The following is a 70,999-nucleotide window of genomic DNA, read 5'->3' on the forward strand; positions in this document are numbered from 1 at the left end:
AAGATTCAGGGAAGAAACTTCCTAGCCTGCCCATTACTAGACAATCTAGCATAGATGGTAATGATGATGAGCCACACCAAATAAATAGTGTTGTCTCACATCATAGCAAAAGCATTTATTCTCACCATACTGGTAGTAATGTTTCTGTAAACCAAGCTGTTAAGTTGGCTTCTGTAAGGGACAGGTCTCCTTCTGTTCATTCCCATCATAGCTCTGTTTCAAGAAATGTCCCTCCCACCAACCCAGATGACAGAATGTTAGAGAGGGAACTCAATAAGTTGAGGGTGGAACAAACCAGACTGAAGCTTAAAAAGCAACAGCTGGATTTGGATAGACAGTCTTTTGAATTAGAGAAGGAAAGACAGAAGTTGGGTTTAGATACCCATGGTGGCAGCAGCAGTATTCCCCATAGTCATCCTGCAAAAGAGCATGATTCCAGGAATCTGCACAAGATAGTTCCCCCTTATAAGGAGGGGGATGACATTAACAAGTGGTTTGCTGCACTTGAGAGGGCCTGTGTTGTACAGGATGTCCCTCAAAGGCAGTGGGCTGCTATCCTATGGCTATCATTTAGTGGAAAAGGTAGGGATAGGCTCCTTACTGTGAAAGAAAATGATGCTAATAATTTCCAAGTTCTTTAGAATGCACTCCTGGATGGTTATGGCTTAACCACTGAACAGTACAGGATAAAGTTCAGAGAGACCAAAAAGGAGTCTTCACAAGACTGGGTTGATTTCATTGACCAGGCAGTGAAGGCCTTGGAGGGGTGGTTACATGGCAGTAAAGTTACTGATTATGACAGCCTGTATAACTTGATCCTGAGAGAGCATATTCTTAATAATTGTGTGTCTGATTTGTTGCACCAGTACTTGGTGGACTCTGATCTGACCTCTCCCCAAGAATTGGGAAAGAAGGCAGACAAATGGGTCAGAACAAGAGTGAACAGAAAAGTTCATACAGGTGGTGACAAAGATGGCAACAAAAAGAAGGATGGTAAGTCTTCAGACAAGGGTGGGGACAAATCTAAAAATGAGTCTTCATCAGGCCCACAAAAATACTCGGGTGGGGGTGGTGGGCCCAAATCCTCCTTTAATCAGAACAAGGAAAAGAAACCATGGTGCTATTTATGTAAAATAAAAGGCCATTGGACAACAGATCCCAGTTGTCCAAAGAAAGGCACCACAGCTCCTACCACTACAACCCCTACTGCTACACCTAGTGTCCCTACTAATAGCAGTGGTGGTGGGAGCAAACCTACTAATAGCCAATCCAAGGGAGTAGCTGGGCTCACTTTTGGTAATTTAGTTGGGGTTGGTCTAATTAGGGAGACCACAGAGGCTACTTTAGTCTCTGAAGGGGCTATTGATTTAGCCACTTTGGTTGCTTGCCCCCATAACTTGGAGAAGTACAAGCAACTAACCCTAATAAATGGTGTTGAGGTCCAGGCCTACAGGGACACAGGTGCCAGTGTCACAATGGTGATTGAGAAACTGGTGCACCCCGAACAACACATACTTGGACACCAGTACCAAGTAACCGATGCTCACAACATAACACAAAGCCACCCCATGGCTGTTGTAAATCTCAACTGGGGGGGGGTAACTGGTCCAAAGAAAGTTGTGGTAGCTTCAGATTTACCTGTAGACTGTCTATTAGGGAATGATTTGGAGACATCAGCTTGGTCAGACGTGGAGTTGGAGGCCCATGCAGCAATGCTGGGCATCCCAGGGCATATGTTTGCTTTGACAAGGGCTCAGGCCAAAAAGCAAAAAGGACAGGGAAGCTTGGATCCTGGAACAATGGACCAAGTGCTCCCTAAAGCTAGGGCTAGTAGAAGCAAACCACTTCCTACTATCCCTCCCTCTACAGTGGATTCTACTTCTGAGGAAGAAGAATTCCCTCCCTGTGCAGAACCTACACCAGAGGAGCTGGAAGCAGACACTGCTGAGCTTTTGGGTGAAGGGGGGCCTGCCAGAGAGGAGCTGAGTGTGGCACAGCAAACCTGTCCCACATTAGAGGGTCTCAGACAGCAAGCTGTCAAACAGGCTAATGGGGATGTCAGTGACTCTCACAGAGTTTACTGGGAGGACAACCTCTTGTACACTGAGCATAGGGATCCTAAACCTGGAGCTGCCAGGAGATTAGTGATTCCTCAGGAGTACAGAAAGTTCCTCCTAACACTGGCACATGACATTCCCCTAGCTGGGCACCTGGGTCAAATGAAAACTTGGGACAGATTGGTTCCATTGTTTCATTGGCCTAGGATGTCTGAGGACACAAAGGAATTTTGTAAGTCCTGTGAAACCTGTCAAGCCAGTGGCAAGACAGGTGGCACTCCAAAGGCACCCCTTATCCCACTGCCTGTGGTTGGGGTTCCCTTTGAAAGGGTAGGGGTTGACATAGTTGGCCCCCTTGACCCTCCTACTGCTTCAGGCAATAGGTTTATCTTAGTGGTAGTGGACCATGCCACAAGATATCCTGAAGCTATTCCTTTAAGGACCACTACAGCTCCTGCAGTGGCAAAGGCCCTCCTGGGAATATTTTCCAGGGTGGGCTTCCCAAAGGAAGTAGTATCAGACAGAGGAAGCAATTTCATGTCTGCATACTTAAAGGCCATGTGGAAGGAGTGTGGTGTAACGTACAAGTTCACAACACCCTATCATCCACAAACAAATGGACTGGTGGAGAGATTTAATAAAACTCTCAAAGGCATGATTATGGGTCTCCCTGAAAAACTCCGCAGGAGATGGGATATCCTTCTACCATGCCTCCTTTTTGCCTACAGGGAGGTACCCCAGAAAGGAGTGGGCTTCAGCCCCTTTGAACTTCTTTTTGGACACCCTGTTAGGGGTCCACTCACACTTGTAAAGGAGGGTTGGGAACAACCTTTAAAAGCTCCTAAGCAGGATATTGTGGATTATGTACTTGGCCTCAGATCAAGGATGGCTGAGTACATGAAAAAGGCCAGTAAAAACCTTCAGGCCAGCCAAGAGCTCCAGAAGCAATGGCATGATCAGAAGGCTGTTTTGGTTCAGTACCAACCAGGGCAGAAAGTGTGGGTCTTGGAGCCTGTGGCCCCAAAAGCACTCCAAGATAAATGGAGTGGACCCCACACAATTGTTGAAAAGAAGGGTGAAGTCACCTATTTAGTTGACTTAGGCACTGCCAGGAGTCCCCTTAGGGTGCTCCATGTCAACCGCCTGAAACCCTACTATGACAGGGCTGATCTCACCCTGCTCATGGCAACAGATGAGGGACAGGAAGAAGACAGTGATCCTCTACCTGATCTCTTCTCTTCCACAGATCAAGATGCTCTTGTGGAAGGTGTAGTTTTGGCTGATTGTCTTACTGCTGAGCAGAAAGACAATTGCATAAATCTCCTAGGACAATTTTCAGAACTCTTCTCTACTGTGCCAGGCACCACTTCTTGGTGTGAGCACACTATAGATACTGGAGATAGTTTACCTGTCAAAAGTAAGATCTATAGGCAGCCTGACCATGTCAGGGACTGCATAAAGCAAGAAGTTCAGAAAATGTTGGAACTAGGAGTAGTTGAGCACTCTGACAGTCCATGGGCTTCTCCTGTGGTACCAAAACCCAATTCTAAAGATGGAAAGAAGGAAATGCGGTTTTGTGTAGACTATAGAGGTCTCAACTTGGTAACCAAAACTGATGCTCACCCTATACCCAGGGCAGATGAGCTCATAGACACACTGGCATCTGCCAAGTATCTAAGCACTTTTGATTTGACTGCAGGGTATTGGCAGATCAAATTGTCAGAAGATGCTAAACCTAAGACTGCATTTTCTACCATTGGAGGACATTACCAGTTTACTGTAATGCCTTTTGGTTTGAAAAATGCACCTGCCACTTTTCAGAGGTTGGTGAACACAGTCCTGCCAGGTCTGGAAGCTTTCAGTGCAGCATATTTGGACGATATAGCTGTCTTTAGCTCCAGCTGGGATGATCACCTGGTCCACCTATGGAAAGTTTTGGAGGCCCTGCAAAAGGCAGGCCTCACTATCAAGGCTTCAAAGTGCCAGATAGGGCAGGGTAAGGTGGTTTATCTGGGACACCTTGTTGGTGGGGAACAGATTGCACCACTTCAGGGGAAAATCCAAACTATTATTGATTGGGTTCCCCCTACCACTCAGACTCAGGTGAGAGCCTTCCTAGGCCTCACTGGGTATTACAGGAGGTTCATTAAGAACTATGGCTCCATTGCAGCCCCTCTTAATGACCTCACTTCCAAGAAAATGCCTAAAAAGGTATTATGGACAGCAAGCTGTCAGAAAGCTTTTGAGGAGCTGAAGCAGGCCATGTGCTCTGCACCTGTCCTGAAAAGCCCTTGTTACTCTAAAAAATTCTATGTCCAAACTGATGCACCTGAATTAGGAGTAGGGGCAGTCCTATCACAACTTAATTCTGAGGGCCAGGATCAACCTGTTTCTTTTATTAGTAGAAGGTTGACCCCTAGAGAAAAGCGTTGGTCTGCCATTGAGAGGGAGGCCTTTGCTGTGGTCTGGGCTCTGAAGAAGTTGAGGCCATACCTGTTTGGCACTCACTTCATTGTTCAGACAGACCACAAACCTCTACTTTGGCTAAAACAAATGAAAGGTGAAAATCCTAAATTGTTGAGGTGGTCCATATACCTACAGGGAATGGACTATACAGTGGAACATAGACCTGGGAGTAGCCACTCCAATGCAGATGGACTCTCCAGATATTTCCACTTAGACAATGAAGACTCATCAGGTCATGGCTAGTCTTATTGTCCTTCGTTTGGGGGGGGGTTGTGTAGGAAAGTACCATCTTGCCTGGCATGTTACCCCCATTTTTCACTGTATATATGTTGTTTTAGTTGTATGTGTCACTGGGACCCTGGTAAGCCAGGGCCCCAGTGCTCATAAGTGTGCCTGAATGTGTTACCTGTGTAGTGACTAACTGTCTCACTGAGGCTCTGCTAATCAGAACCTCAGTGGTTATGCTCTCTCATTTCTTTCCAAATTGTCACTAACAGGCTAGTGACCATTTTTACCAATTTACATTGGCTTACTGGAACACCCTTATAATTCCCTAGTATATGGTACTGAGGTACCCAGGGTATTGGGGTTCCAGGAGATCCCTATGGGCTGCAGCATTTCTTTTGCCACCCATAGGGAGCTCTGACAATTCTTACACAGGCCTGCCACTGCAGCCTGAGTGAAATAACGTCCACGTTATTTCACAGCCATTTTACACTGCACTTAAGTAACTTATAAGTCACCTATATGTCTAACCTTTACCTGGTAAAGGTTAGGTGCAAAGTTACTTAGTGTGAGGGCACCCTGGCACTAGCCAAGGTGCCCCCACATTGTTCAGAGCCAATTCCCTGAACTTTGTGAGTGCGGGGACACCATTACACGCGTGCACTACATATAGGTCACTACCTATATGTGGCTTCACAATGGTAACTCCGAATATGGCCATGTAACATGTCTATGATCATGGAATTGCCCCCTCTATGCCATCCTGGCATAGTTGGCACAATCCCATGATCCCAGTAGTCTGTAGCACAGACCCTGGTACTGCCAAACTGCCCTTCCTGGGGTTTCACTGCAGCTGCTGCTGCTGCCAACCCCTCAGACAGGCAGCTGCCCTCCTGGGGTCCAGCCAGGCCTGGCCCAGGATGGCAGAACAAAGAACTTCCTCTGAGAGAGGGTGTGACACCCTCTCCCTTTGGAAAATGGTGTGAAGGCAGGGGAGGAGTAGCCTCCCCCAGCCTCTGGAAATGCTTTGTTGGGCACAGATGTGCCCAATTCTGCATAAGCCAGTCTACACCGGTTCAGGGACCCCTTAGCCCCTGCTCTGGCGTGAAACTGGACAAAGGAAAGGGGAGTGACCACTCCCCTGACCTGCACCTCCCCTGGGAGGTATCCAGAGCTCCTCCAGTGTGCTCCAGACCTCTGCCATCTTGGAAACAGAGGTGCTGCTGGCACACTGGACTGCTCTGAGTGGCCAGTGCCACCAGGTGACGTCAGAGACTCCTGCTGATAGGCTCCTTCAGGTGTTAGTAGCCTATCCTCTCTCCTAGGTAGCCAAACCCTCTTTTCTGGCTATTTAGGGTCTCTGTCTCTGGGGAAACTTTAGATAACGAATGCAACAGCTCATCCGAGTTCCTCTGCATCTCCCTCTTCACCTTCTGATAAGGAAACGACTGCTGACCGCGCTGGAAGCCTGCAAACCTGCAACATAGTAGCAAAGACGACTACTGCAACTCTGTAACGCTGATCCTGCCGCCTTCTCGACTGTTTTCCTGCTTGTGCATGCTGTGGGGGTAGCCTGCCTCCTCTCTGCACCAGAAGCTCCGAAGAAATCTCCCGTGGGTCGACGGAATCTTCCCCCTGCAACCGCAGGCACCAAAAAGCTGCATCTCCGGTCCCTTGGGTCTCCTCTCAGCACGACGAGCGAGGTCCCTCGAATCCAGCGACTCTGTCCAAGTGACCCCCACAGTCCAGTGACTCTTCAGCCCAAGTTTGGTGGAGGTAAGTCCTTGCCTCACCTCGCTGGGCTGCATTGCTGAGAACCGCGACTTTGCAGCTGCTCCGGCCCCTGTGCACTTCCGGCGGAAATCCTTTGTGCACAGCCAAGCCTGGGTCCACGGCACTCTAACCTGCATTGCACGACTTTCTAAGTTGGTCTCCGGCGACGTGGGACTCCTTTGTGCAAGTTCGGCGAGCACCGTTTCACGCATCCTCGTAGTGCCTGTTTCTGGCACTTCTCCGGGTGCTACCTGCTTCAGTGAGGGCTCTTTCTCTTGCTCGACGTCCCCTCTCTCTTCAGGTCCAATTTGCGACCTCCTGGTCCCTCCTGGGCCCCAGCAGCGTCCAAAAACGCCAAACGCACCACCAAAGGGAAAGTCTCTAGCCCTTTTTGTTCCTGCAGAAACCTCAGCTTCTTCTGTCCAGTCGAAGCTTCTTTGCACCCGCAGCTGGCATTTCCTGGGCATCTGCCCATCTCCGACTTGCTTGTGACTTTTGGACTTGGTCCCCTTGTTCCACAGGTACCCTAGATTGGAAATCCACAGTTGTTGCATTGCTGGTTTGTGTCTTTCCTGCATTATTCCTCTAACACAACTCTTTTGTCCTTAGGGGAACTTTAGTGCACTTTGCACTCACTTTTCAGGGTCTTGGGGAGGGTTATTTTTCTAACTCTCACTATTTTCTAATAGTCCCAGCGACCCTCTACAAGGTCACATAGGTTTGGGGTCCATTCGTGGTTCGCATTCCTCTTTTGGAGTATATGGTTTGTGTTGCCCCTATCCCTATGTTTCCCCATTGCATCCTATTGTAACTATACATTGTTTGCACTGTTTTCTAAGACTATACTGCATATTTTTGCTATTGTGTATATATATCTTGTGTATATTTCCTATCCTCTCACTGAGGGTACACTCTAAGATACTTTGGCATATTGTCATAAAAATAAAGTACCTTTATTTTTAGTATAACTGTGTATTGTGTTTTCTTATGATATTGTGCATATGACACTAAGTGGTACTGTAGTAGCTTCACACGTCTCCTAGTTCAGCCTAAGCTGCTCTGCTAAGCTACCATTATCTATCAGCCTAAGCTGCTAGACACCCTATACACTAATAAGGGATAACTGGGCCTGGTGCAAGGTGCAAGTGCCCCTTGGTACTCACTACAAGCCAGTCCAGCCTCCTACATCAGGGTCGTGGGTTTGAGCTCCACGTCGGGTGTGATGCTTTTTAAAGGATTCTCCATTTTCGGGTTTAACATTAACTCTCACCTTTTTCAGATAGTTTGCTGAGGCTTAAAACTACACACACACACACACATCCTGCAGTTTGCCTCACAATTCCCACAGGACTCCACACAACGCAGCACTTCCCGCCCTGGGAGGCGCCGCTGGGAGCGGTCCTATGCCGAGCCTTTCCTGCGCCCTTTCCTAGCCTGAGCCGCCCGTGCTTACAGCGAGCTCGGAGTCCGCTCCGGTCCATCCTGTCCCCCCCATCCTATCAAAAAGAGGAGTTTAAGGTCTCATCCCCGCTGGTGTTATGATTAAAGTAGGTATGAAAACTACTTTATGTCAGCAGCAGGATTTGACCACGGGATTGGGGAAGATACTGCTCTTGAATGTGGCGCCTTACACCACTCGGCCATTCCGGCAGCCTCCGGAACACGTCTCTGGAGGCTGACTGCCACCTCGCGAAACAGGGAGAGTTCACACTGTTCTCTACTGGACATTTAGGCATGTGCCCAGAGACAGGTTGAAAGGACAGATGCATGTATGTACCAGAGTGAGCTCCCGAAAGACTGATGGGGACATAAGACTGGGGTAGAGCGAGAGATGGAGAAAGAGAAAGGTGCCTGTGTCGAGTCAGCAGCAGAGAAAATGAAACAAAGGGGCCTCCTGGGATAACCACACACTACTTCCTCACAAAGAACACACAGAGGCTGTGTGAAATGACATAGGCACAGCAGCCTGGCTAGCTCAGTCGGTACAGTATGAGACTCTTAATCTCAGGGTCGTGGGTTTGAGCCCCATGTTGGGCGTGATGCTTTTAAAAGGCTTCTCCATTTTCGGATTTAACATTAACTCTCACCTTTTTCAGATATTTCGCTGAGGCTTAAAACTACACACACACACATCCTGCAGTTTGCCTCACGATTCCCACAGGACTCCACACAACGCAACACTTCCCACCCTGGGAGGCGCCACTGGGAGCGGTCCTAGGCCGAGGCTTTCCTGCGCCCTTTCCTAGCCTGAGCCGCCCGTGCTTACAGCGAGCTCAGAGTCCACTCCGGTCCGTCCTGTCCCCCCCCATCCTATCAAAAAGAGGAGTTTAAGGTCTCATCCCCGCTAGTGTTATGATTAAAGTAGGTATGAAAACTACTTTATGTCAGCAGCGGGATTTGATCACGGGACTGGGGAAGATACTGCTCTTGAATGCGGCACCTTACACCGCTCGGCCATTCCAGCAGCCTCCGGAGTATAGCTCCGGAGGCTGACTGCCACCTCGCGAAACAGGGAGCGTTCACACTGTTCTCTACTGGACATTTAAGTATGTGCCCAGAGACAGGTTGAGAGGACAGATGCATGTATGTACCAGAGTGAGCTCCAGAGAGACTGATGGGGACATAAGACTGGGGTAGAGCGAGAGATGGAGAAAGAGAAAGGTGCCTGTGTCGAGTCAGCAGCAGGGAAAATGAAACAAAGGGGCCTCCTGGGATAACCACACACTACTTCCTCACAAAGAACACACAGAGGGTGTGTGAAATGACATTGGCACAGCAGCCCGGCTAGCTCAGTCGGTAGAGCATGAGACTCTTAATCTCAGGGTCGTCGGTTCGAGCCCTACGTAGGGTGTGATGCTTTTTAAAGGCTTCTCCATTTTCAGGTTTAACATTAACTCTCACCTTTTTCAGATATTTCGCTGAGGCTTAAAACTACACACACACACACATCCTGCAGTTTGCCTCACGATTCCCAGAGGACTCCACACAACGCAGCACTTCCCGCCCTGGGAGGCGCCGCTGGGAGCGGTCCTAGGCCGAGCCTTTCCTGCGCCCTTTCCTAGCCTGAGCCACCCGTGCTTACAGCGAGCTCGGAGTCTGCTCCGGTCCGTCCTGCCCTCCCCCCCCCCATCCTTTCAAAAAGAGGAATTTAAGGTCTCATCCCCGCTGGTGTCATGATTAAAGTTGGTATGAAAACTACTTTATGTCAGCAATCGGGATTTGATCACAGGACTGGGGAAGATATTGCTCTTGAATGAGGCATCTTACACCGCTCGGCCATTTCGGCAGCCTCCGGAACACAGCTCTGGAGGCTGACTGCCACCTCACAAAACAGGGAGAGTTCACACTGTTCTCTACTGGACATTTAAGTATGTGCCCAGAGACAGGTTGAGAGGACAGATGCATGTATGTACCAGAGTGAGCTCCAGAGAGACTGATGGGGACATAAGACTGGGGTAGAGCGAGAGATGGAGAAAGAGAAAGGTGCCTGTGTCGAGTCAGCAGCAGAGAAAATAAAACAAAGGGGCCTCCTGGGATAACCACACACTACTTCCTCACAAAGAACACACAGAGGGTGTGTGAAATCATATAGGAACAAAAGCCCGGCTAGCTCAGTCGGTAGAGCATGAGACTCTTAATCTCAGGGTCGTGGGTTCGAGCCCCACGTTGGGTGTGATGCTTTTAAAAGGCTTCTCCATTTTCGGGTTGAACATTAACTCTCACCTTTTTCAGATATTTCACTGAGGCTTAAAACTACACACACACACATCCTGCAGTTTGCCTCACGATTCCCACAGAACTCCACACAACGCAGCACTTCCCGCCCTGGGAGGTGCCGCTGGGAGCGGTCCTAGGCCGAGCCTTTTCTGCGCCCTTTCCTAGCCTGAGCCGCCCGTGCTTACAGCGAGCTCGGAGTCCGCTCCGGTCTGTCCTGTCCCCCCCCCATCCTTTCAAAAAGAGTAGTTTAAGGTCTCATCCCCGTTGGTGTTATGATTAAAGTAGGTATGAAAACTACTTTATGTCGGCAGCGGGATTTGATCACAGGACTGGGGAAGACACTGCTCTTGAATGTGGCGCCTTACACCGCTCAGCCATTCTGGCAGCCTCCGAACACGGCTCTGGAGGCTGACTGCCACCTCGCGAAACAGGGAGAGTTCACACTGTTCTCTACTGGACATTTAAGTATGTGCCCAGAGACAGGTTGAGAGGACAGATGCATGTATGTACCAGAGTGAGCACCAGAGAGACTGATTTTTTTTTTTTTTAATCTCTTTATTGAACGCAAACTGCACACATCAATACAATAGCTGTACGTTATTTTGCAATACATTTACATACTTGTATAATTTTACACAGCATTGCCACTACGAGAGGTGTGAAAAAGAAAGGAGGGGAGAGGGGAATTGGAAGAGGAAAGCAGGGATATCAGGAAGGGAGAACTTTAACAGCTAATCTTAATAATGCGAGAGAGTTAAGGGCGTTGTAAAAGGAGAATACAGTGACATTTAACATGCGAGCTGTTATTAGGGCTGATTGCAGCTTACGGGGTCTGGCCAGACATTGACGATATCCGTATCTAATATAGTAATCAGTTCAGGGGTGTAAAGAGTGTCTGTGGTGTTGACGGGTTCAGGGGCAGGACTATTTTACTTGTTGTGATTGTGTGTTACAGGCATGTATAAGCGTGTGGGGAGTGATTGGGCACAGGTAAGAGATGTCTTTCGAGGAAGAGGAAGGATAATAGTAATGAGTGTGTTTAAGGACAAACCGAAGTTGCTGCTGTGCAGTCCCGGCCTTAACAGCGTCAGCACAGGCTGTGGTGTACCATGGGTTGAGACCTGTTCATTGGGGATACATGTCGTCTCTGGCCTCCATTGCAACCACGAATGTGTCCCAGACCTCCGGGCCAGCTAGGATAAGACCTCGGTGTTGTAGCAAGTGAAGTGTCTGGGCTTCAGCCTGAGAGCGGCTATGTAATCACGTAGACATGTCGCGTGGGAAGGAGCATGTGGAGCTTTCCAATGTATTGCTATCAAGCGTTTATACACCACAAAAGCCAGGTCGATAAACCTGTGCGTATGTTTGTCTGCTTTAATACGCTGTCTTATGCCGAGTAAGCAGGAATCAGGAGTGGGCACTAGGGTGTGGGATGAGATCTCTGCTGTGACCTCCGTCACGCGTTGCCAGGCCGAGTTTATGGAATGGCACTTCCAAACCATATGATAGAAGTCAGCTGCTGGTGTAGCGCATCTAGGGCATGTTGGTGTTGTATGGGGTTAGATTTTTTGGATGCGGGCTGGTGATAAATATGATTGGTGAAGATAATTAAATTGAGTGTACCGTAGGCGAGGATTACGGGATATTGATTTGATTGTTGTGAGGGCAGTGACCCAGGTCTTCTGTGGTAGTGGGGTAGGAAGGACAGCGTCTCAACGAGCCTTTGCGTTTGGCAGTGTTGTGCATATTGCTTCCAGCAATGCTTTATATAATGTGGTAATAATGCTCTTGAGCTGCCAATAGTTAGTATAGTGGTGAGCAGCGAGGATTCGGGAGGTTCCAAGTCTTCTGCGCCCCAGATCTTATTGAGCAATAGCCTTATGGCATTAAATGTTAGGAAGGCTCCATTTTGCATAGTGCCTGCAGTTACCAGTTCAGCGAAAGTGCGCAACGCGGAGCGAGAGTATAAGTCACCCAGTTGGAGCATGTTCATTTCGCATGTATCATGGTGTATTGACAGGATTTGGGTATCCAGCAGTTGAAGTAGTGGCAGCAGAGGCGAGTAGGGGAAAGATGTGGGCTTAGTTTGGACATATCTGCGCCAGCAGAATCGGGCTGCCTCTAGTAATATTAGTCTGGGAGAACTATTGGGGGTGCTAGTTAGTATCGAGAGTAGCAGCCTCTGTGATGGTATATGTGTCTGTAACATCCTGCTTTCGGCCGACGGGGTGTCACATAGCCATGTAGACAGCCATGATAATTGGGCGGCTGCATAATATCTTTCGAAGTTAGTCATTCCCAATCCACCCATCTCCTGCGGATGTTGCGTTATTGACAGCGCCACTCTGCGTCTGTCTTTACCCCAGAGTAAATCCGTTAGTATTGATTGCAGCTTATTAAAAAAGGAACGCGGTAAGCACAGCCGGAGAGCTGTAAAGTAGTATAGAAACCTTATAAGGATAAGCATTTTGGCTATCGCCACACGGCCCATTGGAGACAGGGGAAGTGAGCTCCAGAAGGGGATTGAGCCGCGAACGGAGCCAAGGATTCTGTCTATGTTTCCTTCTTTTAGATCCGTGATAGAGTGATAAATCTGCACACCCAGATATTTAAAGGTTATATGTGACCAGGGCAATTTGTATTGCGGTAGCGACATATGGTGAGCTACCGGGGACGGAGAAATGGGGAATATGCTTGATTTGGACCAATTGACGTGCAGTCCGGAGGCGATAGCGAAGGAGTCCAGTAACTGCAGGGCCTCAGCCATATAGGCTGAATGGTCGTGCAGATATATTAAGGTGTCATCTGCGTACATAGATACGACGTGGTGGGTGTTAGCCTCCGGTATACCCCATATGTGTGCATAGCTCCGTAATTTAATCGCTAGTGGCTCCATAGCAATAGCGAACAGCAATGGGGATAATGGGCAGCCCTGTCTGGTGCCTCTGCCTATGGGGAATGCTTCAGAGATAACTCGTCCATTTTTGACACGGGCAGTGGGCCTGGAGTAAAGCGTCCTGATCCAGTTAATGAAACCGGCACTAAAGCCGAACGCTTTAAGAGTGTGTAGCAGATAGTTCCAACTAAGTGTGTCGAATGCTTTTTCTATATCTAAAGATAGGGCCACTGCTACCGAGTTTGTATTACTGTGTATTATGTGTAAGAGTCTCCTAATGTTCAGGAAGGTGCTTCTGCCAGGAATAAAGCCTGATTGATCATGGTGTATCAAAGTCGATAAATAAGGGAGGAGACGGTTTGCGAGTATTTTACCTAATAGTTTGCAGTCTGTGTTCAGCAAGGAGAGCGGCCTGTATGATTTGACATCTAGAGGGTCGCGGCCTGTTTTTGGGAGGACGACTATCAGTGCTTCGCTCATTGAGTTCGGCAATTGTAATTTATGGTGTGCTTCGTTGAATACTTCTGTTAGTGGGTGTAATAAAAGGGAAGCATGGGAGTTTTATTACGTGCTATTTGTGATAATGCAAGGCGCACCTCTTCAATAGTAACGGGGGCATCTAGAGTGGCGGTGTTGTCAAGGATAAGTTGACTTTGGGGGACCAGGCTTAGTGTGTTGATAATATGTTGCTCTGGAGGTGGTGGAGGAGGCGTATATAGGGTCCAATAATATGTGGAGAAGGCATTGTTTATGCCTGCTTGGGTATTAACGATTGTGTCAGGATTTAGGCGTATTGTGCCAATGGGTGTTGGTTGTGATGGTTGCCGAGTCAGCCAAGCTAATAATCTACCAGATCTGTCACCTTCAGCGTGTTGTTTGGTCATATAGTGTCTGTAATCGTGCTTACCCAGTCTGTTGTCTGTCTCCTTGTGAGAAGCCCTAAGCAGATGTAGAGCCTGATTACAACTTTGGAGGAGGTGTTAATCCGTCCCAAAAGTGACGGTAAAGTGACGGATATACCACCAGCCGTATTACGAGTCCATTATATCCTATGGAACTCGTAATACGGCTGGTGGTATATCCATCACATTTGGGACGGATTAACACCTCCTCCAAAGTTGTAATCAGGCCCGTAGTGTTGCTAATGCGGGTTCGCTATTATCGTTTCTGCATTGCGGAGCTTTATTTCTAAGTCTTGTAATTCCTTAATGAGTACCTTTCTGACCCCTACCGTGGCCGAAAGGCGGTGACCCCTTATCACCACTTTATGAGCGTCCCATTCTATGGCACGGGATGAGGTTGTATTTTTATTTGATAGAAAGTAATCGGTTAAACTTTTGGAGATATCTTTTTGAAAAGGAGGATCTAGGAGGGCTTCTGGTTGCAAACGCCATGTTGATATCCGAGTTTGTATGTGTCCCCATGCCAACGTTAGGCATAATGGGTTGTGATCTGATATTGTGCGTGCTAAGTATTCGGATAAGCATATTTTGTGATTAACGGTGGCGGATACAAAGAATATATCTATCCTAGTATGCAGTTTATGGACTGAGGAGAAGTAAGAGTACTCGCGGTGAGTGGGGTGATGCACCCTCCATATATCTCTTAGTCCATTATTTGACGCCCACTGCGCCAGAGATTCTGAAGCACGATTGGCGGGGCTGCAATGAGTGGGGGAAATGAGCGATCCATGTGAGTGTCTAGGACGCTAATAAAGTCGCCTCCCCATATGCTTTCCAATGTAAGGTCGCTAAAGTTGCCAGTAGTGAGCGTGGATAAGAAGTCGCGCTGGTTCGAGTTTGGGGAGTATAGTGCGACCAGGGCTATAGGGACCCGTCTAGGGTGCCTTCGAGTATTACATATCTACCGTTTGGATCACATTGCGTGCGGGAGGACGCGAACGGGACACTAGGTGCTATCCAGATGGCTACTCCACGAGCAAAGGATGAAGTAGTGGTGGCATATAATTGCCCCTTCCATTTTGAACGTGTGGTGTCTAGGATAGATTTGGTGAAATGTGTCTCCTGTAGGAATGCTATGTGTATTTGATGTCTTGTGAGAAAGGCGTGAACCCTTTGACGTTTCCGAGGATTTGCCATACCCTTAACGTTCCAAGTGAGTGTTTTATATTTTAGGGTTCCCAGGTGTCTATGAGTGGACATAGTGGTTTTGTATGTGTTATATGATCGTGGTTGTAATTATCTGATGACCCGGTATTGACATTGTTATGGGACTCAGTCGGTGTGACTGGCCGACAATCAAGAAACAAGCTGTGAGCTGTATTTTTGTTGCTACACTCAGCATCCCTTGTGTGTTTGCTGCTGTTTTTATATTTGGCCCGCCTACTATAAATCCCTACTCCTAATATAGAGGTGCACACTAAAACAACATACAACAAATAAACTATTAACATATAGAAAATAATACCGGAAAAATCCAGTGTGAGGTAATTGTCCATATGGAGCAGGGGGGTGCCAGTTGGCGTTGATGCAAAGGTACTGTCTTACCCTGCCCGAGTTTCGCATAGTTTAAGAGGCGAAGAGCGTCGGACGGGGGACACCCGTTGACTGCTAGACCACGTGTAGGAGCCTCAAAGAAGCTGCGATGGAACTTTTAGGCTTCAGGTAAGCTAGACTGATCATTCTTCAGATGTCGTCCGCTGTGCGTAGTGTGAGAAGAGAGCCACATGTGGACTAAGCTGAATTGGAGTTTAGAACTTGTTCCTGTTCGATTTCTGTTTGCGAGGGTGAGGCGGCGGAGGGAGCATTGACAAAACTGGATGTTGTTCGGAGGAGCCGAGAGCGCTCGGATTTTGCCTGCTCAGGTGAGGGTCTGGCTCCCTGTCTCTTGCGTTGCTTTCGGTGCCTCGTGGAGAGAGATCTATTGTCGATTTGAGTGCTTGCGTCCGACGGGTCAGCTAGGCCTTTGGCGTGTAGCCAGGTCCAGGCATCTTCCGGAGTGGTGAAGAAGAAGGAGCGAGATTCATCCTGTATCCGAAGTCTGGCTGGGAACATCAGTGCGTATTTGATATCGTGTCTGCGAAGGCATACCTTAACACTGTAGAAGGAGTTAAGTTTTTTTTGCACTTCTGCTGTAAAGTATGGATAAGCTGTTATCGTGGCATTTTCGTAGCACACTGGGCCTGATTTGCGGAATAGTTGGAGGATGAGGTCTCTGTCTCAGTAGTTAAGGAGTCTTATTATAAGAGGGCGTGGTTGCAAACCAGGTGCTGGAGGTCTGCCTGGAATTCTGTGTGCCCTTTCTGAGAAGAACTTCGGGATATTGTTTTTAAGGATTGTGTCTATAAGCCATTGCTCAATGAACAGTTCTGCGCTTAAGCCCTCAGCACGTTCAGGAAAACTGACCAGGCGTATGTTGTTGCGTCGAGACCTGCCTTCTGCGTCTTCTGTTCTGCGCTTTAAGAAATCAACTTCTGTTGACAGTTGCGATAGCTGTAGTTGCAGGTCTTTCATAGAGCCAGACAGGGGCGCCGTGTCTTTTTCAAGTTCGGATACTCTATCGGCTAGAGCATGTTGATCGGTGCGAAGGATATTGAGGTCCTCTGTTACAGAGCCTATTTTGGCTTCCAAGGTGGTCTTAGTGTCTAGAATGGCTTGCAGGATTTTTTTTAATTGTGAAGTATGTGATTGTAAAGTTAGTTCCAGCTTCTGTAATGTTGATTGCGCAATGGCGTGCGCTTCCGGATGGGATGTTGTAGTATGGTCCATTTTGGTGAGGGGTGCACAAGTGGTTTTTGGCTTCACCATTTGAGAAATGCAGCAGTGGCTGTGATTTTAGTGTTGCATTTGGGGCTCCTGCGGCAAAAGCTACCAGATCGAGTGTTGTGGCAAGCCGGTCGCCAGGGGCTCACGTCTGGCGATTAAACGGAAAAGGAGCAGCTAGAAGCGTTGACTATCTGCTTGAAGAGACTGCAGTTGGCGGTGTCAGCCGGATATCGCGTTGCAGAAGAGGCGTAGATATGGCGTTTCCAGATTAGGTGGAGGCAATATTTGTGCTGGATGTTAAGGGTTTCTTGAAAGAAATGTTTAACTTATTACGGGATTGCAAGCTGACGAGTATCGCCAGGGGGCACCACTTATATTTTAATCTGCGCTACTTGTACTCCAGGAATGTGTTCGCAGTTTATTCTGACTCTGCCGCTACCTTCTTGCACCTATTACATTGTCTTCGCTAGTTCTAGCACACTTGGTGCCCTAGGGGGGGCACCGTGGGGCTTGAGGTAATGTTGTTGCTCAAATGCCGCCAGTCAGTGCACCAGATATGCAGCACGTTTAAGGGGGGCGCTTGTGCAGTTTAGTTTACTTTGCTGGCTGGTACAATATTACTAAGCCGCAGAAACTTAGTCCCCCCGAGGTCCGAGGCACCTAAGATGGCGGCTGTCGATCTTCCGAGTGTTCGATTATGCCTTTTTTCCCAGGCCGCCTCCCACGCCGTCAATGACGTCTGTGTTAAATTTCAGATGTCCCGGATATGGGGCATAGCTTCACGACAGAGCGTGGGCGCCCGATGGGTGCCCGCGGTAGGAGTATGGTCCGTTCTGATATACGCGCTCCGGCGCAGCGTTCCGCGGAGCAGGGACGCTTGCGGGAGGACTCGGCCGGCCCTGTGCACGCCGAGCGGCTCCCCGCAGGCCAGCAGGCAGCTCCGGCGCACACGACGGGGTCGCGGCGGCGAGCCCTTACCTCTTTTTAGTGGCGGCTGAGTCCAAGCACGGTTCCGGCAAGCGCGGCCCGCGATCGGCTGGGCTAGGCGGGCCGCGAGGCAGGCGCCGACCACGGCGGTGTTCTTTCTTTTTCCCTTACTCCGGAATTGGAGCGTCTCAAAAGGCGCGGACTTGGGTGATGGTGCAGCACTTCGGGGTCCCACGAACGGCCTCCTCACCCTGCCCCAGGGAGGGCTAGGTGCTTAGCGTCAGGATGATTGTACGGGCTGGGCGACGGAGCTGCGGTTTATGCTGCTGCTCCGATCGCCATCTTGGCCATGCCCCCGAGCTCCAGAAAGACTGATGGGGACATAAGACTGGGGTAGAGCGAAAGATGGAGAAAGAGAAAGGTGCCTGTGTCGAGTCAGCAGCAGAGAAAATGAAACAAAGGGGCCTCCTGGGATAACCACACACTACTTCCTCACAAAGAACACACAGAGGGTGTGTGAAATGACATAGGCACAGCAGCCTGGCTAGCTCAGTCGGTAGAGCATGAGACTCTTAATCTCAGGGTCGTGGGTTCGAGCCCCACGTTGTGCGTGATGCTTTTTAAAGGCTTCTCCATTTTCGGGTTTAACATTAACTCTCACCTTTTTCAGATATTTCGCCGAGGCTTAAAACTACACACACATCCTGCAGTTTGCCTCACGATTCCCACACAACGCAGCACTTCCCCCCCTTCGGAGGCGCCGCTGGGAGCGGTCCTAGGCCGAGCCTTTCCTGCGCCCTTTCCTAGCCTGAGCCGCCCGTGCTTACAGCGAGCTCGGAGTCCGCTCCGGTCCGGCCTGTCCCCCCCATCCTTTCAAAAAGAGGAGTTTAAGGTCTCATCCCCGCTGGTGTTAAGATTAAAGTATGTATGAAAACTACTTAATGTCGGCAGCAGGATTTGATCACGGGACTGGGGAAGATACCGCTCTTGAATGTGGCACCTTACACCGCTCGGCCATTCCGGGAGCCCACAGCAGGTTTCTGGAACACGGCTCTGGAGGCTGACTGCCACCTCGCGAAACAGGGAGAGTTCACAATCTTCTCTACTGGACATTTATCACAACACCCTCAGCAGCACGGGCCTCCTCAACAGACATCAGGGAGACGCTGCTGCAAGACGGGCATCGAAGGACCAAATGTTTAACAATAAACACCAGCACTTCAACCTTCTTCATCACACACCCAACCCCAATGCTTTTACAGCACATACCACGGCTTGCTCATTCAAGGACGCGTCAGAAAAGGCATATCACATCAGGAACTAGAAAAATCATTGTCTAATTTACCCATCTAGAGCAGGTGTCAGACCCTAAAGGCCACAGAGCCCAAGGCTGCCGCTTAATATTACACAACTGCCCTTAATAATCCACCCTTCCCCTTCAAACCCGGCACCAGACCTTTCTGGGACATAAACATAAACGTCATTCATGGCAAATTCACTGCCAGGAACACAGTGGCAGCTCGTCCTTATGGACTTCAGTTTGGGCTCCACTCTTTGTAGTCTGTCAATTTTTTTATTACACTAATAGTGAAAAATAATATAGTATTCACTATTAGTGTAATAAAAATGGAGTACAGTTAGCTGGGATATGCCTGTCCATGGCAGCTGAGGTAAGTAAAAAATGCTTGTAAATGTCTATTGTGTGCATGCTTGCGGGTGAGAGGGTGTTTATGTGAGAGAGAATGTATGCAAGTGTCAATTTGTATGTTTTTATAAGTATGTGTGTGTGAGTGAAAGTGGAGGTCAAAGGTCGTGTGATGTCACTTCTGCTACCCCCGGCATTTCAGTGAATTGCCATTCATGAACATAAACCAATGATTTAATATCATTTCACTGACATCTCCGGTGAGATATTCTAGTTCAGACATCTGGAACCCAGATCTCTTGGAAGAGGCATCTGGCACTGAAGTCACAGTAAGAGCACAGCCGTTGGCATCTGCTGTACCAGACATTTATGCCACAGGCATCGCCTCTTTTTAGCAGAGATAGCAGCATGCAAATGTTTCACAACAGACATCTTGAGCATACTTCCCGAAACAGCTATCAGCAATGCCAGATTCTCTATCTCACATTCACAAGTGAGAAGAATGTCACAGACTTACGGTATAAACTGTCCCCTAAGCCACATCTAAAGGGACTGTTCCCAGAAGGTTCATCACTAGTGAGATATTTTCGATTACAAATCAAATGTTGCAGTAAAGACATCGCTGATGGCATCTGCCATGAGAGCCCGATGGCAACGCATCCTGGGTCAGACATACTTTATGGAGCTCTAGAAGAGACACATAGATTTAAACGCCTCAGAGTAGACACATACAGCACACAAGACAAAACAACTATTACATATGTAATATTGTCACCGGCCATGTAGTATAGAGGATTCTTGCAAAGACATCAGGGGTTAAATGTCACACAACAGATGTTAGCACGTCAGACCGTAATAAGTAAACTTACAAGGGGACGCGAGTAGGTCGATGAACCTTTTGACTAACGCTTGAGATGTTCCCACCATAAAGAAACAATACCAACACTGATCAATAACCAATTTGTCAATTTCAACAATAATCAATAACATTAGTAATCATTAAAAGTCAGTAATTGACACACCATGACCTCGAAGCCATGAATAACCACACCTTTATTTAAAAGTTAGGATGTTTATTTCCCTATATTAACAATGCTAATGTCATGGAGGTTGTCCTCCTCAGGCCAAAACAAAAAAGATAATGACCAGGCATTGTTTTCCTGTTATTTAGAGACATTGTTCTTTTTCACTTTCATTGTCAGAAAGCCTGGAAACTTCCCTTCCGATGATGCTGGGTATAATTATATAGCAAAGGTGTGGGTAATTGTTATTACAGATTTATTGTGTGATAATATAAGACTTTTTCCAGCCATTACAGGGGTGAAACTCTTCAGTTATCAGTATTGGGGATATTTACAGGCCTATGCTGAGAAAATGTGTGGCCTATTTCTAAACACTGTGTGGGTAAAACTGTCCTCCTCTCGGGGTGATGAATGCTTTGCTTATTTTCATACCATCCCTGATGTAATGTACAGTTTGTACCCAGTCACTACACAGGTATAACCAGGCAGATCTCTGGATGGTGAAGCTTTGGTTACATTCCCTATCTCCGTAGCCAGATCAGTGTAGCAATGTAAGGTTGTTTTGAAGTCAGATTATATAATCCAAAACTAACTTAAATAAAAAGGTTTTTGTAGAATCTTGGGTTGTCCTTATATTGATTGACTGTCTTTGAGGAGCTGTTTTCAAAAAGGTCTAATATATCCTAGAGACTGTGCAGTGAGGCAAAGTGTATAGGGGGATAGCGCAACAATGCATCCAGTGCAATAAGACTAAGGTGGGGTGATGGAGCACCCTTATCTTCCCTTCGAGAGGGTCCCCTCATGTATTGTTACAGCACCGGCTCCTGGGAAGCATTTCATACCTTTTCAAGGCTAATTATTGGATGTGAAAAGCTGCAGAGCCAACGCAAACTAGACTCTAGGAACTTCAGGCATGGAAAATATAGATTTCTAAAAGTTACTTTTCCTTAATTTCTATTAAAAATCCGACCCCCACCATTGAATTGGATTTTTATTAACTATTAAAATAGTTGTTTACATTTTTTGGTAACTAGTTCCATCCCCAAAATATAGTATTAGTATTTTAATCTGTACTCTGGTTTTCTAAATAGGACAGCTAGGCATCCCACAGTGGAAAATGGCTTGTGGGTGCTAATCACTGTAAGGACATGTTATCATTAAAGTTCTACATGCCCTATGGTTAAATACCATGTTCCCTGTCTAGCAGACTACAACACCTACATTGGGATGAGTTGTTAATATTTAAAAGGGAGGTTTTTACTTATTGAAAGGGTTTATTTTGACTGATTGAATGGCATCTTCCATATGCTACAGTCAGGCTATAATGATGAGCCTGAAGCCAGGTTTGCACTGTCACTGTAGTGGATGTCACAATATGTGCTGCATAGCACTAGTGACATTTAACTTCCATGTCTTTGGTACACTTTGTACCATATACCAGGACCTTATTGGCAAGTTAACTATGCCATTATCAAGTATGCCAATTCAACCATGTTCAAAGTGGGAGCACAGGCACTTTACTACTTAATAGCAGGGGTAAACTGCACAGAGTTCTAAAACCAGCACAAATATAGGGTCCATTGTAGTGACTATGCAGAAAAGGCAGATATTCTACAGTTCACATCTATATTGTAGCTCTCTGCATGTCGCCAGTTTGCCCTGCATCAGTCTGCGCCACTGATACTTCATATCAGTGCTGCGGCTGTCTGCATAGTACGAGTCTACCCTGCAGGTTCCTATGATACTTCACATCAGTGCTGTAGTTATCTGCATTGCACCAGTCTGCCCTGTGCCAGTCTGTATCTTGACACTTAACATCAGTCCTGTACCTCTCTGCATTGCACCAGTCTGACCTGCACCAAGCTACCCCTTTAATACTTCTACACATCCTGTGTGCAGCACTTTGCATTACACCAGTCTATACCTGCAATGCTTCTTGACTACCCTGATATAGCTCTTTGCATTGTGCCAGTCTGCCCTGTGCCAGTCTGTATCTGCGGTGCTTCTTGACTGCCGTGGTGTACCAGTCTGCCCTGTGCCACTCTGTACCTGTGATGCTTCTACACAGCCTTGGTGCTCTTTCCACTGTGCCAGTCTGCCCTTCTGAGTCAGTTGCTGTCGGGCCTCGCAAGCCAGTGGAACTCTGTGTGTTGTCCAGTTAATCCTTCACTCTCTTCAGCTGTTGTAGCTCACTGTAGCAAGGCTGTGAGGCGCTATGGGGTCACTCTGCTCTTCACACTCTCTCTGACAGAGTCTGTGCCTGTGTCCCTGAATATAATGGAAGGTGGAAATGTAACTGAGGCAGAAAAACAACTTTGTCTTGTTTTCACAGACACGTATTTGCGCTATGAACCGCCTCCAAAGCTATTTATCAGCCCAGGGTGACAGACTGGAGTGGGTATTAATGGTTGGTGGAAATGCACACAGGGCGGGCTGCTTCAGAATCTTTTCATTCAAGTGAAGACACTAACGCCTGAACACAACCCTTGCATACATTATGCCTGGCGCAGGCATAATGTGGCGCAAGGGGTTACAAAGTGGCAGAATGCATGCTTTGCTCCACTTTGTAAATATGGCATGGGTGAAAATGCCACCTTAGCACCACACTTGATTTAAAACTGATGCAAATGTGGCGCAAGGTGGCAGTGGGGGCTTCTGAAACCTGGCCCAAAGAGAGACAGCCTGCTGTAAGCAGAAAGAGAGCTGCATGTATGTAAGCAGAAGCTGGTCCAGAGCGACAGGTGGCTGGATGCAGGGAGACAGATGAGTGTAGTGTACCCAGAACAATGGCAAAGAGACAAAAGCATCTGCAAGTATGTGCCCAGAGACAGGTTGAGAGGACAGATGCATGTATGTACCAGAGTGAGCTCCAGAGAGACTGATGGGGACATAAGACTGGGGTAGAGCGAGAGATGGAGAAAGAGAAAGGTGCCTGTGTCGAGTCAGCAGCAGAGAAAATGAAACAAAGGGGTCTCCTCACACTACTTCCTCACAAAGAACACACAGAGGGTGTGTGAAATGACATAGGCATAGCAGCCTGGCTAGCTCAGTCGGTAGAGCATGAGACTCTTAATCTCAGGGTTGTGGGTTTGAGCCCCACGTTGGGGGTGATGCTTTTTAAAGGCTTCTCCATTTTCGGGTTTAACATTAACTCTCACCTTTTTCAGATATTTCGCTGAGGCTTAAAACGACACACACACACCCTGCCGTTTGCCTCACGATTCCCACAGGACTCCACACAACGCAGCACTTCCCGCCCTGGGAGGCGCCGCTGGGAGCGGTCCTAGGCCCAGCCTTTCCTGCGCTCTTTCCTATCCTGAGCCGCTCGTGCTTACAGCGAGCTCGGAGTCCGCTCCGGTCCGTCTTGTCCCCCCCCATCCTTTCAAAAAGAGGAGTTTCAGGTCTCATCCCCACTGGTGTTATGATTAAAGTAGGTATGAAAACTACTTTATGTCGGCAGCGGGAATTGATCACGGGAGTGGTGTAGATACTGCTCTTGAATGTGGCGCCTTACACCGCTCGGAAATTCCGGCAGCCTCCCGAACACGGCTCTGGAGGCTGACTGCCACCTCGCGAAACAGGGAGAGTTCACACTGTTCTCTACTGGACATTCAAGTATGTGCCCAGAGACAGGTTGAGAGGACAGATGCATGTATGTACCAGAGTGAGCTCCAGAGAGACTGATGGGGACATAAAACTGGGGTAGAGCGAGAGATGGAGAAAGAGAAAGGTGCCTGTATCGAGTCAGCAGCAGAGAAAATGAAACAAAGGGGCCTCCTGGGATAACCACACACTACTTCCTCACAAAGAACACACAGAGGGTGTGTGAAATTACATAGGCCCAGCAGCCTGGCTAGCTACGTCGGTAGAGCATGAGACTCTTAATCTCAGGGTTGTAGGTTCGAGCCCCACGTTGGGCGTGATGCTTTTTAAAGGCTTCTCCATTTTCGGGTTTAACATTAACTCTCACCTTTTTCAGATATTTCACTGAGGCTTAAAACGACACACACACACATCCTGCAGTTTGATTCACGATTCCCACAGGACTCCACACAACGCAGAACTTCCCTCCCTGGGAGGCGCCGCTGGGAGCAATCCTAGGCCCAGCCTTTCCTGCACCCTTTCCTAGCCTGAGCCCCCCGTGCTTACAGCGAGCTCGGAGTCCGCTCCGGTCCGCCCTGTCCCCCCCCATCCTTTCAAAAAGAGGAGTTTAAAGTCTCATCCCTGCAGGTGTTATGATTAAAGTAGGTATGAAAACTACTTTATGTCGGCAGCAGGATTTCATTACCGGACTGGGGAAGATACTGCTCTTGAATGTGGCACTTTACATCGCTCAGCCATTCCGGCAGCCTCCGGAACACGGCTCTGGAGGCTGACTGCCACCTCGCGAAACAGGGAGAGTTCACACTGTTCTCTACTGGACATTTAAGTATGTGCCCAGAGACAGGTTGAGAGGACAGATGCATGTATGTACCAGAGTGAGCTCCAGAGAGACTGATGGGGACATAAGAATGGGGTAGAGCGAGAGATGGAGAAAGAGAAAGGTGCCTGTGTCGAGTCAGCAGCAGAGAAAATGAAACAAAGGGGCCTCTTGGGATAACCACACACTACTTCCACACAAAGAACACACAGAGGATGTGTGAAATGACTTAGGCACAGCAGCCCGGCTAGCTCAGTCGGTAGAGCATGAGACTCTTAATCTCACGGTCGTGGGTTTGAGCCCCACGTTGGGCGTGATGCTTTTTAAAGGCTTATCCATTTATGGGTTTAATATTAACTCTCACCTTTTTCAGATATTTCGCTGAGGCTTAAAACTACACACACACACATCCTGCAGTTTGCCTCACGATTCCCACAGGACTCCACACAACGCAGCACTTCCCACCCTGGGAGGCGCCACTGGGAGCAGTCCTAGGCCGAGCCTTTCCTGCGCCCTTTCCTAGCCTGAGCCGCCCGTGCTTACAGCGAGCTCGGAGTCCGCTCCGGTCCGTCCTGTCTCCCCCTCATCCTTTCAAAAAGAGGAGTTTAAGGTCTCAACCCCGCTGGTGTTATGATTAAAGTAGGTATGAAAACTACTTTATGTCGGCAGCGGGAATTGATCACGGGACTGGGGAAGATACTGCTCTTGAATGTGGCACCTTACACCGCTCGGAAATTCCGGCAGCCTCCCGAACACGTCTCTGGAGGCTGACTGCCACCTCGCGAAACAGGGAGAGTTCACACTGTTCTCTACTGGACATTCAAGTATGTGCCCAGAGACAGGTTGAGAGGACAGATGCATGTATGTACCAGAGTGAGCTCCAGGGAGACTGATGGGGACATAAGACTGGGGTAGAGCGAGAGATGGAGAAAGAGAAAGGTGCCTGTATCGAGTCAGCAGCAGAGAATATGAAACAAAGGGGCCTCCTGGGATAACCACACACTACTTCCTCACAAAGAACACACAAAGGGTGTGTGAAAAGACATATGTACAGCAGCCCGGCGAGCTCAGTTGGTAGAGCATGAGACTCTTAATCTCAGGGTCGTGGGTTTGAGTCCCACGTTGGCCGTGGTGCTTTTTAAAGGCTTCTCAATATTCGGGTTTAACATTAACTCTCACCTTTTTCAGATATTTCGCTGAGGCTTAAAACTACACACACACACACATTCTGCAGTTTGCCTCACGATTCCCACAGGACTCCACACAACGCAGCACTTCCCGCCCTGGGAGGCGCCACTGGGAGCGGTCCTAGGCCGAGTTTTTCCTGCGCCCTTTCCTAGCCTGAGCCGCCCTTACTTATAGCGAGCTCGGAGTCCGCTCCGGTCCGTCCTGTCTCCCCCTCATCCTTTCAAAAAGCGGAGTTTAAAGTCTCATCCCCGCTGGTGTTATGATTAACATAGATATGAAAACTACTTTATGACGGCAGCAGGATTTGATCACGGGACTGGGGAAGATATTGCTCTTGATTGTGGTGCCTTACACCGCTCTGCCATTCCGGCAGCCTCTGGAGCACGGCTCTAGAGGCTGACTGCCAGCTCGCGAAACAGGGAGAGTTCACACTGTTCTCTACTGCACATTTAAGTATGTGCCCAGAGACAGGTTGAGAGGACAGATGCATGTATGTACCAGAATGAGCTCCAGAGAGACTGATGGGGACATAAGACTGCAGTAGAGCGAGAGATGGAGAAAGAGAAAGGTGCCTGTGTCGAGTCAGCAGCAGAGAAAATGAAACAAAGGGGCCTCCTGGGATAACCACACAATAATTCCTCACAAAGAACACACAGAGGGTGTGTGAAACAGCATAGACACAGCAGCCCGGCTAGCTCAGTCGGTAGAGCATGAGACTCTTAATCTGAGGGTTGTGTGTTTGAGCCCCACGTTGGGTGTGATGCTTTTTAAAGGCTTCTCCATTTTCGGGTTTAACATTATCTCTCACCTTTTTCAGTTATATTGCGCTGAGGCTTAAAACTACACACACACACACACACACATCCTGCAGTTTCCCTCACGATTCCCACAGGACTCCACACAACGCAGCACTTCGCGCCGCTGGGAGCGGTCCTAGGCCGAGCCTTTCCTGTGCACTTTCCTAGCCTGAGCCGCCCGTGCTTACAGCGAGCGCGGAGTCCGCTCCGGTCCGTCCTGTCCCCCCCCCCCCATCCTTTCAAAAAGAGGAGTTTAAGGTCTCATCCCCGCTGGTGTTATGATTAAAGTAGGTATGAAAACTACTTTATATCGGCAGCGGAATTTGATCACAGGACTGGGGAAGATACTGCGCTTGAATGTGGCACCTTACACCGCTCGGCCATTCCGGCAGCCTCCGGAACACGGCTCTGGAGCCTGACTGCCACCTCGCAAAACAGGGAGAGTTCACACTGTTTTCTACTGGACATTTAAGTATGTGCCCAGAGACAGGTTGAGAGGACAGATGCATGTATGTACCAGAGTGAGCTCCAGAGAGACTGATGGGGACATAAGACTGGGGTAGAGCGAGAGATGGAGAAAGAGAAAGGTGCCTGTGTGGAGTCAGCAGCAGAGAAAATGAAACAAAGAGGCCTCCTGGGATAACCACACACTACTTCCTCACAAAGAACACACAGAGGATGTGTGAAATAAAATAGGCACAGCAACCCGGCTAGCTCAGTTGGTAGAGCATGATACTCTTAATCTCAGGGTTGTGGGTTCGAGCCCAACATTGGGAGTGATGCTTTTTAAAGGCTTATCCATTTTCGGGTTTAACATTAACTCTCACCTTTTTCAGATATTTCGCTGAGGCTTAAAACTACACACACACAGATCGTGCAGTTTGTCTCACGATTCCCACAGGACTCCACACAACACAGCACTTCCCGCCCTCGGAGGCACCGCTGGGAGCGGTCCTAGGCCGAGCCTTTCCTGCGCCCTTTCCTATCCTGAGCCGCCCGTGCTTACAGCGAGCTCGGAGTCCGCTCCGGTCCGTCCTGTCCCCCCCCAATCTTTCAAAAAGAGAAGTTTATGGTCTCATCCCGCTGGTGTTATGATTAAAGTAGGTATGAAAACTACTTTATTTCAGAAGCGGGATTTGATCACAGGACTGGGGAAGATATTGCTCTTGACTGTGGCGCCTTACACCGCTCAGCCATTCCGGTAGCCTCCGGAGCATGGCTCTGGAGGCTGACTGCCAGCTCGCGAAACAGGGAAAGTTCACACTGTTCTCTACTGGACATTTAAGTATGTGCCCAGAGACAGGTTGAGAGGACAGATGCATGTATGTACCAGAATGAGCTCCAGAGAGACTGAATGGGACATAAGTCTGCAGTAGAGCGAGAGATGGAGAAAGAGAAAGGTGCCTGTGTCGAGTCAGCAGCAGAGAAAATGAAACAAAGGGGCCTCCTGGGATAACCACACAATAATTCCTCACAAAGAACACACAGAGGGTGTGTGAAACAACATAGACACAGCAGCCCAGCTAGCTCAGTCGGTAGAGCATGAGACTCTTAATCTGAGGGTTGTGGGTTTGAGCCCCACGTTGGGTGTGATGCTTTTTAAAGGCTTCTCCATTTTCGGGTTTAACATTAACTCTCACCTTTTTCAGGTATTTCGCTGAGGCTTAAAACTACACACACACACATCCTGCAGTTTGCCTCACGATTCCCACAGGACTCCACACAACGTAGCACTTCCCGCCCTGGGAGGCGCCTCTGGGAGCGGTCCTAGGCCGAGCCTTTCCTGCGCCCTTTCCTAGCCTGAGCCGCCCGTGCTTACAGCGAGCTCGGAGTCCTCTCCGGTCCGTCCTGTCCCCCCCCATCCTTTCAAAAAGAGGAGTTTAAGGTCTCATCCCCACTGGTGTTATGATTAAAGTAGGTATGAAAACTACTTTATATCGGCAGTGGAATTTGATCACAGGACTGGGGAAGATACTGCTCTTGAATGTGGCACCTTACACCGCTCGGCCATTCCGGCAGCCTCCGGAACACAGCCCTGGAGGCTGACTGCCACCTCGCGAAACAGGGAGAGTTCACACTGTTATCTACTGGACATTTAAGTATGTGCCCAGAGACAGGTTGAGAGGACAGATGCATGTATGTACCAGAGTGAGCTCCAGAGAGACTGATGGGGACATAAGACTGGGGTAGAGCGAGAGATGTAGAAAGAGAAAGGTGCCTGTGTCGAGTCAGCAGCACAGAAAATGAAACAAAGGGGCCTCCTGGGATAACCACACACTACTTCCTCACAAAGAACACACAGAGAATGTGTGACATGACCTAGGCACAGCAGCCCGGCTAGCTCAGTTGGTAGAGCATGAGACTCTTAATCTCAGGGTCATGGGTTCGGGCCCCACGTTGGGTGTGATGCTTTTTAAAGGCTTATCCATTTTCGGGTTTAACATTAACTCTCACCTTTTTCAGATATTTCGCTGAGGCTTAAAACTACACACACACACACATCCTGCAGTTTGCCTCACGATTCCCACAGGACTCCACACAACGCAGCACTTCCCACCCTGGGAGGCGCCGCTGGGAGCGGTCCTAGGCCGAGCCTTTCCTGCGCCCTTTTCTAGCCTGAGCCGCCTGTGCTTCAAGCGAGCTCGGAGTCCGCTCCGGTCCGTCCTGTCTCCCCCCCATCCTTTCAAAAAGAGGAGTTTAAGGTCTCAACCCAGCCGGTGTTATGATTAAAGTAGGTATGAAAACTACTTTATGTCGGCAGCGGGAATTGATCACGGGACTGGGGAAGATACTGCTCTTGAATGTGGCACCTTACACCGCTCGGCCATTCCGGCAGCCTGCGGAACACTGCTCTGGAGGCTGACTGCCACCTCGCGAAACAGGGAGAGTTCACACTGTTCTCTACTGGACATTCAAGTATGTGCCCAGAGACAGGTTGAGAGGACAGATGCATGTATGTACCAGAGTGAGCTCCAGAGAGACTGATGGGGACATAAGACTGGGGTAGAGCGAGAGATGGAGAAAGAGAAAGGTGCCTGTGTCGAGTCAGCAGCAGAGAAAATGAAACAAAGGGGCCTCCTGGGATAACCACACACTACTTCCTCACAAAGAACACACAGAGGATGTGTGAAATAATATGGACACAACAGCCCGGCTAGCTCAGTCGGTAGAGCATGAGACTCTTAATCTCAGGGTCGTGGGTTCGAGCCCCACGTTGGGCGTGATGCTTTTTAAAGGCTTATCCATTTTCGGGTTTAACATTAACTCTCACCTTTTTCAGATATTTCGCTGAGGCTTAAAACTACACACACACACATCCTGCAGTTTGCCTCACGATTCCCACAGGACTCCACACAACGCAGCACTTCCCACCCTGGGAGGCGCCGCTGGGAGCGGTCCTAGGCCGAGCCTTTCCTACGCCCTTTCCTAGCCTGAGCCGCCCGTGCTTACAGCGAGCTGGGAGTCCGCTCCGGTCTGTCCTATCTCCCCCCCCATCCTTTCAAAAAGAGGAGTTTAAGGTCTCAACCCCGCTGGTGTTAAGATTAAAGTAGGTATGAAAACTAATTTATGTCGGCAGCGGGAATTGATTACGGGACTGGGGAAGATACTGCTCTTGAATGTGGCGCCTTACACGGCTCGGAAATTCCGGTAGCCTCCCGAACACGGCTCTGGAGGCTGACTGCCACCTCGCGAAACAGGGAGAGTTCACACTGTTCTCTACTGGACATTCAAGTATGTGCCCAGAGACAGGTTGAGAGGACAGATGCATGTATGTACCAGAGTGAGCTCCAGAGAGACTGATGGGGACATAAGACTGGGGTAGAGCGAGAGATGGAGAAAGGTGCCTGTGTCGAGTCAGCAGCAGAGAAAATGAAACAAAGGGGCCTCTTGGGAACACCACACACTACTTCCTCACAAAGAACACACAGAGGTTGTGTGAAATTCCACAGGCACAGAAGCCCGGCTAGCTCAGTCGGTAGAGCATGAGACTCTTAATCTCAGGGTCGTGGGTTCGAGCCCCACGTTGGGCGTGATGATTTTTAAAGGCTTTTCCATTTTCGGGTTTAACATTAACTCTCACCTTTTTCAGATATTTCGCTGAGGCTTAAAACGACACACACACACACATCCTGCCGTTTGCCTCACGATTCCCACAGGACTCCACACAACGCAGCACTTCCAGCCCTGGGAGGCGCCGCTGGGAGCGGTCCTAGGCCCAGCCTTTCCTGCGCCCTTTCCTAGCCTGAGCCGCCCGTGCTTAAAGCGAGCTCGGAGTCCGCTTCGGTCCGTCCTGTCCCCCCCCCATCCTTTCAAAAAGAGGAGTTTAAGGTCTCATCCCCGCTGGTGTTATGATTAAAGTAGGTATGAAAACTACTTTATGTCAGCAGCGGGATTTGATCACAGGACTGGGGACGATACGGCTCTAGAATGTGAAACTTTACACCACTCGGCCATTCCGGCAGCCTGCGGAGCACTGCTCTGGAGGCTGACTGCCACCTCGCAAAACAGGGAGAGTTCACACTGTTCTCTACTGGACATTTAAGTATGTGCCCAGAGACAGGTTGAGAGGACAGATGCATGTATGTACCAGAGTGAGCTCCAGAGAGACTGATGGGGACATAAGACTGGGGTAGAGCGAGAGATGGAGAAAGAGAAAGGTGCCTGTGTCGAGTCAGCAGCAGAGAAAATGAAACAAAGGGGCCTCCTGGGTTAACCACACACTACTTCCTCACAAAGAACACACAGAGGATGTGTGAAATGACATAGGCACAGCAGCCCGGCTGGCTCAGTCGATAGAGCATGAGACTCTTAATCTGAGGGTCGTGGGTTCAAGCCCCACGTTGGGCGTGATTCTTTTTAAAGGCTTATCCATTTTCGGGTTTAACATTAACTCTCACCTTTTTCAGATATTTCGCTGAGGCTTAAAACTACACACACACACACATCCTGCAGTTTGCCTCACGATTCCCACAGGACTCCACACAACGCAGCACTTCCCACCCTGGGAGGCGCCGCTGGGAGCAGTCCTAGGCCGAGCCTTTCCTACGCCCTTTCCTAGCCTGAGCCGCCCGTGCTTACAGCGAGATGGGAGTCCGCTCCGGTCCGTCCTAACTCCCCCCCATCCTTTCAAAAAGAGGAGTTTAAGGTCTCAACCCCGCTGGTGTTATGATTAAAGTAGGTATGAAAACTAATTTATGTCGGCAGCAGGAATTGATTACGGGACTGGGGAAGATACTGCTCTTGAATGTGGCGCCTTACACCGCTCGGAAATTCCGGCAGCCTCCCGAACACGGCTCTGGAGGCTGACTGCCACCTCGCGAAACAGGGAGAGTTCACACTGTTCTCTACTGGACATTCAAGTATGTGCCCAGAGACAGGTTGAGAGGACAGATGCATGTATGTACCAGAGTGAGCTCCAGAGAGACTGATGGGGACATAAGACTGGGGTAGAGCGAGAGATGGAGAAAGGTGCCTGTGTCGAGTCAGCAGCAGAGAAAATGAAACAAAGGGGCCTCTTGGGATAACCACACACTACTTCCTCACAAAGAACACACAGAGGTTGTGTGAAAAACCCCAGGCACAGAAGCCCGGCTAGCTCAGTCGGTAGAGCATGAGACTCTTAATCTCAGGGTCGTGGGTTCGAGCCCCACGTTGGGTGTGATGATTTTTAAAGGCTTTTCCATTTTCGGGTTTAACATTAACTCTCACCTTTTTCAGATATTTCGCTGAGGCTTAAAACGACACACACACACACATCCTGCCGTTTGCCTCACGATTCCCACAGTACTCCACACAACGCAGCACTTCCCGCCCTGGGAGGCGCCGCTGGGAGCGGTCCTAGGCCCAGCCTTTCCTGTGCCCTTTCCTAACCTGAGCTGCCCGTGCTTACAGCGAGCTCGGAGTCTGCTCCGGTCCGGCCTGTCCCCCCCATCCTTTCAAAAAGAGGAGTTTAATGTCTCATCCCCGCTGGTGTTATGATTAAAGTAGGTATGAAAACTACCTTATGTCAGCAGCGGGATTTGATCACGGGACTGGGGACAATACTGCTCTAGAATGTGGCACCTTACACCGCTCGGCCATTCGGGCAGCCTCCTGAATACGGCTCTGGAGGCTGACTGCCACCTCGCAAAACAGGGAGAGTTCACACTGTTCTCTACTGGACATTTAAGTATGTGCCCAGAGACAGGTTGAGACGACAGATGCATGTATGTACCAGAGTGAGCTCCAGAGAGACTGATGGGGACATAAGACTGGAGTAGAGCGAGAGATGGAGAAAGAGAAAGGTGCCTGTATCGAGTCAGCAGCAGAGAAAATGAAACCAAGGGGCCTCCTGGGATAACCACACACTACTTCCTCACAAAGAACACACAGAGGATGTGTGAAACCACATAGGTACAGCAGCCTGGCTAGCTCAGTCGGTAGAGCATGAGACTCTTAATCTCAGGGTCGTAGGTTCAAGCCCCACGTTGGGCGTGATGCTTTTTAAAGGCTTCTCCATTTTCGGGTTTAACATTAACTCTCACCTTTTTCAGATATATTTCGCTGAGGGTTAAAACTACACACACACACATACATCCTGCAGTTTGCCTCACGATTCCCACAGGACTCCACACAACGCAGCACTTCCCACCCTGGGAGGCGCCGCTGGGAGCGGTCCTACGCCGAGCCTTTCCTGCGCCCTTTTCTAGCCTGAGCCGCCCGTGCTTACAGCGAGCTCGGAGTCCGCTCCGGTCCGTCCTGTCTCCCCCCCATCCTTTCAAAAAGAGGAGTTTAAGGTCTCAACCCGCTGGTGTTATGATTAAAGTAGGTATGAAAACTACTTTATGTCAGCAGCGGGAATTGATCACGGGACTGGGGAAGATACTGCTCTTGAATGTGGCGCCTTACACCGCTCGGAAATTCCGGCAGCCTCCGAAACACGGCTCTGGAGGCTGACTGCCACCTCGCGAAACAGGGAGAGTTCACACTGTTCTCTACTGGACATTTAAGTATGTGCCCAGAAACAGGTTGAGAGGACAGATGCATATATGTACCAGAGTGAGCTCCAGAGAGACTGATGGGGACATAAGACTGGTGTAGAGCAAGAGATGTAGAAAGAGAAAGGTGCCTGTGTCGAGTCAGCAACAGATAAAATGAAACAAAGGGGCCTCCTGGGATAACCACACACTACTTCCTCACAAAGAACACACAGAGGGTGTGTGAAATGACATAGGCACAGCAGCCCGGCTAGTTCAGTCAGTAGAGCATGAGACTCTTAATCTCAGGGTCGTGCGTTTGAGCCCCATGTTGGGCGTGATACTTGTTAAAGGCTTCTCCATTTTCGGGTTGAACATTAACTCTCACCTTTTTCAGATATTTCGCTGAGGCTTACAACTACACACACACACACACACATTCTGCAGTTTGCCTCACGATTCCCACAGGACTCCACACAACGCAGCACTTCCCGCCCTGGGAGGCGCCACTGGGAGCGGTCCTAGGCCGAGTTTTTCCTGCGCCCTTTCCTAGCCTGAGCCGCCCTTACTTATAGCGAGCTCGGAGTCCGCTCCGGTCCATCCTGTCCCCCCCAATCTTTAAAAAAGCGGAGTTTAAAGTCTCATCCCCGCTGGTGTTATGATTAACATAGATATGAAAACTACTTTATGACGGCAGCAGGATTTGATCACGGGACTGGGGAAGATATTGCTCTTGATTGTGGTGCCTTACACCGCTCGGCCATTCCGGCAGCCTCTGGAGCACGGCTCCAGAGGTTGACTGCCAGCTCGCGAAACAGGGAGAGTTCACACTGTTCTCTACTGGACATTTAAGTATGTGCCCAGAGACAGGTTGAGAGGACAGATGCATGTATGTACCAGAATGAGCTCCAGAGAGACTGATGGGGACATAAGACTGCAGTAGAGCGAGAGATGGAGAAAGAGAAAGGTGCCTGTGTCGAGTCAGCAGCAGAGAAAATGAAACAAAGGGGCCTCCTGGGATAACCACACAATAATTCCTCACAAAGAACACACAGAGGGTGTGTGAAACAACATAGACACAGCAGCCCGGCTAGCTCAGTCGGTAGAGCATGAGACTCTTAATCTGAGGGTTGTGTGTTTGAGCCCCCCGTTGGGTGTGATGCTTTTTAAAGGCTTCTCCATTTTCGGGTTTAACATTATCTCTCACCTTTTTCAGTTATATTGCGCTGAGGCTTAAAACTATACACACACACACACACATCCTGCAGTTTCCCTCACGATTCCCACAGGACTCCACACAACGCAGCACTTCGCGCCGCTGGGAGCGGTCCTAGGCCGAGCCTTTCCTGTGCACTTTCCTAGCCTGAGCCGCCCGTGCTTACAGCGAGCGCGGAGTCCGCTCCGGTCCGTCCTGTCCCCCCCCCCCCATCCTTTCAAAAAGAGGAGTTTAAGGTCTCATCCCCGCTGGTGTTATGATTAAAGTAGGTATGAAAACTACTTTATATCGGCAGCGGAATTTGATCACAGGACTGGGGAAGATACTGCGCTTGAATGTGGCACCTTACACCGCTCGGCCATTCCGGCAGCCTCCGGAACACGGCTCTGGAGCCTGACTGCCACCTCGCAAAACAGGGAGAGTTCACACTGTTCTCTACTGGACATTTAAGTATGTGCCCAGAGACAGGTTGAGAGGACAGATGCATGTATGTACCAGAGTGAGCTCCAGAGAGACTGATGGGGACATAAGACTGGGGTAGAGCGAGAGATGGAGAAAGAGAAAGGTGCCTGTGTGGAGTCAGCAGCAGAGAAAATGAAACAAAGGGGCCTCCTGGGATAACCACACACTACTTCCTCACAAAGAACACACAGAGGATGTGTGAAATAAAATAGGCACAGCAACCCGGCTAGCTCAGTTGGTAGAGCATGATACTCTTAATCTCAGGGTTGTGGGTTTGAGCCCAACATTGGGAGTGATGCTTTTTAAAGGCTTCTCCAGTTTCGGGTTTAACATTAACTCTCACCTTTTTCAGATATTTTGCTGAGGCTTAAAACTACACACACACACATCCTGCATTTTGCCTCACAATTCCCACAGGACTCCACACAACACAGCACTTCCCGCCCTGGGAGGCACCGCTGGGAGCGGTCCTAGGCCGAGCCTTTCCTGCGCCCTTTCCTATCCTGAGCCGCCCGTGCTTACAGCGAGCTCGGAGTCCGCTCCGGTCCGTCCTGTCCCCCCCCAATCTTTCAAAAAGAGAAGTTTAAGGTCTCATCCCGCTGGTGTTATGATTAAAGTAGGTATGAAAACTACTTTATTTCAGAAGCGGGATTTGATCACAGGACTGGCGAAGATATTGCTCTTGACTGTGGCGCCTTACTCCGCTCAGCCATTCCGGTAGCCTCCGGAGCATGGCTCTGGAGGCTGACTGCCAGCTCGCGAAACAGGGAGAGTTCACACTGTTCTCTACTGGACATTTAAGTATGTGCCCAGAGACAGGTTGAGAGGACAGATGCATGTATGTACCAGAATGAGCTCCAGAGAGACTGAATGGGACATAAGACTGCAGTAGAGCGAGAGATGGAGAAAGAGAAAGGTGCCTGTGTCGAGTCAGCAGCAGAGAAAATGAAACAAAGGGGCCTCCTGGGATAACCACACAATAATTCCTCACAAAGAACACACAGAGGGTGTGTGAAACAACATAGACACAGCAGCCCGGCTAGCTCAGTCAGTAGAGCATGAGACTCTTAATCTGAGGGTTGTGGGTTCGAGCCCCACGTTGGGTGTGATGCTTTTTAAAGGCTTCTCCATTTTCGGGTTTAACATTAACTCTCACCTTTTTCAGATATATTGCGCTGAGGCTTAAAACTACACACACACACACACACACACACTGCAGTTTCCCTCACGATTCCCACAGGACTCCACACAACGCAGCACTTCCCGCCCTGGGAGGCGCCGCTGGGAGAGGTCCTAGGCCGAGCCTTTCCTGCGCCCTTTCCTAGCCTGAGCCGCCCGTGCTTACAGCGAGCTCGGAGTCCGCTCCGGTCCGTTTTGTCCCCCCCCATCCCTTCAAAAAGAGGAGTTTAAGGTCTCATCCTTGCTGGTGTTATGATTAAAGTAGGTATGAAAACTACCTTAATTCGTCAGCAGGATTTGATCACGGGACTGTGGAATATACTGCTCTTGAACGGGGCGCCTTACACCGCTCGGCCATTCCGGCAGCCTCCGGAACGTGTCTCTGGAGGCTGACTGCCACCTCGCGAAACAGGGAGAGTTCACACTGTTCTCTACTGGACATTTAAGTATTTGCCCAGAGACAGGTTGAGAGGACAGATGCATGTATGTACCAGAGTGAGCTCCAGAGAGACTGATGGGGACATAAGACTGGGGTAGAGCGAGAGATGGAGAAAGAGAAAGGTGCCTGTGTCGAGTCAGCAGCAGAGAAAATGAAACAAAGGGGCCTCCTGGGATAACCACACACTACTTCCTCACAAAGAACACACAGAGGGTGTGTGAAATGACATAGGTACAGCAGCCCGGCTAGCTCAGTCGGTAGAGCATGAGACTCTTAATCTCAGGGTCGTGGGTTCGAGCCCCACGTTGGGTGTGATACTTTTTAAAGGCTTCTCCATTTTCGGGTTTTACATTAACTCTCACCTTTTTCAGGTATTTCGCTGAGGCTTAAAACTACACACACACACATCCTGCAGTTTGCCTCACGATTCCCACAGGACTCCACACAACGTAGCACTTCCCGCCCTGGGAGGCGCCTCTGGGAGGCGCCTCTGGGAGCGGTCCTAGGCCGAGCCTTTCCTGCGCCCTTTCCTAGCCTGAGCCGCCCGTGCTTACAGCGAGCTCGGAGTCCGCTCCGGTCCGTCCTGTCTCCCACCCATCCTTTCAAAAAGAGGAGTTTAAGGTCTTAACCCCGCCGGTGTTATGATTAAAGTAGGTATGAAAACTACTTTATGTCGGCAGCGGGAATTGATCACGGGACTGGGGAAGATACTGTTCTTGAATGTGGTGCCTTACACCGCTCGGAAATTCCGGCAGCCTCCCGAACACGGCTCTGGAGGCTGACTGCCACCTCGCGAAACTGGGAGAGTTCACACTGTTCTCTACTGGACATTCAAGTATGTGCCCAGAGACAGGTTGAGAGGACAGATGCATGTATGTACCAGAGTGAGCTCCAGAGAGACTGATGGGGACATAAGACTGGGGTAGAGCGAGAGATGGAGAAAGAGAAAGGTGCCTGTGTCGAGTCAGCAGCAGAGAAAATGAAACAAAGGGGCCTCCTGGGATAACCACACACTACTTCCTCACAAAGAACACACAGAGGGTGTGTGAAATGACACAGGCACAGTAGCCTGGCTAGCTCAGTCGATAGAGCATGAGCCTATTAATCTCAGGGTTGTGGGTTCGAGCCCCATGTTGGGTGTGATGCTTTTTAAAGGCTTCTCCATTTTCGGGTTTAACATTAACTCTCACCTTTTTCAGATATTTCGCTGAGGCTTAAAATGACACACACACACACACACATCCTGCCGTTTGCCTCACGATTCCCACAGTACTCCACACAACGCAGCACTTCCCGCCCTGGGAGGCGCCGCTGGGAGCGGTCCTAGGCCCAGCCTTTCCTGCGCCCTTTCCTAACCTGAGCTGCCCGTGCTTACAGCGAGCTCGGAGTCTGCTCCGGTCCGGCCTGTCCCCCCCATCCTTTCAAAAAGAGGAGTTTAACGTCTCATCCCCGCTGGTGTTATGATTAAAGTAGGTATGAAAACTACCTTATGTCAGCAGCGGGATTTGATCACGGGACTGGGGACAATACTGCTCTAGAATGTGGCACCTTACACCGCTCGGCCATTCGGGCAGCCTCCGGAATACGGCTCTGGAGGCTGACTGCCACCTCGCAAAACAGGGAGAGTTCACACTGTTCTCTACTGGACATTTAAGTATGTGCCCAGAGACAGGTTGAGACGACAGATGCATGTATGTACCAGAGTGAGCTCCAGAGAGACTGATGGGGACATAAGACTGGAGTAGAGCGAGAGATGGAGAAAGAGAAAGGTGCCTGTATCGAGTCAGCAGCAGAGAAAATGAAACCAAGGGGCCTCCTGGGATAACCACACACTACTTCCTCACAAAGAACACACAGAGGATGTGTGAAACCACATAGGTACAGCAGCCTGGCTAGCTCAGTCGGTAGAGCATGAGACTCTTAATCTCAGGGTCGTGGGTTCAAGCCCCACGTTGGGCGTGATGCTTTTTAAAGGCTTCTCCATTTTCGGGTTTAACATTAACTCTCACCTTTTTCAGATATATTTCGCTGAGGGTTAAAACTACACACACACACACACATCCTGCAGTTTGCCTCACGATTCCCACAGGACTCCACACAACGCAGCACTTCCCACCCTGGGAGGCGCCGCTGGGAGCGGTCCTACGCCGAGCCTTTCCTGCGCCCTTTTCTAGCCTGAGCCGCCCGTGCTTACAGCGAGCTCGGAGTCCGCTCCGGTCCGTCCTGTCTCCCCCCCCATCCTTTCAAAAAGAGGAGTTTAAGGTCTCAACCCGCTGGTGTTATGATTAAAGTAGGTATGAAAACTACTTTATGTCGGCAGCGGGAATTGATCACGGGACTGGGGAAGATACTGCTCTTGAATGTGGCGCCTTACACCGCTCGGAAATTCCGGCAGCCTCCGAAACACGGCTCTGGAGGCTGACTGCCACCTCGCGAAACAGGGAGAGTTCACACTGTTCTCTACTGGACATTTAAGTATGTGCCCAGAAACAGGTTGAGAGGACAGATGCATATATGTACCAGAGTGAGCTCCAGAGAGACTGATGGGGACATAAGACTGGTGTAGAGCAAGAGATGTAGAAAGAGAAAGGTGCCTGTGTCGAGTCAGCAACAGATAAAATGAAACAAAGGGGCCTCCTGGGATAACCACACACTACTTCCTCACAGAGAACACACAGAGGGTGTGTGAAATGACATAGGCACAGCAGCCCGGCTAGTTCAGTCAGTAGAGCATGAGACTCTTAATCTCAGGGTCGTGCGTTTGAGCCCCATGTTGGGCGTGATACTTGTTAAAGGCTTCTCCATTTTCGGGTTGAACATTAACTCTCACCTTTTTCAGATATTTTGCTGAGGCTTACAACTACACACACACACACACACATTCTGCAGTTTGCCTCACGATTCCCACAGGACTCCACACAAAGTAGTACTTCCCGCCCTGGGAGGCGACGCTGGGAGCGGTCCTAGCCCGAGCCTTTCCTGCGCCCTTTCCTAGCCTGAGCCGCCCGTGCTTACAGCAAGCTCGGAGTCCGGTCCGTCCTGTCCCCCCCCGTCCTTTCAAAAAGAGGAGTTTAAATTCTCATCCCTGCTGGTGTTATGATTAAAGTAGGTATGAAAACTACTTTATGTCGGCAGCGGTATTTGATCACGGGACAGTGGAAGATACTGCTCTTGAATGTGGCACCTTACACCGCTTGGCCATTCCGGCAGCCTCCGGAACACGGCTTGGGAGGCTGACTGCCACCTTGCGAAACAGGGAGAGTTCACACTGTTCTCTACTGGACATTTAAGTATGTGCCCAGAGACAGGTTGAGAGGACAGATGCATGTATGTACCAGAGTGAGCTCCAGAGAGACCTATGGGGACATAAGACTGGGGTAGAGCGAGAGATGGAGAAAGAGAAAGGTGCCTGTGTCGAGTCAGCAGCAGAGAAAATGAAACAAAGGGGCCTCCTGGGATAACCACACACTACTTCCTCACAAAGAACACAAAGAGGGTGTGTGAAATGAAACAAGCACAGCAGCCTAGCTAGCTCAGTCGGTAGAGCATGAGACTCTTAATCTCAGGGTCGTGGGTTTGAGCCCCACGTTGGGCGTGATTCTTTTTAAAGGCTTCTCCATTTTCGGGTTGAACATTAACTCTCACCTTTTTCAGATATTTTGCTGAGGCTTAAAACTACACACACACACACACACACACACACACACACACATCCTGCAGTTTGCCTCACGATTCCCACAGGACTCCACACAACGCAGCACTTCCCGCCCTGGGAGGCGCCGCTGGGAGCGGTCCTAGGCTGAGCCTTTCCTGAGCCCTTTCCTAGCCTGAGCCGCCCATGCTTACAGCGAGCTCGGAGTCCGCTCCGGTCCGTCCTGTCCCCCCCCCCATCCTTTCACAAAGAGGAGTTTAAGGTCTCATCCCCGCTGGTGTTATGATTAAAGTAGGTATGAAAACTACTTTATGTCAGCAGCGGGATTTGACCACAGGAGTGGGGAAGATACTGCTCTTGAATGTGGCACCTTACACCTCTCGGCCATTCCGGCAGCCTCTGGAACACAGCTCTGGAGGCTGACTGCCACCTCGCGAAACAGGGAGAGTTCACACTGTTCTCTACTGGACATTTAAGTATGTGCCCAGAGACAGGTTGAGAAGACAGATGCATGTATGTACCAGATTGAGCTCCAGAGAGGCTGATGGGGACATAAGACTGGGATAGAGCCAGAGATGGAGAAAGAGAAAGGTGCCTGTGTCGAGTCAGCAGCAGAGAAAATGAAACAAAGGGGCCTCCTGGGATAACCACACACTACTTCCTCACAAAGAACACACAGAGGTTGTGTGAAATGAAATAAGCACAGCAGCCGGGCTAGCTCAGTCGGTAGAGCATGAATGTCTTAATCTCAGGGTCGTGGGTTCGAGCCCTATGTTGGGCGTGATGCTTTTTAAAGGCTTCTCCATTTTCGGGTTTAACATTAACTCTCACCTTTTTCAGATATTTCGCTGAGGCTTAAAACTACACACACACACACACACATCCTGCAGTTTGCCTCAAGATTCCCACAGGACTCCACACAACGCAGCACTTCCCGCCCTGGGAGGCGCCGCTGGGAGCTGTTCTAGGCCGAGGCTTTCCTTCGCCCTTTCCTAGCCTGAGCCGCCAGTGCTTACAGCGAGCTCAGAGTCCGCTCCGGTCCGTCCTGTCCCCCCCCATCCTTTCAAAAAGAGGAGTTTAAGGTCTCATCCACGCTGGTGTTATGATTAAAGTATGTATGAAAACTACTTTATGTCGGCAGCGGGATTTGATCACGGACTGGGGAAGATACTGCTCTTGAATGTGGCACCTTACACCGCTCGGCCATTCCGGCAGCCTGTGGAACGCCACTCTGGAGGCTGGTTGCCACCTCGCAAAACAGGGAGAGTTCACACTGTTCTCTACTGGACATTTAAGTATGTGCCCAGAAACAGGTTGAGAGGACAGATGCATGTATGTACCACAGTGAGCTCCAGAGAGACTGATGGGGACATAAGACTGGGGTAGAGCGAGAGATGGAGAAAGAGAAAGGTGCCTGTGTCGAGTCAGCAGCAGAGAAAATGAAACAAAGGGGCCTCCTGGGATAACCACACACTACTGTGAGAAAGTAGCCTCTTTCTAACCTTGTTACCCCCACTTTTGGCCTGTTTGTGAGTGTATGTCAGGGTGTTTTCACTGTCTCACTGGGATCCTGCTAACCAGGGCCCAGTGCTCATAGTGAAAACCCTATGTTTTCAGTATGTTTGTTATGTGTCACTGGGACCCTGCTAGTCAGGACCCCAGTGCTCATAAGTTTGTGGCCTATATGTATGTGTTCCCTGTGTGGTGCCTAACTGTCTCACTGAGGCTCTGCTAACCAGAACCTCAGTGGTTATGCTCTCTCATTTCTTTCAAATTGTCACTAACAGGCTAGTGACCAATTTTACCAATTGACATTGGCTTACTGGAACACCCTTATAATTCCCTAGTATATGGTACTAATGTACCCAGGGTATTGGGGTTCCAGGAGATCCCTATGGGCTGCAGCATTTCTTTTGCCACCCATAGGGAGCTCTGACAATTCTTACACAGGCCTGCCACTGCAGCCTGAGTGAAATAACGTCCACGTTATTTCACAGCCATTTTACACTGCACTTAAGTAACTTATAAGTCACCTATATATCTAACCTTTACCTGGTAAAGGTTAGGTGCAAAGTTACTTAGTGTGAGGGCACCCTGGCACTAGCCAAGGTGCCCCCACATTGTTCAGAGCCAATTCCCTGAACTTTGTGAGTGCGGGGACACCATTACCATTGTGCACTACATATAGGTCAATACCTATATGTAGCTTCACAATGGTAACTCCGAATATGGCCATGTAACATTTCTAAGATCATGGAATTACCCCCTCTATGCCATCCTGGCATTGTTGGCACAATTCCATGATCCCAGTGGTCTGTAGCACAGACCCTGGTACTGCCAAACTGCCTTTCCTGGGGTTTCACTGTAGCTGCAGCTGCTGCCAACCCCTCAGACAGGTTTCTGCCCCCCTGGGGTCAAGCCAGACTTGTCCCAGGATGGCAGAACAAAGGACTTCCTCTGAGAGAGGGTGTTACACCCTCTCCCTTTGGAAAATGGTGTGAAGGCAGGGGAGGGGTAGCCTCCCCCAGCCTCTGGAAATGCTTTCTTGGGCACAGATGTGCCCAATTCTGCATAAGCCAGTCTACACCGGTTCAGGGACCCCTTAGCCACTGCTCTGGCGCGAAACTGGACAAAGGAAAGGGGAGTGACCACTCCCCTGACCTGCACCTCCCCTGGGAGGTGTCCAGAGCTCCTCCAGTGTGCTCCAGACCTCTGCCATCTTGGAAACAGAGGTGCTGCCAGCACACTGGACTGCTCTGAGTGGCCAGTGCCACCAGGTGACGTCAGAGACGCCTTCTGATTGGCTCCTTCAGGTGTTAGTAGCCTATCCTCTCTCCTAAGTAGCCAAACCGTCTTTTCTGGCTATTTAGGGTCTCTGTCTCTGGGGAAACTTTAGATAACGAATGCAAGAGCTCATCAGAGTTCCTCTGCATCTCTCTCTTCACCTTCTGATAAGGAATCGACTGCTGACCGCGCTGGAAGCCTGCAAAACTGCAACAAAGTAGCTAAGACGACTACTGCAACTCTGTAACGCTGATCCTGCCGCCTTCTCGACTGTTTTCCTGCTTGTGCATGCTGTGGGGGTAGTCTGCCTCCTCTCTGCACCAGAAGCTCCGAAGAAATCTCCCGTGGGTCGACGGAATCTTCCCCCTGCAACCGCAGGCACCAAAAAGCTGCATTACCGGTCCCTTGGGTCTCCTCTCAGCACAACGAGCGAGGTCCCTCGAATCCAGCAACTCTTTCCAAGTGACCCCCACAGTCCAGTGACTCTTCAGTCCAAGTTTGGTGGAGGTAAGTCCTTGCCTCACCTCGCTGGGCTGCATTGCTGGGAACCGCGACTTTTGCAGCTACTCCGGCCCCTGTGCACTTCCGGCGGAAATCCTTCGTGCACAGCCAAGCCTGGGTCCACGGCACTCTAACCTGCATTGCACGACTTTCTAAGTTGGTCTCCGGCAACGTGGGACTCCTTTGTGCAACTTCGGCGAGCACCGTTTCACGCATCCTCGTAGTGCCTGTTTCTGGCACTTCTCCGGGTGCTACCTGCTTCAGAGAGGTCTCCTTGTCTTCCTCGACGTCCCCTCTCTCTCCTGGTCCAATTTGCGACCTCCTGGTCCCTCCTGGGCCACAGCAGCGTCCAAAAACGCTAACCGCACGATTTGCAGCTAGCAAGGCTTGTTGGCGTTCTTTCGGCGGGAAAACACGTCTGCACGACTCTCCACGGCGAGAGGGATCTGTCCACCAAAGGGGAAGTCTCTAGCCCTTTTTGTTCCTGCAGAAACCGCAGCTTCTTCTGTCCAGTAGAAGCTTCTTTGCACCCGCAGCTGGCATTTCCTGGGCATCTGCCCATCTCCGACTTGCTTGTGACTTTTGGACTTGGTCCCCTTGTTCCACAGGTACCCTAGATTGGAAATCCACAGTTGTTGCATTGTTGGTTGGTGTCTTTCCTGCATTATTCCTCTATCACGACTCTTTGTCTTTTGGGGAACTTCAGTGCACTTTGCACTCACTTTTCAGGGTCTTGGGGAAGGCTAATTTTCTAACTCTCACTATTTTCTAATAGTCCCAGCGACCCTCTACAAGGTCACATAGGTTTGGGGTCCATTCGTGGTTCACATTCAACTTTTGGAGTATATGGTTTGTGTTGCCCCTATCCCTATGTGTCCCCATTGCAACCTATTGTAACTATACATTGTTTGTACTGTTTTCTAAGACTATACTGCATATTTTTGGTATTGTGTACATATAACTTGTGTATAATTGCTATCCTCATACTGAGGGTACTCACTGAGATACTTTGGCATATTGTCATAAAAATAAAGTACCTTTATTTTTAGTATATCTGTGTATTGTGTTTTCTTATGATGTTGTGCAAGTGACACTTGTGGTACTGTAGTAGCTTCACACGTCTCCTAGTTCAGCCTAAGCTGCTCTGCTAAGCTACCATTATCTATCAGCCTAAGCTGCTAGACACCCTATACACTAATAAGGGATAACTGAGCCTGGTGCAAGGTGCAAGTACCCCTTGGTACTCACTACAAGCCAGTCCAGCCTCCTGCATTGGTTGTGCAGCGGTGGGATAAGTGCTTTGAGACTACTTACCACTCTTGTCATTGTACTTTTCATAAGAGAAAAATATACAAAACAAGTTCAGTGTGTGTACACATTGCTAAAAAGTTTTGCATTTCCTCTTTTCACTCTTTTCTAAAGTGCTGAAAAGTACTTCTAAACTTTCAAAAAGTTCTTAAAAGTTTAAAAAGTTTTTTTTCTGTCTTTCTAAAAAGTTCTGAAAACTTTTTTCTCTTTTCCTATCACTTTAACTCTCTCTAAAAATGTCTGGCACAGGCCAAAATGTTGATCTGTCCAAACTTGCATATGATCACCTTAGCTGGAAAGGAGCAAGGAGTCTCTGCATAGAGAGAGGTTTGAGTGTAGGGAAGAATCCTTCCTTAGAACTGTTAATTGACATGCTTAGAGAACAGGATAAGGTCATAAGTGCCCCATCTGTTGAAAAAGTAGCTAATGGTTCTCAATCTGATCCGGGGACTCCCCCAGGAAAAGGTTCAGGAAAGAAACTTCTTAGCCTGCCCATTACTAGACAGTCTAGCATACTTGGTACTGAGGTGGAGTCACATCATACAGATGATGTGCTCTCACATTACACTGTCAGCCAAGCTGTTAGGGTGGCCTCTGTAAGGGACAGGTCTCCTTCTGTTCATTCCCATCTTACCTCTGTATCTAGAAATGTCCCTCCCACCAGCCCTGAAGACAGATTGTTAGAAAGGGAACTCAATAAGTTGAGGGTGGAACAAACCAGACTGAAGCTTAAAAAGCAACAGCTGGATTTGGATAGACAGTCTTTAGAAATAGAGAGGGAAAGACAGAAGTTGGGTTTTGAAACCCATGGTGGCAGCAGCAGTATTCCCCATAGTCATCCTGTAAAAGAGCATGATTCCAGGAATCTGCACAAGATAGTTCCCCCTTATAAGGAGGGGGATGACATTAACAAGTGGTTTGCTGCACTTGAGAGGGCCTGTGTTGTACAGGATGTCCCTCAAAGGCAGTGGGCTGCTATCCTATGGCTATCATTTAGTGGAAAAGGTAGGGATAGGCTCCTTACAGTGAAAGAAAATGATGCCAATAATTTCCAAGTTCTTAAGAATGCACTCCTGGATGGTTATGGCTTAACCACTGAACAATACAGGATAAAGTTCAGAGAGACCAAAAAGGAGTCTTCACAAGACTGGGTTGATTTCATTGACCATTCAGTGAAGGCCTTGGAGGGGTGGTTAAATGGCAGTAAAGTGACTGACTTTGAAAGCCTGTATAACTTGATCCTGAGTGAGCATATTCTTAATAATTGTGTGTCTGATTTGTTGCACCAGTACTTGGTGGACTCTGATCTGACATCTCCCCAAGAATTGGGAAAGAAGGCAGACAAATGGGTCAGAACAAGGGTGAACAGAAAAGTTCATACAGGGGGTGACAAAGAGAACACTAAGAAGAAAGATGGTGAAAAATCTCAAGATAAGCATGGGGATAAGGGTAAAACCAAAGATTCCACTTCAAATCTTAAACACTTTTCAGGGGGTGGAGATAAAACAAATTCTTCCTCTTCTTCTCAACCTACACAGTTTAAAAAGCCTTGGTGCTTTGTGTGTAAAAATAGAGGCCATAGGCCAGGGGATAAGTCCTGTCCAGGTAAACCCCCTGAGCCTACCACCACTAATACATCAAGCTCTAGTGCCCCTAGCAGTAGTGGTACTAGTGGTGGGACTGCTGGCAACAGTCAAGTTAAGGGTGTAGTTGGGTTCACTTATGGGTCCATAGTAGAAACTGGGGTAGTCAGTCCCAAGACAGTTTCTGTCACACCTAGTGGCATTGGCCTTGCCACACTGGCTGCTTGTCCCCTTACAATGGATAAGTACAGGCAGACAGTTTCAATAAATGGTGTTGAGGCCTTGGCCTACAGGGACACAGGTGCCAGTATCACTTTGGTGACTGAAAACCTAGTGCACCCTGATCAACACATCATTGGACAACAGTATAAGATTATTGATGTCCATAACTCCACTAAGTTTCTTCCCTTAGCTATAATTCAGTTTAGTTGGGGTGGAGTTACTGGCCCTAAGCAGGTGGTGGTATCACTTAGCTTACCTGTAGACTGTCTCTTAGGTAATGACCTAGAGGCCTCAGGTTGGGCTGATGTAGAGTTTTATGCCCATGCAGCCATGCTGGGCATCCCTGAGGAATTGTTCCCTCTCATTTCTACTGAAATGAAAAAGCAAAGGAGAGAAGGCCTGAAAACTCAGGATCCCTCTCCATCAACAGGTAAAAAGGGTATCACAGTATCCCCTAACCACCCTACCATTCAGGATACCATTCCTGTGGTGGGAGAAACCTCTCCTGGGGTGGCACCTGTTCCAAGGGAATCATCAGTTGGCAAAACTGTACTCCCTGAGGTGGAAGTACCTCTCTGTGGGATAACTAACATTGTTGAGAAAAAGAGCACCATTTTAGTTAACATGGAGCATCCCTCCAACCCTCCCAGAGAAACTTTAGTGCAGAAACCCTGCACTACCTCACAACACTTAGGACAGCATCCTTGCCCTAGTGTGGAGCTCATAGGACAGCATCCCTGCCCTGCTCCAACTCAAGAGAAACAGCATCCCTGTTCTCTCTTCCAGCCATATGGACAAAGTTTTTGCCCAGCTATGGCTTTACTGAGACAGCATCCCTGTCTGGCATTTCCATCATTACAAATAGGTTCAGTGGACAATTCCCACTGCTCTAAACTAAAACTTACTGATAGAAACTCTGAAAATACATCTTCACATTGTTGCTTAGCTAAAAAACTTCAAACAGGGTTTTTTACATCCCCACAGGGAAGTAACCATATAGTGGATGATAAAGGGAGTAACCAGTCTATTGCAGAGCTACTCTCTACTTATCACCACTTAGACAATAAAGTCTCAACTGGCCAAGGTTAGCCTTATTGTCCTTCGTTTGGGGGGGGGGGTTGTGTGAGAAAGTAGCCTCTTTCTAATCTTGTTACCCCCACTTTTGGCCTGTTTGTGAGTGTATGTCAGGGTGTTTTCACTGTCTCACTGGGATCCTGCTAACCAGGGCCCAGTGCTCATAGTGAAAACCCTATGCTTTCAGTATGTTTGTTATGTGTCACTGGGACCCTGCTAGTCAGGACCCCAGTGCTCATAAGTTTGTGGCCTATATGTATGTGTTCCCTGTGTGGTGCCTAACGGTCTCACTGAGGCTCTGCTAACCAGAACCTCAGTGGTTATGCTCTCTCATTTCTTTCAAATTGTCACTAACAGGCTAGTGACCAATTTTACCAATTTACATTGGCTTACTGGAACACCCTTATAATTCCCTAGTATATGGTACTAAGGTACCCAGGGTATTGGGGTTCCAGGAGATCCCTATGGGCTGCAGCATTTCTTTTGCCACCCATAGGGAGCTCTGACAATTCTTACACAGGCCTGCCACTGCAGCCTGAGTGAAATAACGTCCACGTTATTTCACAGCCATTTTACACTGCACTTAAGTAACTTATAAGTCACCTATATGTCTAACCTTTACCTGGTAAAGGTTAGGTGCAAAGTTACTTAGTGTGAGGGCACCCTGGCACTAGCCAAGGTGCCCCCACATTGTTCAGAGCCAATTCCCTGAACTATGTGAGTGCGGGGACACCATTACACGCGTGCACTACATATAGGTCAATACCTATATGTAGCTTCACAATGGTAACTCCGAATATGGCCATGTAACATGTCTAAGATCATGGAATTACCCCCTCTATGCCATCCTGGCATTGTTGGCACAATTCCATGATCCCAGTGGTCTGTAGCACAGACCCTGGTACTGCCAAACTGCCTTTCCTGGGGTTTCACTGCAGCTGCTGCTGCTGCCAACCCCTCAGACAGGTTTCTGCCCCCCTGGGGTCAAGCCAGACTTGTCCCAGGATGGCAGAACAAAGGACTTCCTCTGAGAGAGGGTGTTACACCCTCTCCCTTTGGAAAATGGTGTGAAGGCAGGGGAGGGGTAGCCTCCCCCAGCCTCTGGAAATGCTTTCTTGGGCACAGATGTGCCCAATTCTGCATAAGCCAGTCTACACCGGTTCAGGGACCCCTTAGCCCCTGCTCTGGCGCGAAACTGGACAAAGGAAAGGGGAGTGACCACTCCCCTGACCTGCACCTCCCCTGGGAGGTGTCCAGAGCTCCTCCAGTGTGCTCCAAACCTCTGCCATCTTGGAAACAGAGGTGCTGCCAGCACACTGGACTGCTCTGAGTGGCCAGTGCCACCAGGTGACGTCAGAGACTCCTTCTGATAGGCTCCTTCAGGTGTTAGTAGCCTATCCTCTCTCCTAAGTAGCCAAACCCTCTTTTCTGGCTATTTAGGGTCTCTGTCTCTGGGGAAACTTTAGATAACGAATGCAAGAGCTCATCAGAGTTCCTCTGCATCTCTCTCTTCACCTTCTGATAAGGAATCGACTGCTGACCGCGCTGGAAGCCTGCAAAACTGCAACAAAGTAGCTAAGACGACTACTGCAACTCTGTAACGCTGATCCTGCCGCCTTCTCGACTGTTTTCCTGCTTGTGCATGCTGTGGGGGTAGTCTGCCTCCTCTCTGCACCAGAAGCTCCGAAGAAATCTCCCGTGGGTCGACGGAATCTTCCCCCTGCAACCGCAGGCACCAAAAAGCTGAATTACCAGTCCCTTGGGTCTCCTCTCAGCACAACGAGCGAGGTCCTTCGAATCCAGCAACTCTGTCCAAGTGACCCCTACAGTCCAGTGACTCTTCAGTCCAAGTTTGGTGGAGGTAAGTCCTTGCCTCACCTCGCTGGGCTGCATTGCTGGGAACCGCGACTTTTGCAGCTACTCCGGCCCCTGTGCACTTCCGGCAGAAATCCTTTGTGCACAGCCAAGCTTGGGTCCACGGCACTCTAACCTGCATTGCACGACTTTCTAAGTTGGTCTCCGGCGACGTGGGACTCCTTTGTGCAACTTCGGCGAGCACCGTTTCATGCATCTTCGTAGTGCCTGTTCCTGGCACTTCTCCGGGAGCTACCTGCTTCAGAGAGGGCTCCTTGTCTTGCTCGACGTCCCCTCTCTCTCCTGGTCCAATTTGCGACCTCCTGGTCCCTCCTGGGCCACAGCAGCGTCCAAAAACGCTAACCGCACGATTTGCAGCTAGCAAGGCTTGTTGGCGTTCTTTCGGCGGGAAAACACTTCTGCACGGCGAGACGGATCCATCCACCAAAGGGGAAGTCTCCAGCCCTTTTCGTTCCTGCAGAAACCGCAGCTTCTTCTGTCCAGTAGAAGCTTCTTTGCACCCGCAGCTGGCATTTCCTGGGCATCTGCCCATCTCCGACTTGCTTGTGACTTTTGGACTTGGTCCCCTTGTTCCACAGGTACCCTAGATTGGAAATCCATAGTTGTTGCATTGTTGGTTGGTGTCTTTCCTGCATTATTCCTCTATCACGACTCTTTGTCTTTTGGGGAACTTCAGTGCACTTTGCACTCACTTTTCAGGGTCTTGGGGAGGGCTAATTTTCTAACTCTCACTATTTTCTAATAGTCCCAGCGACCCTCTACAAGGTCACATAGGTTTGGGGTCCATTCGTGGTTCACATTCCACTTTTGGAGTATATGGTTTGTGTTGCCCCTATCCCTATGTGTCCCCATTGCATCCTATTGTAACTATACATTGTTTGCACTGTTTTCTAAGACTATACTGCATATTTTTGGTATTGTGTACATATAACTTGTGTATAATTGCTATCCTCATACTGAGGGTACTCACTGAGATACTTTGGCATATTGTCATAAAAATAAAGTACCTTTATTTTTAGTATATCTGTGTATTGTGTTTTCTTATGATATTGTGCAAGTGACACTTGTGGTACTGTAGTAGCTTCACACGTCTCCTAGTTCAGCCTAAGCTGCTCTGCTAAGCTACCATTATCTATCAGCCTAAGCTGCTAGACACCCTATACACTAATAAGGGATAACTGGGCCTGGTGCAAGGTGCAAGTACCCCTTTGTACTCACTACAAGCCAGTCCAGCCTCCTACAACTACTTCCTCACAAAGAACACACAGAGGGTGTGTGAAATGATATAGGCACTGCAGCCCGGCTAGCTCAGTTGATAGAGCCTGAGACTCTTAATCTCAGGGTCGTGGGTTCGAGCCCCACGTTGGGCGTGATGCTTTTTAAAGGCTTCTCCATTTTCGGGTTTAACATTAACTCTCACCTTTTTCAGATATTTCACTGAGGCTTAAAACGACACACACACACACATCCTGCAGTTTGATTCACGATTCCCACAGGACTCCACACAACGCAGAACTTCCCTCCCTGGGAGGCGCCGCTGGGAGCAATCCTAGGCCCAGCCTTTCCTGCACCCTTTCCTAGCCTGAGCCGCCCGTGCTTACAGCGAGCTCGGAGTCCGCTCCGGTCCGCCCTGTCCCCCCCCATCCTTTCAAAAAGAGGAGTTTAAAGTCTCATCCCTGCAGGTGTTATGATTAAAGTAGGTATGAAAACTACTTTATGTCGGCAGCAGGATTTCATTACGGGACTGGGGAAGATACTGCTCTTGAATGTGGCACCTTACACCGCTCAGCCATTCCGGCAGCCTCCGGAACACGGCTCTGGAGGCTGACTGCCACCTCGCGAAACAGGGAGAGTTCACACTGTTCTCTACTGGACATTTAAGTATGTGCCCAGAGACAGGTTGAGAGGACAGATGCATGTATGTACCAGAGTGAGCTCCAGAGAGACTGATGGGGACATAAGAATGGGGTAGAGCGAGAGATGGAGAAAGAGAAAGGTGCCTGTGTCGAGTCAGCAGCAGAGAAAATGAAACAAAGGGGCCTCTTGGGATAACCACACACTACTTCCTCACAAAGAACACACAGAGGATGTGTGAAATGACTTAGGCACAGCAGCCCGGCTAGCTCAGTCGGTAGAGCATGAGACTCTTAATCTCACGGTCGTGGGTTTGAGCCCCACGTTGGGCGTGATGCTTTTTAAAGGCTTATCCATTTATGGGTTTAACATTAACTCTCACCTTTTTCAGATATTTCGCTGAGGCTTAAAACTACACACACACACATCCTGCAGTTTGCCTCACGATTCCCACAGGACTCCACACAACGCAGCACTTCCCACCCTGGGAGGCGCCACTGGGAGCATTCCTAGGCCGAGCCTTTCCTGCGCCCTTTCCTAGCCTGAGCCGCCCGTGCTTACAGCGAGCTCGGAGTCCGCTCCGGTCCGTCCTGTCTCCCCCTCATCCTTTCAAAAAGAGGAGTTTAAGGTCTCAACCCCGCTGGTGTTATGATTAAAGTAGGTATGAAAACTACTTTATGTCGGCAGCGGGAATTGATCACGGGACTGGGGAAGATACTGCTCTTGAATGTGGCACCTTACACCGCTCGGAAATTCCGGCAGCCTCCCGAACACGACTCTGGAGGCTGACTGCCACCTCGCGAAACAGGGAGAGTTCACACTGTTCTCTACTGGACATTCAAGTATGTGCCCAGAGACAGGTTGAGAGGACAGATGCATGTATGTACCAGAGTGAGCTCCAGAGAGACTGATGGGGACATAAGACTGGGGTAGAGCGAGAGATGGAGAAAGAGAAAGATGCCTGTGTCGAGTCAGCAGCAGAGAAAATGAAACAAAGGGGCCTCCTGGGATAACCACACACTACTTCCTCAGAAAGAACACACAGACGGTGTGTAAAATGACAGAGGCACAGCAGCCCGGCTAGCTCAATCGGTAGAGCATGAGACTCTTAATCTGAGGGTTGTGGGTTTGAGCTCCATGTTGGGCTTGATGCATTTTAAAGGCTTCTCAATTTTCGGGTTTAACATTAACTCTCACCTTTTTCAGATATTTCGCTGAGGCTTAAAACTACACACACACACATCCTGCAGTTTGCCTCACGATTCCCACAGGACTCCACACAACGCAGCACTTCTCGCCCTGGGAGGCGCCGCTGGGAGACGTCCTAGGCCGAGCCTTTCCTGCACCCTTTCCTAGCCTGAGCCGCCTGTGCTTACAGCGAGCTCGGTTTCCGCTCCGGTCCGTCCGGTCCTCCCCCATCCCTTCAAAAAGAGGAGTTTAAGGTCTCATCCCCGCTGGTGTTATGATTAAAGTAGGTATGAAAACTACTTTAATTCGGCAGTGGGATTTGATCACGGGACTGGGGAAGATACTGCTCTTGAATGTGGCTCTTTACACCGCTCGGCCATTCCGGCAGCCTCCGGAACACGGCTCTGGAGGCTGACTGCCACCTCTCGAAACAGGGAGAGTTCACACTGTTCTCTACTGGACATTTAACTATGTGCCCAGAGACAGGATGAGAGGACAGATGCATGTATGTACCAGAGTGAGCTCCAGGGAAACTTATGGGGACATAAGACTGGGGTAGAGCGAGAGATGGAGAAAGAGAAAGGTGCCTGTATCGAGTCAGCAGCAGAGAATATGAAACAAAGGGGCCTCCTGGGATAACCACACACTACTTCCTCACAAAGAACACACAAAGGGTGTGTGAAAAGACATAGGTACAGCAGCCTGGCGAGCTCAGTTGGTAGAGCATGAGACTCTTAATCTCAGGGTCGTGGGTTCGAGCCCCACGTTGGCCGTGGTGCTTTTTAAAGGCTTCTCAATATTCGGGTTTAACATTAACTCTCACCTTTTTCAGATATTTCGCTGAGTCTTAAAACTACACACACAGACACATTCTGCAGTTTGCCTCACGATTCCCACAGGACTCCACACAACGCAGCACTTCCCACCCTGGGAGGCGCCACTGGGAGCGGTCCTAGGCCGAGTTTTTCCTGCGCCCTTTCCTAGCCTGAGCCGCCCTTACTTATAGCGAGCTCGGAGTCCGCTCCGGTCCATCCTGTCCCCCCCAATCTTTAAAAAAGCGGAGTTTAAAGTCTCATCCCCGCTGGTGTTATGATTAACATAGATATGAAAACTACTTTATGACGGCAGCAGGATTTGATCACGGGACTGGGGAAGATATTGCTCTTGATTGTGGTGCCTTACACCGCTCGGCCATTCCGGCAGCCTCTGGAGCACGGCTCTTGAGGCTGACTGCCAGCTCGCGAAACAGGGAGAGTTCACACTGTTCTCTACTGGACATTTAAGTATGTGCCCAGAGACAGGTTGAGAGGACAGATGCATGTATGTACCAGAATGAGCTCCAGAGAGACTGATGGGGACATAAGACTGCAGTAGAGCGAGAGATGGAGAAAGAGAAAGGTGCCTGTGTCGAGTCAGCAGCAGAGAAAATGAAACAAAGGGGCCTCCTGGGATAACCACACAATAATTCCTCACAAAGAACACACAGAGGGTGTGTGAAACAACATAGACACAGCAGCCCGGCTAGCTCAGTCGGTAGAGCATGAGACTCTTAATCTGAGGGTTGTGTGTTTGAGCCCCACGTTGGTTGTGATGCTTTTTAAAGGCTTCTCCATTTTCGGGTTTAACATTATCTCTCACCTTTTTCAGTTATATTGCGCTGAGGCTTAAAACTACACACACACACACACACATCCTGCAGTTTCCCTCACGATTCCCACAGGACTCCACACAACGCAGCACTTCGCGCCGCTGGGAGCCGTCCTAGGCCGAGCCTTTCCTGTGCACTTTCCTAGCCTGAGCCGCCCGTGCTTACAGCGAGCGCGGAGTCCGCTCCGGTCCGTCCTGTCCCCCCCCCCCCATCCTTTCAAAAAGAGGAGTTTAAGGTCTCATCCCCGCTGGTGTTATGATTAAAGTAGGTATGAAAACTACTTTATATCGGCAGCGGAATTTGATCACAGGACTGGGGAAGATACTGCGCTTGAATGTGGCACCTTACACCGCTCGGCCATTCCGGCAGCCTCCGGAACACGGCTCTGGAGCCTGACTGCCACCTCGCAAAACAGGGAGAGTTCACACTGTTCTCTACTGGACATTTAAGTATGTGCCCAGAGATAGGTTGAGAGGACAGATGCATGTATGTACCAGAGTGAGCTCCAGAGAGACTGATGGGGACATAAGACTGGGGTAGAGCGAGAGATGGAGAAAGAGAAAGGTGCCTGTGTGGAGTCAGCAGCAGAGAAAATGAAACAAAGGGGCCTCCTGGGATAACCACACACTACTTCCTCACAAAGAACACACAGAGGATGTGTGAAATAAAATAGGCACAGCAACCCGGCTAGCTCAGTTGGTAGAGCATGATACTCTTAATCTCAGGGTTGTGGGTTCGAGCCCAACATTGGGAGTGATGCTTTTTAAAGGCTTCTCCAGTTTCGGGTTTAACATTAACTCTCACCTTTTTCAGATATTTTGCTGAGGCTTAAAACTACACACACACACATCCTGCATTTTGCCTCACAATTCCCACAGGACTCCACACAACGCAGCACTTCCCGCCCTGGGAGGCACCGCTGGGAGCGGTCCTAGGCCGAGCCTTTCCTGCGCCCTTTCCTAGCCTGAGCCGCGCGTGCTTACAGCGAGCTCGGAGTACACTCCGGTCCGTCCTGTCCCCCCCCATCCTTTCAAAAAGACGAGTTTAAGGTCTCATCCCCGCTGGTGTTATGATTAAAGTAGGTATGAAAAATACTTTATGTCTGCAGCAGGATTTGATCACAGGACTGGGGAAGATAATGCTCTTGATTGTGGCACCTTACACCGCTCGGCCATTCCAGAAGCCTCCGGAACATGGTTCTGGAAGCTGACTGCCACCTCGCGAAACAGGGAGAGTTCACACTGTTCTCTACTGGACATTTAAGTATGTGCCCAGAGACAGGTTGAGAGGACAGATGCATGTATGTACCAGAGTGAGCTCCAGAGAGACTGATGGGGACATAAGACTGGGGTAGAGCGAGAGATGGAGAAAGAGAAAGGTGCCTGTGTCGAGTCAACAGCAGAGAAAATGAAAAAAGGGGCCTCCTGGGATAACCACACACTACTTCCTCACAAAGAACACACAGAGGATGTGTGAAATAACATAGGCACAGCAGCCCGGCTAGTTTGTCGGTAGAGCATGAGACTCTTGATCTCAGGGTTGTGGGTTCGAGCCCCACGTTGGGCGTGATGCTTTTTAAAGGCTTATCCATTTTCGGGTTTAACATTAACTCTCACCTTTTTCAGATATTTCGCTGAGGCTTAAAACTACACACACACAGATCGTGCAGTTTGCCTCACGATTCCCACAGGACTCCACACAACACAGCACTTCCCGCCCTGGGAGGCACCGCTGGGAGCGGTCCTAGGCCGAGCCTTTCCTGCGCCCTTTCCTATCCTGAGCCGCCCGTGCTTACAGCGAGCTCGGAGTCCGCTCCGGTCCGTCCTGTCCCCCCCCAATCTTTCAAAAAGAGAAGTTTAAGGTCTCATCCCGCTGGTGTTATGATTAAAGTAGGTATGAAAACTACTTTATTTCAGAAGCGGGATTTGATCACAGGACTGGGGAAGATATTGCTCTTGACTGTGGCGCCTTACACCACTCAGCCATTCCGGTAGCCTCCGGAGCATGGCTCTGGAGGCTGACTGCCAGCTCGCGAAACAGGGAGAGTTCACACTGTTCTCTACTGGACATTTAAGTATGTGCCCAGAGACAGGTTGAGAGGACAGATGCATGTATGTACCAGAATGAGCTCCAGAGAGACTGAATGGGACATAAGTCTGCAGTAGAGCGAGAGATGGAGAAAGAGAAAGGTGCCTGTGTCGAGTCAGCAGCAGAGAAAATGAAACAAAGGGGCCTCCTGGGATAACCACACAATAATTCCTCACAAAGAACACACAGAGGGTGTGTGAAACAACATAGACACAGCAGCCCGGCTAGCTCAGTCGGTAGAGCATGAGACTCTTAATCTGAGGGTTGTGGGTTTGAGCCCCACGTTGGGTGTGATGCTTTTTAAAGGCTTCTCCATTTTCGGGTTTAACATTAACTCTCACCTTTTTCAGATATATTGCGCTGAGGCTTAAAACTACACACACACACACACACACACACTGCAGTTTCCCTCACGATTCCCACAGGACTCCACACAACGCAGCACTTCCCGCCCTGGGAGGCGCCGCTGGGAGAGGTCCTAGGCCGACCCTTTCCTGCGCCCTTTCCTAGCCTGAGCCGCCCGTGCTTACAGCGAGCTCGGAGTCCGCTCCGGTCCGTTTTGTCCCCCCCCATCCCTTCAAAAAGAGGAGTTTAAGGTCTCATCCTTGCTGGTGTTATGATTAAAGTAGGTATGAAAACTACCTTAATTCGTCAGCAGGATTTGATCACGGGACTGTGGAATATACTGCTCTTGAACGTGGCACCTTACACCGCTCGGCCATTCCGGCAGCCTCCGGAACGTGTCTCTGGAGGCTGACTGCCACCTCGCGAAACAGGGAGAGTTCACACTTTAAGCATGTGCCCAGAGACAGGTTGAGAGGACAGATGCATGTATGTACCAGAGTGAGCTCCAGAGAGACTGATGGGGACATAAGACTGGGGTAGAGCGAGAGATGTAGAAAGAGAAAGGTGCCTGTGTCGAGTCAGCAGCACAGAAAATGAAACAAAGGGGCCTCCTGGGATAACCACACAATAATTCCTCACAAAGAACACACAGAGGGTGTGTGAAATGACATAGGCACAGCAGCCCGGCTAGCTCAGTCGGTAGAGCATGAGACTCTTAATCTCAGGGTCGTGGGTTCGAGCCCCACGTTGGGTGTGATGCTTTTTAAAGGCTTCTCCATTTTCGGGTTTAACATTAACTCTCACCTTTTTCAGGTATTTCGCTGAGGCTTAAAACTACACACACACACATCCTGCAGTTTGCCTCACGATTCCCACAGGACTCCACACAACGTAGCACTTCCCGCCCTGGGAGGCGCCTCTGGGAGCGGTCCTAGGCCGAGCCTTTCCTGCGCCCTTTCCTAGCCTGAGCTGCCCGTGCTTACAGCGAGCTCGGAGTCCTCTCCGGTCCGTCCTGTCCCCCCCCATCCTTTCAAAAAGAGGAGTTTAAGGTCTCATCCCCACTGGTGTTATGATTAAAGTAGGTATGAAAACTACTTTATATCGGCAGTGGAATTTGATCACAGGACTGGGGAAGATACTGCTCTTGAATGTGGCACCTTACACCGCTCGGCCATTCCGGCAGCCTCCGGAACACAGCTCTGGAGGCTGACTGCCACCTCGCGAAACAGGGAGAGTTCACACTGTTATCTACTGGACATTTAAGTATGTGCCCAGAGACAGGTTGAGAGGACAGATGCATGTATGTACCAGAGTGAGCTCCAGAGAGACTGATGGGGACATAAGACTGGGGTAGAGCGAGAGATGTAGAAAGAGAAAGGTGCCTGTGTCGAGTCAGCAGCACAGAAAATGAAACAAAGGGGCCTCCTGGGATAACCACACACTAGTTCCTCACAAAGAACACACAGAGAATGTGTGACATGACCTAGGCAAAGCAGCCTGGCTAGCTCAGTTGGTAGAGCATGAGACTCTTAATCTCAGGGTCATGGGTTCGAGCCCCACGTTGGGTGTGATGCTTTTTAAAGGCTTATCCATTTTCGGGTTTAACATTAACTCTCACCTTTTTCAGATATTTCGCTGAGGCTTAAAACTACACACACACACATCCTGCAGTTTGCATCACGATTCCCACAGGACTCCACACAACGCAGCACTTCCCACCCTGGGAGGCGCCGCTGGGAGCGGTCCTAGGCCGAGCCTTTCCTGCGCCCTTTTCTAGCCTGAGCCGCCTGTGCTTCAAGCGAGCTCGGAGTCCGCTCCGGTCCGTCCTGTCTCCCCCCCATCCTTTCAAAAAGAGGAGTTTAAGGTCTCAACCCAGCCGGTGTTATGATTAAAGTAGGTATGAAAACTACTTTATGTCGGCAGCGGGAATTGATCACGGGACTGGGGAAGATACTGCTCTTGAATGTGGCACCTTACACCGCTCGGCCATTCCGGCAGCCTGCGGAACACTGCTCTGGAGGCTGACTGCCACCTCGCGAAACAGGGAGAGTTCACACTGTTCTCTACTGGACATTCAAGTATGTGCCCAGAGACAGGTTGAGAGGACAGATGCATGTATGTACCAGAGTGAGCTCCAGAGAGACTGATGGGGACATAAGACTGGGGTAGAGCGAGAGATGGAGAAAGAGAAAGGTGCCTGTGTCGAGTCAGCAGCAGAGAAAATGAAACAAAGGGGCCTCCTGGGATAACCACACACTACTTCCTCACAAAGAACACACAGAGGATGTGTGAAATAATATAGACACAACAGCCCGGCTAGCTCAGTCGGTAGAGCATGAGACTCTTAATCTCAGGGTCGTGGGTTCGAGCCCCACGTTGGGCGTGATGCTTTTTAAAGGCTTATCCATTTTCGGGTTTAACATTAACTCTCACCTTTTTCAGATATTTCGCTGAGGCTTAAAACTACACACACACACATCCTGCAGTTTGCCTCACGATTCCCACAGGACTCCACACAACGCAGCACTTCCCACCCTGGGAGGCGCCGCTGGGAGCGGTACTAGGCCGAGCCTTTCCTACGCCCTTTCCTAGCCTGAGCCGCCCGTGCTTACAGCGAGCTGGGAGTCCGCTCCGGTCTGTCCTATCTCCCCCCCCATCCTTTCAAAAAGAGGAGTTTAAGGTCTCAACCCCGCTGGTGTTATGATTAAAGTAGGTATGAAAACTAATTTATGTCGGCAGCGGGAATTGATTACGGGACTGGGGAAGATACTGCTCTTGAATGTGGCGCCTTTCACGGCTCGGAAATTCCGGTAGCCTCCCGAACACGGCTCTGGAGGCTGACTGCCACCTCGCGAAACAGGGAGAGTTCACACTGTTCTCTACTGGACATTCAAGTATGTGCCCAGAGACAGGTTGAGAGGACAGATGCATGTATGTACCAGAGTGAGCTCCAGAGAGACTGATGGGGACATAAGACTGGGGTAGAGCGAGAGATGGAGAAAGGTGCCTGTGTCGAGTCAGCAGCAGAGAAAATGAAACCAAGGGGCCTCTTGGGATAACCACACACTACTTCCTCACAAAGAACACACAGAGGTTGTGTGAAATACCACAGTCACAGAAGCCCGGCTAGCTCAGTCGGTAGAGGATGAGACTCTTAATCTCAGGGTCGTGGGTTCGAGCCCCACGTTGGGCGTGATGATTTTTAAAGGCTTTTCCATTTTCGGGTTTAACATTAACTCTCACCTTTTTCAGATATTTCGCTGAGGCTTAAAACGACACACACACACACATCCTGCCGTTTGCCTCACGATTCCCACAGGACTCCACACAACGCAGCACTTCCAGCCCTGGGAGGCGCCGCTGGGAGCGGTCCTAGGCCCAGCCTTTCCTGCGCCCTTTCCTAGCCTAAGCCGCCCGTGCTTACAGTGAGCTCGGAGTCCGCTCCGGTCCGTCCTGTCCCCCCCCATCCTTTCAAAAAGAGGAGTTTAAGGTCTCATCCCCGCTGGTGTTATGATTAAAGTAGGTATGAAAACTACTTTATGTCAGCAGCGGGATTTGATCACGGGACTGGGGACGATACGGCTCTAGAATGTGAAACCTTACACCGCTCGGCCATTCCGGCAGCCTGCGGAGCACTGCTCTGGAGGCTGACTGCCACCTCGCAAAACAGGGAGAGTTCACACTGTTCTCTACTGGACATTTAAGTATGTGCCCAGAGACAGGTTGAGAGGGCAGATGCATGTATGTACCAGAGTGAGCTCCAGAGAGACTGATGGGGACATAAGACTGGGGTAGAGCGAGAGATGGAGAAAGAGAAAGGTGCCTGTGTTGAGTCAGCAGCAGAGAAAATGAAACAAAGGGGCCTCCTGGGTTAACCACACACTATTTCCTCACAAAGAACACACAGAGGATGTGTGAAATGACATAGGCACAGCAGCCCGGCTGGCTCAGTCGGTACAGCATGAGACTCTTAATCTCAGGGTCGTGGGTTCAAGCACCACGTTGGGCGTGATGCTTTTTAAAGGCTTATCCATTTTCGGGTTTAACATTAACTCTCACCTTTTTCAGATATTTCGCTGAGGCTTAAAACTACACACACACACACACATCCTGCAGTTTGCCTCACGATTCCCACAGGACTCCACACAACGCAGCACTTCCCACCCTGGGAGGCGCCGCTGGGAGCAGTCCTAGGCCGAGCCTTTCCTACGCCCTTTCCTAGCCTGAGCCGCCCGTGCTTACAGCGAGATGGGAGTCCGCTCCGGTCCGTCCTAACTCCCCCCCATCCTTTCAAAAAGAGGAGTTTAAGGTCTCAACCCCGCTGGTGTTATCATTAAAGTAGGTATGAAAACTAATTTATGTCGGCAGCGGGAATTGATTACGGGACTGGGGAAGATACTGCTCTTGAATGTGGCGCCTTACACCGCTCGGAAATTCCAGCAGCCTCCCGAACACGGCTCTGGAGGCTGACTGCCACCTCGCGAAACAGGGAGAGTTCACACTGTTCTCTACTGGACATTCAAGTATGTGCCCAGAGACAGGTTGAGAGGACAGATGCATGTATGTACCAGAGTAAGCTCCAGAGAGACTGATGGGGACATAAGACTGGGGTAGAGCGAGAGATGGAGAAAGAGAAAGATGCCTGTGTCGAGTCAGCAGCAGAGAAAATGAATCAAAGGGGCCTCCTGGGATAACCACACACTACTTCCTCACAAAGAACACACAGAGGGTGTGTGAAATGACATAGGCACAGGAGCCCGGCTAGCTCAGTCGGTAGAGCATGAGACTCTTAATCTCCGGGTCGTGGGTTCGAGCCCCACGTGGGCGTGATGCTTTTTAAAGGCTTCTCCATTTTCGGGTTTAACATTAACTCTCACCTTTTTCAGATATATTTAGCTGAGGCTTAAAACTACACACACACACACACACACATCCTGCAGTTTGCCTCACGATTCCCACAGGACTCCACACAACGCAGCACTTCCCACCCTGGGAGGCGCCGCTTGGAGCGGTCCTAGGCCGAGCCTTTCCTGCTCCCTTTTCTAGCCTGAGCCGCCCGTGCTTACAGCGAGCTCGGAGTCCGCTCCGGTCCGTCCTGTCTCCCCCCCATCCTTTCAAACAGAGGAGTTTAAGGTCTTAACCCCGCCGGTGTTATGATTAAAGTAGGTATGAAAACTACTTTATGTCGGCAGCGGGAATTGATCACGGGACTGGGGAAGATACTGCTCTTGAATGTGGCGCCTTACACCGTTCGGAAATTCCGGCAGCCTCCCGAACACGGCTCTGGAGGCTGACTGCCACCTCGCGAAACAGGGAGAGTTCACACTGTTCTCTACTGGACATTCAAGTATGTGCCCAGAGACAGGTTGAGAGGACAGATGCATGTATGTACCAGAGTGAGCTCCAGAGAGACTGATGGGGACATAAGACTGGGGTAGAGCGAGAGATGGAGAAAGAGAAAGGTGCCTGTGTCGAGTCAGCAGCAGAGAAAATGAAACAAAGGGGCCTCCTGGGATAACCACACACTACTTCCTCACAACGAACACACAGAGGGTGTGTGAAATGACATAGGCACCGTAGCCTGGCTAGCTCAGTCGGTAGAGCATGAGCCTCTTAATCTCAGGGTTGTGGGTTCGAGCCCCATGTTGGGCGTGATGCTTTTTAAAGGCTTCTCCATTTTCCGGTTTAACATTAACTCTCACCTTTTTCATATATTTCGCTGAGGCTTAAAACGACACACACACACACATCCTGCCGTTTGCCTCACGATTCCCACAGGACTCCACACAACACAGCACTTCCCGCCCTGGGAGGCGCCGCTGGGAGAGGTCCTAGGCCCAGCCTTTCCTGCGCCCTTTCCTAACCTGAGCTGCCCGTGCTTACAGCGAGCTCGGAGTCCGCTCCGGTCCGTCCTGTCCTTCCCATCCTTTCAAAAAGAGGAGTTTAACGTCTCGTCCCCGCTGGTGTTATGATTAAAGTAGGTATGAAAACTACCTTAAGTCAGCAGCGGGATTTGATCACGGGACTGGGGACAATACTGCTCTAGAATGTGGCACCTTACACCGCTCGGCCATTCGGGCAGCCTCCGGAACATGGCTCTGGAGGCTGACTGCCACCTCGCAAAACAGGGAGAGTTCACACTGTTCTCTACTGGACATTTAAGTATGTGCCCAGAGACAGGTTGAGACGACAGATGCATGTATGTACCAGAGTGAGCTCCAGAGAGACTGATGGGGACATAAGACTGGAGTAGAGCGAGAGATGGAGAAAGAGAAAGGTGTCTGTATCGAGTCAGCAGCAGAGAAAATGAAACCAAAGGGCCTCCTGGGATAACCACACACTACTTCCTCACAAAGAACACACAGAGGATGTGTGAAATGACATAGGCACAGGAGCCTGGCTAGCTCAGTCGGTAGAGCATAAGACTCTTAATCTCAGGGTTGTGGGTTCAAGCCCCACGTTGGGTGTGATGCTTTTTAAAGGCTTCTCCATTTTCGGGTTTAACATTAACTCTCACCTTTTTCAGATATATTTCGCTGAGGCTTAAAACTACACACACACATCCTGCAGTTTGCCTCACTATTCCCACAGGACTCCACACAACGCAGCACTTCCCACCCTGGGAGGCGCCGCTTGGAGCGGTCCTAGGCCGAGCCTTTCCTGCGCCCTTTTCTAGCCTGAGCCGCCCATGCTTACAGCGAGCTCGGAGTCCGCTCCGGTCCGTCCTGTCTCCCACCCATCCTTTCAAAAAGAGGAGTTTAAGGTCTTAACCCCGCCGGTGTTATGATTAAAGTAGGTATGAAAACTACTTTATGTCGGCAGCGGGAATTGATCACGGGACTGGGGAAGATACTGTTCTTGAATGTGGCGCCTTACACCGCTCGGAAATTCCGGCAGCCTCCCGAACACGGCTCTGGAGGCTGACTGCCACCTCGCGAAACTGGGAGAGTTCACACTGTTCTCTACTGGACATTCAAGTATGTGCCCAGAGACAGGTTGAGAGGACAGATGCATGTATGTACCAGAGTGAGCTCCAGAGAGACTGATGGGGACATAAGACTGGGGTAGAGCGAGAGATGGAGAAAGAGAAAGGTGCCTGTGTCGAGTCAGCAGCAGAGAAAATGAAACAAAGGGGCCTCCTGGGATAACCACACACTACTTCCTCACAAAGAACACACAGAGGGTGTGTGAAATGACATAGGCACAGTAGCCTGGCTAGCTCAGTCGATAGAGCATGAGCCTATTAATCTCAGGGTTGTGGGTTCGAGCCCCATGTTGGGTGTGATGCTTTTTAAAGGCTTCTCCATTTTCGGGTTTAACATTAACTCTCACCTTTTTCAGATATTTCGCTGAGGCTTAAAATGACACACACACACACACATCCTGCCGTTTGCCTCACGATTCCCACAGTACTCCACACAACGCAGCACTTCCCGCCCTGGGAGGCGCCGCTGGGAGCGGTCCTAGGCCCAGCCTTTCCTGCGCCCTTTCCTAACCTGAGCTGCCCGTGCTTACAGCGAGCTCGGAGTCTGCTCCGGTCCGGCCTGTCCCCCCCATCCTTTCAAAAAGAGGAGTTTAACGTCTCATCCCCGCTGGTGTTATGATTAAAGTAGGTATGAAAACTACCTTATGTCAGCAGCGGGATTTGATCACGGGACTGGGGACAATACTGCTCTAGAATGTGGCACCTTACACCGCTCGGCCATTCGGGCAGCCTCCGGAATACGGCTCTGGAGGCTGACTGCCACCTCGCAAAACAGGGAGAGTTCACACTGTTCTCTACTGGACATTTAAGTATGTGCCCAGAGACAGGTTGAGACGACAGATGCATGTATGTACCAGAGTGAGCCCCAGAGAGACTGATGGGGACATAAGACTGGAGTAGAGCGAGAGATGGAGAAAGAGAAAGGTGCCTGTATCGAGTCAGCAGCAGAGAAAATGAAACCAAGGGGCCTCCTGGGATAACCACACACTACTTCCTCACAAAGAACACACAGAGGATGTGTGAAACCACATAGGTACAGCAGCCTGGCTAGCTCAGTCGGTAGAGCATGAGACTCTTAATCTCAGGGTCGTAGGTTCAAGCCCCACGTTGGGCGTGATGCTTTTTAAAGGCTTCTCCATTTTCGGGTTTAACATTAACTCTCACCTTTTTCAGATATATTTCGCTGAGGGTTAAAACTACACACACACACACACATCCTGCAGTTTGCCTCACGATTCCCACAGGACTCCACACAACGCAGCACTTCCCACCCTGGGAGGCGCCGCTGGGAGCGGTCCTACGCCGAGCCTTTCCTGCGCCCTTTTCTAGCCTGAGCCGCCCGTGCTTACAGCGAGCTCGGAGTCCGCTCCGGTCCGTCCTGTCTCCCCCCCATCCTTTCAAAACGAGGAGTTTAAGGTCTCAACCCGCTGGTGTTATGATTAAAGTAGGTATGAAAACTACTTTATGTCAGCAGCGGGAATTGATCACGGGACTGGGGAAGATACTGCTCTTCAATGTGGCGCCTTACACCGCTCGGAAATTCCGGCAGCCTCCGAAACACGGCTCTGGAGGCTGACTGCCACCTCGCGAAACAGGGAGAGTTCACACTGTTCTCTACTGGACATTTAAGTATGTGCCCAGAAACAGGTTGAGAGGACAGATGCATATATGTACCAGAGTGAGCTCCAGAGAGACTGATGGGGACATAAGACTGGTGTAGAGCAAGAGATGTAGAAAGAGAAAGGTGCCTGTGTCGAGTCAGCAACAGATAAAATGAAACAAAGGGGCCTCTTGGGATAACCACACACTACTTCCTCACAAAGAACACACAGAGGGTGTGTGAAATGACATAGGCACAGCAGCCCGGCTAGTTCAGTCAGTAGAGCATGAGACTCTTAATCTCAGGGTCGTGCGTTTGAGCCCCATGTTGGGCGTGATACTTGTTAAAGGCTTCTCCATTTTCGGGTTGAACATTAACTCTCACCTTTTTCAGATATTTCGCTGAGGCTTACAACTACACACACACACACACACATTCTGCAGTTTGCCTCACGATTCCCACAGGACTCCACACAAAGTAGTACTTCCCGCCCTGGGAGGCGACGCTGGGAGCGGTCCTAGGCCGAGCCTTTCCTGCGCCCTTTCCTAGCCTGAGCCGCCCGTGCTTACAGCAAGCTCGGAGTCCGCTCCGGTCCGTCCTGTCCCCCCCGTCCTTTCAAAAAGAGGAGTTTAAATTCTCATCCCTGCTGGTGTTATGATTAAAGTAGGTATGAAAACTACTTTATGTCGGCAGCAGTATTTGATCACGGGACAGTGGAAGATACTGCTCTTGAATGTGGCACCTTACACCGCTTGGCCATTCCGGCAGCCTCCGGAACACGGCTTGGGAGGCTGACTGCCACCTTGCGAAACAGGGAGAGTTCACACTGTTCTCTACTGGACATTTAAGTATGTGCCCAGAGACAGGTTGAGAGGACAGATGCATGTATGTACCAGAGTGAGCTCCAGAGAGACCTATGGGGACATAAGACTGGGGTAGAGCGAGAGATGGAGAAAGAGAAAGGTGCCTGTGTCGAGTCAGCAGCAGAGAAAATGAAACAAAGGGGCCTCCTGGGATAACCACACACTACTTCCTCACAAAGAACACAAAGAGGGTGTGTGAAATGAAACAAGCACAGCAGCCTAGCTAGCTCAGTCGGTAGAGCATGAGAGTCTTAATCTCAGGGTCGTGGGTACGAGCCCTATGTCGGGCGTGATGCTTTTTAAAGGCTTCTCCATTTTCGGGTTTAACATTAACTCTCACCTTTTTCAGATATTTCGCTGAGGCTTAAAACTACACACACACACACATCCTGCAGTTTGCCTCACGATTCCCACAGGACTCCTCACAACGCAGCACTTCCCGCCCTGGGAGGCGCCGCTGGGTGCGGTCCTAGGCCGAGGCGTTCCTGCGCCCTTTGCTAGCCTGAGCCGCCAGTGCTTACAGCGAGCTCGGAGTCCGCTCCGGTCCGTCCTGTCCCCCCCATCCTTTCAAAAAGAGGAGTTTAAAGTCTCATCCCCGTTGGTGTTATGATTAAAGTAGGTATGAAAACTACTTTATGTCGGCAGCAGGATGTGGTCACGGGACTGGGGATGATACTGCTCTTGAATGTGGCACCTTACACCGCTCGGCCATTCCGGCAGCCTGTGGAACAGCGCTCTGGAGGCTGACTGCCACCTCGCGAAACAGGGAGAGTTCACACTGTTCTCTACTGGACATTTAAGTATGTGCCCAGAGAGAGGTTGAGAGGACAGATGCATGTATGTACCACAGTGAGCTCCAGAGAGACTGATGGGGACATAAGACTGGGGTAGAGCGAGAGATGGAGAAAGAGAAAGGTGCCTGTGTCGAGTCAGCAGCAGAGAAAATGAAACAAAGGGGCCTCCTGGGATAACCACACACTACTTCCTCACAATTGAACACACAGAGGGTGTGTGAAATGACGTAGGCACAGCAGCCCGGCTAGCTCAGTTGGTAGAGCACGAGACTCTTAATCTCAGGGTCGTGGGTTCGAGGCCCTATTTTGGGCGTGATGCTTTTTAAAGGCTTCTCCATTTTCGGGTTTAACATTAACTCTCACCTTTTTCAGATATTTTGCTGAGGCTTAAAACTACACACATACACACACACACATCCTACAGTTTGCCTCACGATTCCCACAGGACTCCACACAACGCAGCACTTCCCGCCCTGGGAGGTGCCGCTGGGAGCGGTCCTAGGCCGAGCCTTTCCTGCGCCCTTTCCTAGCCTGAGCCGCCCGTGCTTACATCAAGCTCGGAGTCCGCTCCGGCCCGTCCTGTCCCCCCCCCATCCTTTCACAAAGAGGAGTTTAAGGTCTCATCCCTGCTGGTGTTATGATTAAAGTAGGTATGAAAACTACCTTATGTCAGCAGCGGGATTTGATCACGGGACTGGGGACAATACTGCTCTAGAATGTGGCACCTTACACCGCTCGGCCATTCGGGCAGCCTCCGGAATACGGCTCTGGAGGCTGACCGCCACCTCGCAAAACAGGGAGAGTTCACACTGTTCTCTACTGGACATTTAAGTATGTGCCCAGAGACAGGTTGAGACGACAGATGCATGTATGTACCAGAGTGAGCTCCAGAGAGACTGATGGGGACATAAGACTGGGGTGGAGCGAGAGATGGAGAAAGAGAAAGGTGCCTGTGTCGAGTCAGCAGCAGAGAAAATGAAACAAAGGGGCCTCCTGGGATAACCACACACTACTTCCTCACAAAGAACACACAGAGGGTGGGTGAAATAACATAGGCACAGCAGCCCAGCTAGCTCAGACGGTAGAACACGAGACTCTTAATCTCAGGGTCGTGGGTTTGAGCCCCTCGTTGGGCGTGATTCTTTTTAAAGGCTTCTCCATTTTCGGGTTGAACATTAACTCTCACCTTTTTCAGATATTTTGCTGAGGCTTAAAACTACACACACACACACACATCCTGCAGTTTGCCTCACGATTCCCACAGGACTCCACACAACGCAGCACTTCCCGCCCTGGGAGGCGCCGCTGGGAGCGGTCCTAGGCTGAGCCTTTCCTGAGCCCTTTCCTAGCCTGAGCTGCCCGTGCTTACAGCGAGCTCGGAGTCTGCTCCGGTCCGGCCTGTCCCCCTCATCCTTTCAAAAAGAGGAGTTTAACGTCTCATCCCCGCTGGTGTTATGATTAAAGTAGGTATGAAAACTACCTTATGTCAGCAGCGGGATTTGATCACGGGACTGGGGACAATACTGCTCTAGAATGTGGCACCTTACACCGCTCGGCCATTCGGGGAGCCTCCGGAATACGGCTCTGGAGGCTGACTGCCACCTCGCAAAACAGGGAGAGTTCACACTGTTCTCTACTGGACATTTAAGTATGTGCCCAGAGACAGGTTGAGACGACAGATGCATGTATGTACCAGAGTGAGCTCCAGAGAGACTGATGGGGACATAAGACTGGAGTAGAGCGAGAGATGGAGAAAGAGAAAGGTGCCTGTATCGAGTCAGCAGCAGAGAAAATGAAACCAAGGGGCCTCCTGGGATAACCACACACTACTTCCTCACAAAGAACACACAGAGGATGTGTGAAACCACATAGGTACAGCAGCCTGGCTAGCTCAGTCGGTAGAGCATGAGACTCTTAATCTCAGGGTCGTGGGTTCAAGCCCCACGTTGGGCGTGATGCTTTTTAAAGGCTTCTCCATTTTCGGGTTTAACATTAACTCTCACCTTTTTCAGATATATTTCGCTGAGGGTTAAAACTACACACACACACACACATCCTGCAGTTTGCCTCACGATTCCCACAGGACTTCACACAACGCAGCACTTCCCACCCTGGGAGGCGCCGCTGGGAGCGGTCCTACGCCGAGCCTTTCCTGCGCCCTTTTCTAGCCTGAGCCGCCCGTGCTTACAGCGAGCTCGGAGTCCGCTCCGGTCCGTCCTGTCTCCCCCCCATCCTTTCAAAAAGAGGAGTTTAAGGTCTCAACCCGCTGGTGTTATGATTAAAGTAGGTATGAAAACTACTTTATGTCGGCAGCGGGAATTGATCACGGGACTGGGGAAGATACTGCTCTTGAATGTGGCGCCTTACACCGCTCGGAAATTCCGGCAGCCTCCGAAACACGGCTCTGGAGGCTGACTGCCACCTCGCGAAACAGGGAGAGTTCACACTGTTCTCTACTGGACATTTAAGTATGTGCCCAGAAACAGGTTGAGAGGACAGATGCATATATGTACCAGAGTGAGCTCCAGAGAGACTGATGGGGACATAAGACTGGTGTAGAGCAAGAGATGTAGAAAGAGAAAGGTGCCTGTGTCGAGTCAGCAACAGATAAAATGAAACAAAGGGGCCTCCTGGGATAACCACACACTACTTCCTCACAGAGAACACACAGAGGGTGTGTGAAATGACATAGGCACAGCAGCCCGGCTAGTTCAGTCAGTAGAGCATGAGACTCTTAATCTCAGGGTCGTGCGTTTGAGCCCTATGTCGGGCGTGATGCTTTTTAAAGGCTTCTCCATTTTCGGGTTTAACATTAACTCTCACCTTTTTCAGATATTTCGCTGAGGCTTAAAACTACACACACACACACATCCTGCAGTTTGCCTCACGATTCCCACAGGACTCCACACAACGCAGCACTTCCCGCCCTGGGAGGCGCCGCTGGGTGTGGTCCTAGGCCGAGGCGTTCCTGCGCCCTTTCCTAGCCTGAGCTGCCAGTGCTTACAGCGAGCTCTGAGTCCGGTCCGTCCTGTCCCCCCCATCCTTTCAAAAAGAGGAGTTTAAAGTCTCATCCCCGTTGGTGTTATGATTAAAGTAGGTATGAAAACTACTTTATGTCGGCAGCGGGATTTGATCACGGGACTGGGGAAGATACTGCTCTTGAATGTGGCACCTTACACCGCTCGGCCATTCCGGCAGCCTGTGGAACAGCGCTCTGGAGGCTGACTGCCACCTCGCGAAACAGGGAGAGTTCACACTGTTCTCTACTGGACATTTAAGTATGTGCCCAGAGACAGGTTGAGAGGACAGATGCATGTATGTACCACAGTGAGCTCCAGAGAGACTGATGGGGCATAAGACTGGGGTAGAGCGAGAGATGGAGAAAGAGAAAGGTGCCTGTGTCGAGTCAGCAGCAGAGAAAATGAAACAAAGGGGCCTCCTGGGATAACCACACACTACTTCCTCACAATTAAACACACAGAGGGTGTGTGAAATGACGTAGGCACAGCAGCCCGTCTAGCTCAG

The 70,999-nt window shown here is 50.0% G+C and overlaps 11 non-coding genes across 11 annotated transcripts; all 11 read left to right on the plus strand.

The window, feature by feature from the left end:
• The first annotated feature begins 10,121 nt into the window (after positions 1-10,121).
• TRNAK-CUU (transfer RNA lysine (anticodon CUU)) lies at positions 10,122-10,194 on the plus strand. The gene has a single exon. It is a non-coding gene; the product is annotated as a tRNA-Lys (tRNA).
• A 19,812-nt stretch (positions 10,195-30,006) lies between these two features.
• Positions 30,007-30,079, plus strand: TRNAK-CUU (transfer RNA lysine (anticodon CUU)). Its single transcript has one exon. It is a non-coding gene; the product is annotated as a tRNA-Lys (tRNA).
• Positions 30,080-30,816: 737 nt separating this feature from the next.
• TRNAK-CUU (transfer RNA lysine (anticodon CUU)) lies at positions 30,817-30,889 on the plus strand. Its single transcript has one exon. It is a non-coding gene; the product is annotated as a tRNA-Lys (tRNA).
• Positions 30,890-32,444: 1,555 nt separating this feature from the next.
• TRNAK-CUU (transfer RNA lysine (anticodon CUU)) lies at positions 32,445-32,517 on the plus strand. The gene has a single exon. It is a non-coding gene; the product is annotated as a tRNA-Lys (tRNA).
• Positions 32,518-37,349: 4,832 nt separating this feature from the next.
• Positions 37,350-37,422, plus strand: TRNAK-CUU (transfer RNA lysine (anticodon CUU)). Its single transcript has one exon. It is a non-coding gene; the product is annotated as a tRNA-Lys (tRNA).
• A 755-nt stretch (positions 37,423-38,177) lies between these two features.
• TRNAN-AUU (transfer RNA asparagine (anticodon AUU)) lies at positions 38,178-38,250 on the plus strand. Its single transcript has one exon. It is a non-coding gene; the product is annotated as a tRNA-Asn (tRNA).
• A 746-nt stretch (positions 38,251-38,996) lies between these two features.
• Positions 38,997-39,069, plus strand: TRNAK-CUU (transfer RNA lysine (anticodon CUU)). Its single transcript has one exon. It is a non-coding gene; the product is annotated as a tRNA-Lys (tRNA).
• An 18,844-nt stretch (positions 39,070-57,913) lies between these two features.
• On the plus strand, positions 57,914-57,986 carry TRNAK-CUU (transfer RNA lysine (anticodon CUU)). The gene has a single exon. It is a non-coding gene; the product is annotated as a tRNA-Lys (tRNA).
• A 1,556-nt stretch (positions 57,987-59,542) lies between these two features.
• Positions 59,543-59,615, plus strand: TRNAK-CUU (transfer RNA lysine (anticodon CUU)). Its single transcript has one exon. It is a non-coding gene; the product is annotated as a tRNA-Lys (tRNA).
• Positions 59,616-64,441: 4,826 nt separating this feature from the next.
• Positions 64,442-64,514, plus strand: TRNAN-AUU (transfer RNA asparagine (anticodon AUU)). Its single transcript has one exon. It is a non-coding gene; the product is annotated as a tRNA-Asn (tRNA).
• A 4,840-nt stretch (positions 64,515-69,354) lies between these two features.
• On the plus strand, positions 69,355-69,427 carry TRNAK-CUU (transfer RNA lysine (anticodon CUU)). The gene has a single exon. It is a non-coding gene; the product is annotated as a tRNA-Lys (tRNA).
• Positions 69,428-70,999: the final 1,572 nt, after the last annotated feature.

The sequence above is a fragment of the Pleurodeles waltl genome, chromosome 6, assembly GCF_031143425.1.
Source record: "Pleurodeles waltl isolate 20211129_DDA chromosome 6, aPleWal1.hap1.20221129, whole genome shotgun sequence".
Classification (NCBI taxonomy): domain Eukaryota; kingdom Metazoa; phylum Chordata; class Amphibia; order Caudata; family Salamandridae; genus Pleurodeles; species Pleurodeles waltl.